We start from the raw sequence: 60,948 nt of genomic DNA, 5'->3' as shown, positions 1-60,948 counted from the left end.
TATGCAAAGGGATATGTGAGACATACTTTAATATTCATGGTAAATTACAACCGGTTGGGTGACAGACTCAACATCACAGTGCTGATGTGTCACAGGCTAAACCTCACGTTCAAGGGTTTAGGATTTGTATAATGAGAAACATGCACTGCTTCATGCATGGTTGAATTGTAAAATATGCTATTGGTTTTCTGCAAACAAATATTAAGAGTGAAACCAGATATCTCATGCTATGGCAGTAAATCAATTCAGCAACCTCAGGAGAGAGTAACACAAAATTAAGCGAAGCCACTCACATTTCAGGAATCTTGTTTTTATTGAACAAGCAAAGCAGTATATTTACAAACATACGCACGTGTATTTGAATGTTGTTGACCATCAGCTTTCTGGCAAAGCCTAAAAGTGGGTATCCTATGGCAAAACCTATTGGGCTTACAAATAGAATCAGAACTTCTCCCAAATGTATTTCACCCCAATTTCAGCACTATCCATCTTATCTGATTTACTCAATCACAGCAATCAGATTAAAGTCAAATAAAACTTGTTTTATCCAACCCTTCTGTGTTGAATACAATAGGCCTGATTCAAAACACATGGCAATTCACACATTGTCTATTTTTACTTGAACAATGTATCCATGTTTCTCTGTGACATAGTTCAGTATCAACCTACGTTGTTGTATCAAAGTTTCTATAGTCAATTTCAGATTGAGAGAATATATACCCAACATCACAGGTCAATATTACAGCTACACACATTTGAAAAGGGCAATTTAATAAGCATTGCACTTAGGGCGTGGCTGAGGTGTATGACAAAAGGATTTTCACCATCCTAAACTTTCTGATCAGACATGGATATGTGCATGTAGCATAAAGCTCGTTTCTGTAAGGCCTGTTTGATTTGTCCATTCAAACCAAAGAAAAAGATAAGTGTTCAAAAGACTAGTTGGATCTAATAAAATAAGAGAAACTCTTGGTAACACTGCTATGATGTCACAACAATGCCATTAGCATACCATTCCGAAGGTGACTTTCGAGCTTGAACCACTCGTCATAAAAGATTGGTGGCACAACAATATTGCGATCATGACAGATACCATGCCATTTAAACACTTGGTCCGGTCATGACAGATACCATGCCATTTAAACACTGGGTTCGGTCATGACAGATACCATGCCATTTAAACACTTGGTCCGGTCATGACAGATACCATGCCATTTAAACACTTGGTCCGGTCATGACAGATACCATGCCATTTAAACACTTGGTCCGGTCATGACAGATACCATGCCATTTAAACACTTGGTCCTGTCATGACAGATACCATGCCATTTAAACACTTGGTCCTGTCATGACAGATACCATGCCATTTAAACACTTGGTCCGGTCATGACAGATACCATGCCATTTAAACACTTGGTCCGGTCATGACAGATACCATGCCATTTAAACACTTGGTCCGGTCATGACAGATACCATGCCATTTAAACACTTGGTCCGGTCATGACAGATACCATGCCATTTAAACACTTGGTCCGGTCATGACAGATACCATGCCATTTAAACACTTGGTCCGGTCATGACAGATACCATGCCATTTAAACACTTGGTCCGGTCATGACAGATACCATACCATTTAAACACTTGGTCCGGTCATGACAGATATTGTGATTAAGAAGTTCAGCTTCAATACCAGATCTGTATCATTGGTCATTGGCATCATCATGACTTGCTTCCAATACCTTTCCTCCCACTCCAGTATAGCACGAGAAACGCACTGATAACTCACTCTAACATAGAGCACAGGAGACTACACACTGATAAGAGTAGGTCAGTCACCGAATGTCCAAAGCAAGCACTCCACAGGTAGAAAACAAGAAGAGTACTTAAATGTACTGAATACTATACAGTATAAAATCCCATTAAATCTGTGTATTTTACTTTTTTTCTAATAAATTGTCATGCTGATAGTGGGATTGGTGGCTAGAAAATAGAAAAGGGAAAATGGATGAGAAAATAAATGGAACCATTTACATCAACTTGCCCTTTTGTGGTTTGAGTCAACTGAACTTGATCAGAATCCGTTTGTTTCATCACAAGTCATTCTCAAATCACATCCATCCATATCTGCATTATTCAAAAGTATACTTCTAGTGAGGAGACTGGAAAATGCACATTCACTTTGATAACAGTCCTGTCAAAAGCTGCAGTGCAATTCATTCTTATGATGAGCATAAGGCAACCAAAACAAGCCAAAATTCCACATAGGAACGAGGGACCAATGAAATCAATCATCTCTCTCTCAAAAAAATAAAGATGGGATCTAAAAATAAAAATGTGATTAGTGCAAATGTAACAATCACAAAGCAATAATATGCTTTGACAAAAAAAATCATCTTGCAATGAAAATGACATGAAACCTCAAAGAAAAAAGCAGAGGATGTAAAAAGTGTTTATTTTTTTGTATGTTTTTCAAAGTGGAGGAAGATAGGATTCTCCCTTTCATACGCTACCGTTAAAGTTTGGGGTCACTTAGAAATGTCCTTGTTTTCCATGAAAAATGAATAGAAAATGTTGACAAGGTTAGAAATAATAATTCTGTCCTTCAAACTTTGCTTTCGTCAAAGAATCCTGCATTTGCAGCAATTACAGCCTTGCAGACCTTTGGCATTCTAGTTGTCAATTTGTTGAGGTAATCTGAAGAGATTTCACCCCATGCTTCCTGAAGCACCTCCCACAAATTGGATTGGCTTGATGGGCACTTCTTACATATCATACAGTCAAGCTGCTCCCACAACTGCTCAATAGGGTTGAGATCCGGTGACTGTGTTGGCCACTCCACTATAGACAGAATACCAGCTGACTGCTTCTTCCCTAAATAGTTATTGCATAGTTTGGAGCTGTGCTTGGGTCATTGTCCTGTTGTAAGAGGAAATTGGCTCCAATTAAGCGCCATTCACAGGGTATGGCATGGCGTTGCAAAATGAAGTGATAGCCTTCCTTCTTCCAAGATCCCTTTTACCCTGTACAAATCTCCCACTTTACCACCAACAAAGCCCCCCCAGACTATCACATTGCCTCCACCATGCTTGACAGATGGCGTCAAGTCTCCTCCAGCATCTTTTCATTATTTCTGCATCTCACGAATGTTCTTCTTTGTGATCCGAACACCTCAAACTTAGATTCGTCTGTCCATAACACTTTTTTCCAATCTTCCTCTGTCCAGTATCTGTGTTCTTTTGCCCATCTTAATCTATTATTTTTATTGGCCAGTCTGAGATATGGCTTTTTCTTTGCAACTCTGCCTAGAAGGCCATCATCCCGGAGTCACCTCTTCACTGTTGACGTTGAGACTTGTGTTTTGCGGGTACTATTTAATGAAGCTGCCAGTTGAGGACTTGTGAGGCGTCTGTTTATCAAACTAGACACTCTAATGTACTTGTCCTCTTACTCAGTGGTGCACATTCCTCTTTCTATTCTGGTTAGAGCCAGTTTGCGCTGTTCTGTGAAGGGAGTACACAGCGTTGTATGAGATCTTCAGTTTCTTGGCAATTCCTCACATGGAATAGCCTTCATTTCTCAGAATAAGAATAGACTGACAAGTTTCAGAAGAAAGTTATTTGTTTCTGGCCATTTTGAGCCTGTAATCAAACCCACAAATGCTGATGCTCCAGATACTCAACTAGTCTAAAGGAGGCCAGTTTTATTGCTTCTTTAATCAGAACAACAGTTTTCAGCTGTGCTAACATAATTGCAAAAGGGTTTTCTAATGATCAATTAGCCTTTTAACACAATGTGCCATTGGAACACAGGAGTGATGGTTGCTGATAATGGGCCTTTTGTACACCTATGTAAATATTAAATTTTAAAAAATCTGTCATTTCTAGCTACAATAGTAATTTACAACATTAACAATGTCTACACTGTATTTCTGATCAATTTGATGTTATTTTAATGGACCAAAAAATTTGCTTTTCTTTCAGAAACAGGGAAATTTCTTAGTGACCCCAAACTTTTGAATGATAGTGTAAGTCTTTTGAAGATGTAACTAGTCTCGAATGTAGGAGTAAAAGTCTGAGAAAAATGTTGAAGTAAGAATATATGTATGGAAATACGTGTCACTTTGGCTGCTTTCAAGTCTTGATCTGAAAATGAACATATGAATGTGGCCTGCAGTAGAGTGTAGTGGAGCTCCCACATCATGGTCCATAATGGATCCCCAGGCTGCAGAGAGGAGACAAGGTCGTGGCACCCACTGGTGGGGTGGGGAGGAGGGTGTGGTGTAGATTCTGGTCCTGGATCAGAAGGGCATGGTCTAGGTGCTCCTCCTGACGGGTCACTAATGCTAGGAGGTCTGGACGAGGCGTCTGTAGTGGGGCATGACCTCGTGCTCAGGCAGGTACAGGTTGAACTCCAGGGCTACAAGCACAGGGAACTCAAAGGCTATCAGCTCTCTCCTGTTCACACGAAACCTCTCCTCCAGTTTCTACAAATTAGGGAACAAAAGGGAGAGGAGAGGTGATGTAGTAACTAAAACACTGTACTACTTAATATATTAGGTGAATAATATGTAGTGACAAATACTTTTGTCTACAATCCGTGAGCTAGCCACGTTGCTATCTGTCATATGGTGCTTTCCTGTCACGCAGATATTTATAATGCTTGACAAATAACCACATCAATATTATATTACCATCCTATCATATTTTTATTACATTTTTACAAAAGTTTAACATTAAAGCTGGGATCCACAAAAGGTGAAACAGCCGCCACTGGTCGCCCCAGACGCATTTGTCATTGTTTTTGTGGATGGGGGGAAAAAAAAGTGTTCGTTGTTTGAAGTAATATCTTTGTTTTTGTAATATCGCAAACGGATATCGCAGTTTCACCACTAAGGATTCCAGCTTTACAGGAAACACTTGTAATGAATTCATACGATATAACAATCCTATAATCCGTGCAGGATCGCGGTTTGTCTGCGTGACAGGAAAGCACTGATGGTTTCCACCAGGCTGCTCAGAGCCGAAGCCCAGTGCACGATGACACAAGTACGACACTTACGTCTATGAGCTGCTTGACCTCGTGCTTCTTAAGGTCTCCGCCAATCTTGGCAGCGAGCAGGACGCAGGCACCGGCGCAGAGTTTGCGGTTCTGCTTGTTGAGTTTCCCCTGGAGGACCAGCTTCTCGAAGTAGACGAAGGCCATGGCTACGGTGGGTTCCTCATAGCCACACTCTTCCTGGGCCAATTTACGGATCTCTCTCTTCAGACTGGGGTTGGAGGAGGGGGGGGGGGGGGGGTTGAAGGTGGTGAAGGCAGGGAGATAAGACAAACGCTAAAAGGTTAAAGCTAAAAAGAAGAACCCAGTAAGTATCATAGTGTGGCCATTGTCAGTAAACTAATTTTGATACGATTAACCACAAGGGATTAAATACTGCTGCACCAAACTGATAATTTCCACATCATACTCTAATATATGTTTGGACTAGACGTCCCCACCTCCTGATTTTGCTGAGGGTCAGCCGTATGTGGGGGAACTTCTCCTTGAACGTCTCATTCATGTCCTTCTTGAGGTCAGAAGGCTTGACGTACTCTATGACTGTAGTCTGAAAGGAAGATGAATGTATTGGTGTCAGACAGACAGCACTGGTGTTAGGCTCTGTTATTGAATTTGTGCAAGTGTTATAGGTTTTTGTATACATACAGTGCCTTGCGAAAGTATTCGGCCCCCTTGAACTTTGCGACCTTTTGCCACATTTCAGGCTTCAAACATAAAGATATAAAACTGTATTTTTTTGTGAAGAATCAACAACAAGTGGGACACAATCATGAAGTGGAACGACATTTATTGGATATTTCAAACTTTTTTAACAAATCAAAAACTGAAAAATTGGGCGTGCAAAATTATTCAGCCCCTTTACTTTCAGTGCAGCCAACTCTCTCCAGAAGTTCAGTGAGGATCTCTGAATGATCCAATGTTGACCTAAATAACTAATGATGATAAATACAATCCACCTGTGTGTAATCAAGTCTCCGTATAAATGCACCTGCACTGTGATAGTCTCAGAGGTCCGTTAAAAGCACAGAGAGCATCATGAAGAACAAGGAACACACCAGGCAGGTCCGAGATACTGTTGTGAAGAAGTTTAAAGCCGGATTTGGATACAAAAAGATTTCCCAAGCTTTAAACATCCCAAGGAGCACTGTGCAAGCGATAATATTGAAATAGAAGGAGTATCAGACCACTGCAAATCTACCAAGACCTGGCCGTCCCTCTAAACTTTCAGCTCATACAAGGAGAAGACTGATCAGAGATGCAGCCAAGAGGCCCATGATCACTCTGGATGAACTGCAGAGATCTACAGCTGAGGTGGGAGACTCTGTCCATAGGACAACAATCAGTCGTATATTGCACAAATCTGGCCTTTATGGAAGAGTGGCAAGAAGAAAGCCATTTCTTAAAGATATCCATAAAAAGTGTTGTTTAAAGTTTGCCACAAGCCACCTGGGAGACACACCAAACATGTGGAAGAAGGTGCTCTTTTTGGCAACAATGCAAAACGTTATGTTTGGCGTAAAAGCAACACAGCTCATCACCCTGAACACACCATCCCCACTGTCAAACATGGTGGTGGCAGCATCATGGTTTGGGCCTGCTTTTCTTCAGCAGGGACAGGGAAGATGGTTAAAATTGATGGGAAGATGGATGGAGCCAAATACAGGACCATTCTGGAAGAAAACCTGATGGAGTCTGCAAAAGACCTGAGACTGGGACGGAGATTTGTCTTCCAACAAGACAATGATCCCAAACATAAAGCAAAATCTACAATGGAATGGTTCAAAAATAAACATATCCAGGTGTTAGAATGGCCAAGTCAAAGTCCAGACCTGAATCCAATCGAGAATCTGTGGAAAGAACTGAAAACTGCTGTTCACAAATGCTCTCCATCCAACCTCACTGAGCTCGAGCTGTTTTGCAAGGAGGAATGGGAAAAAATGTCAGTCTCTCGATGTGCAAAACTGATAGAAACATACCCCAAGCGACTTACAGCTGTAATCGCAGCAAAAGGTGGCGCTACAAAGTATTAACTTAAGGAGGCTGAATAATTTTGCACGCCCAATTTTTCAGTTTTTGATTTGTTAAAAAAGTTTGAAATATCCAATAAATGTCGTTCCACTTCATGATTGTGTCCCACTTGTTGTTGATTCTTCACAAAAAAATACAGTTTTATATCTTTATGTTTGAAGCCTGAAATGTGGCAAAAGGTCGCAAAGTTCAAGGGGGCCGAATACTTTCGCAAGGCACTGTATGTGCAAGAGGAAACAGCAGCATCAGTCTCACTATGGAAGGTGGCGGGATCTTTATATTCAGTGTTGGGTTCCATTTAGAGCTGGGCAGTATACAGTTTTTATGATATTGGTATTGATGCACAGATCGTTTGGGATTTTTACTTGACCTTTTATAACAGTATTTGAGTTTTTGGTTTGTTAAATGTGATACGCTGTGTGTAACGTCCATTTTTATAGTTTACTTCGCAACTTGAGTCATTTCTCTCCGCTCTCAATTTCCATTTAAGGGGCTTTATTGGCATGGGAATCATATGTCGACATTGCCAAGGTGCAATAAAAAAAAAATACAGTAAACATTACACTTACAAATGTTCCAAAAGAATAAAGACATTTCAAATGTCTATAGTTAAAGTACAAAAGGGAATATAAATAAACATATGGGTTGTATTTACAATGGTGGTTCTTCACTGGTTGCCCTTTTCTTGTGGCAACAGGTCACAAATCTTGTTGCTGTGATTGCAGTGGTATTTCACCCAATAGATATGGGAGTTTTTCAAAATTAGATTTGTTTTTGCATTCTTTGTGGGTTTGTGTAATCTGAGGGAAATATGTGTCTCTAATAGGGTTATACATTTGGCAGGAGGTTAGGAAGTGCTGCTCAGTTTCCACCTCATTCTGTGGGCAGTGTGCACATAGCCCCTCTTCTCTTGAGAGCTAGGTCTGCCTTCGGGGGCCAGGTATTCTGCCACTGTGTACTCTCTGTTTGGGACCAAATAGCTTTCTAGTTTGCTCTTTTTTTTGTCAATTCTTTCCAATGTGTCAAGTAATTATCTTTTTGATCTCTCTCTCCATGCGGCTAGCCCCGCCCCTGTCAGACCTAGCCCCGCCCCCTGTCACTTAAGGAACGCATTTGTTCCTCGACCTCGATACACTTGCATGTGCTGCCTTGACAATGCGGTCTGAATGCAACAATGTTGATGACAACTATGCTGTTTTCACTTTTCCTCTTAATAGAAATCCACTAGCGTTATATAATTACATGATTAGTTTGTGTTTCTTACATCTGCAAACAGCTAGTTTGTATTTTCTTAGCAAGTTAGGACTAAATCGTGTTAGCCGCTAATGTTAATTACTAGTTAGCTGATTATTAGCTAGCTAACTAATACATGTACGGAGTCAGAGCAAACGTTATCAGCTATACAGCCTGATAATACCAGTGATGGTGTAGACCTAAAATCAGCATGTTTGTGCAACAGTATCTTCTCAAACAAAGAGGAATACGCAAAGCATGAATATGTTAAGAAAATAAAAACATGTATCTAAAGCTTGTAGGGTCCCCTAGGAAACACAACACTTGTTCCTACCCTGTCACAATAACTCCTCCCTGGCATTTTCATTTGTTGTCCTGTCAAACAAGACACTATTATATTCTATTCTATTAACCATATAATTAGAATACTCATTATATTTCCATGATTCCAATAGTTCACCCAAGTGTTTTGCTAAAAAATCACAACATTTACAAAAAAGACCTAGATTGTTTGCCCATATTGTGCTGCCCTAAGTGGCAGTGTGGAAATGATCTCAAGTTAGCGATGAAAATGCTGAAAATTATTTCTGGTTGAAGTTGAATTGACCAGTATAAAACAAATGAGAATGGAGAAAGACCCATTGAAATCACATATAATGTATGTGTTGCCACCCTAGGGTCACACACTACTCAAAGAAAATTTGGAACTTTTATTATTCCAAAAATAATAATACCGCCATATCGCTCAGCCCTAGTTCCATTGGGTGGTTGAGTGTCGGAGCACGAGACATTGGAGTTGGGTGGCACACCATACACGGGCCACGGAAAGACAGAATATATTATAGAATGTTTGATGCTTTACATTTCCAAGCTCAGTATATTCTGTTGATGTATGGGAGAGTGGGGTAAGTTGAATCGCCCATGTTTCTAGGAAACTATACACAAAATGTATAATTGTACCAAATATTTAGGAAGAGGTCATCATTTCATGGAGTCTAATGGAAGAAACCACATGGAAAAAGTGGTAAGCAAGTTAAGTCCAAAAAACAGATATTTACCAGTCAAATTAATTAGTGTGTAAAAGGTTTCATGATGCTTGTATCTAAACCAATGTATATTTAAAGATTTGTTCTATACATCAGTTGGGCTCTCTATAAGCTTCAATATGAGATACTAAACCTAGTATTAAAGTAATCCTTGAAGCTGTGTGGGCTAATAGTCAAAATGTTTGCCTTGGGGTAAGTTGAGCCAACGGAAAGTTGAAGTGTTTTCTTCCCAGGTGTTTGGCAAGGCATTAGCTCTGGGATATGAGGTAACAACAGGACCTGTCCTATGTTAAAAATAAAACACTTAAGTATACAATGTTTGTTAGGTGTTAAACCTGTTAGAATATGCTTAAAATAATTAAGAGACAAGTGACAAGCTGTACTGTTTACATGAATACTGGTTATTTCCAGGGATATACAACATCCTGAAATATATGTAGATATGTTTGTTAGAAAGAATACTATTTCCCTTGACGGAATGAAAAAAAAAATGGCTCAACTTACCCGACTCTCCCCTACTGTAATTTAGCCATTGAACTTTATTTCAGGTCAGAGGCTCAACTGTTATCTAGGAAGATAGAAGGAGCCCTGCAGTTGACCCACACTCAATCTGGGTATGTGATAAGAGAGAGAGATAACAATGATGAATTTACAGCATATTGCCCAAGTTAGCTCATGCCAAGTCATTTGCTTTGCTCTAGCTTGCAGTAATACAACTTTTCAAACTAGTATTTTTAACTTGATATTTTTGGTCATGGATAGTATTCCTCCATGCAGCTCCCCATCAGAGTTCAAAATATACCATCAGCTATTTGTAACTATACTTCGACTACTGCAGCAAACTTGTGGCTACTTTTCTAACTAAAAGGAATGTAATTTATAGATATTTACCTGATCACAAAGGAAACTAAACATACTAAAATGATTTGTATATCATGACACAGTTAGTAATAGAACCTGAAAAATCAGTTAAAGAAAATAGTAGGGCTGTCAAAGTTAACATGTTTCTCGGCAAAAACATTTTATAACGTTAATCGAGTCTCTATTTCTTCACCGCACGGAACTTTTTAAGCGCGCATGCTTCCGTACGGACTTTTTTATGAGCAGAACACAACACGGAACACAGCTATAATCAATGCTTGCGCTTTTACAGCGCTGAAGACCGTGTGGCTAGCTAGCAGATTACTTGACCACTGACTAGACTATGCACAAATGTGGATGGCACAGGTTAGAACTGAAAAGGAATAGGCTACTCAAATACATTTTTGAAAAGGTAGGCTGCAAGATTGGGGTGTGAAGCGGATGTGTGAGAGCGGGAGTAAGTGCATAAGAAACTCCCTGTGAGAGCGAGAGGATGTGGGAGGGTGGGAAAGTGTGACGGCCTATGTGTGTAATGTTATCTGAACAGTACAGATGATTAGTGTTTTCATAACATTGTTGGACAAGATCTTTGTATCCAGAGCCAGTTCTATTTTTCTTTTGTCACACTCATTTAGAATGCCTGAAGCTTTAACATAACTTAAAGCTGTGTGTGTGTGTTGTGCTTAAGTGTTAAATTTCAATAACATAGATAAGAGGGAGTAGGCTGTTTATAATAGCAATAAGACACGGGGGTTTGTGGTATATGGCCTCCGCGTTGTTTTGTGCGTAAGAACAGCTCTTAGCCGTGGTATATTGGCTATATACCACACCCCCTCGTGCATTATTGCTTAATTAAAACATTCGGATGTAGATTATTTGAGTTTCAAAGCAGTATAACTCAATGCACTGCTTTGGCCCAATTTAAGTAAATAAAGAAATTGTGATTAACTAATGCCATTAAATATTTGGGCCCTGGTCAAAAGTTTTGCACTATAGAGGGAATAGGGTGCCATTTTGGAAGCAACCTAGCTGTTATGATGGCTGTTCAAAGATCTACAGGGTAGAGAGACGGGAGTGTATTCACACACCACAGACTCTAGTAGGAGTGGGAGCTGAGCCAGGGATTGAGCCAATGACCTTGCTGATTAGAATGGTCAGTCAAATAGACTCCTGTGGCTTACAGTGAGTTGATACAGTACATGATTTATACAGTGGGGCAAAAAAGTATTTAGTCAGCCACCAATTGTGCAATTTCTCCCACTTAAAAAGATGAGAGAGGCCTGTAATTTTCATCATAGGTACACTCCAACTATGACAGACAAAATGAGGGGAAAATCCAGAAAATCACATTGTAGGATTTTTAATGAATTTATTTGCAAATTATGGTGGAAAATAAGTCATAAATAAAAACATCCCTGGCTTGTGAAGAGAGCAACATGCAGGGCCATAGTAAACAGCAGACCTGTGTTCAAATAAAGTATTTGAACAGATAAAGTATCTGTGCTAGATTGAGTTGTCTGGGGCAATGGAACCAATGGACTTGTCTCAAGAACAAACCCTGTCCCTGTGGCATAAAGCAGGCTCAATAAAGAATGAAGTACTTGAAAGGAAACAAATACTGTTTGAAACCATTTCTGGTAAGCAGAGTAGTCTCTTACCATGTAGGAGGGGAAGATGAGGACTCTCTTGTGCTTCCCACATGGCCACTGGGGATCGTCCAACAGATTGGGGTCATACTCCCGGATCAAGTCCCCCAGATCATTCCCTGCAGAGGACAAAAGGACAGTCCCGGGACCACCTGTACGTAAAATCTATACACAAATTACTAAAAGCGTCTGCTAAAGGGCATATTACTATATATTAGTCACACAATGAGCCAGGGATAAACAAACACTGGGGCCGAGAAATACAAATTATTTTTCCACTTCTAATACAAAGTCAAGCCCTCAATGTTGAACAAGTAATTGATAAACTAAAACATCACACTGTGGATGGGGAAAAGTGATGTGTATCATCCTCACTCTGACATACACCTATTCAGGGGCTCTCTCCAGGACGGAGGATCCACACACTGGCCTGTATGAATGCCACAACTACTCCAGAGAATCCACTCACTCACATGACTGACCTGTGTCGATGCTGCTCTGATTGCTGTTGGCCCGGCCCAAGCTGAGGCTGCGGTGGCTGGCGTTACGAAACTGAGAGATGGATGAAGTGGAGTCGATGGTGTTCCTGCGTCCGCTGCCCAGGGCGTTGGTGGGGTACAGGAACTGAGTGTATGATACAGTCTGTGGAGAGAGACATACTCACATTTTAACAGCATGTTATTGGACCACTGTCTGCGCTGTTTGGACCACTGTTACATACTCCAAAAATCCTTCCCTATTCTCTTCCTTGAGGTGATAACTGATCTGTAACAAAGTAGGGAGGAAAGGATAGGTCTCCCATCCTCTCTCACCTTTCCATAGGCCCCCAGCTCCACTCCCTCCAGCCCGATCACCATCTCCTTGGCACTGACCCCGCCCGAGGGGTGACGCTGCCGCCCGCTTTCCAGTTTCACATCCCTGCCGGGGCACAAAACCTTTAGACACCCCTTCCCCTAAAACCCACACACCCTGCCAGTCTTCTGTCTAGGGTCTAGACTCCACCTCAGTATCTCTCTCACCATCTATCACAGAAAATAAATGGAAGCTCTAAAAAAGGAATGTGGAATTAGACCAGGTAGAGAACCTAAGAGAAGCTATCATTCCATGTTCCCAGAATTCCACAGTGCCATAATGCCCCAGAGAGGACTGAGCTAATTAAGGCAATTTAATCACCCAGTTCTTATAAACACTGGGGTAAATCAACAAAAACACTAATTGGGGCAAGAAAGGAAAACATTTCAGGAAAAAGTCCTAAAAGACAGAAGCGTGGGCTTGTGGACATCATTTAGATAATTATTATTTTAGGCCTATATGGTACTGAGTATAAGACAGGGTATGGGATTTTAGCTTGGTCAGTTCTCTACATAGTCAAAGTGCATTTTGCTGCAATGACACTCAGCCAAGCAATCTCAACTGCCAATTAGCAGCATTGGGTAGTCAGGAATGAGGCTATTGAATTCATTAGGGGCTTCATTAGCTCTTTAACCCTTCGTTGTATGGCTAGGCTTAGGAAGATTAGGCTGCATAAATTATCCTGTTCTGCTCCTCACTAAGCCCACTAAATGGTGCTTTCTTTCTTTCTGTCCATTGTATTCTCTGTGTTAATCAGTTATTTTTCTTTCTCACTTCCTCCAAAACAAGCTATTTCATTGGGGTGCACCAGGACCCAGGTCAAACCAACACTGCCTCTTTCCCCAGGCAGGCAGGCCAGGTGGAAAGCTATATAACAGACCGGAAAGAGTTCAAGACTACCGTGGGTCCCCATAACACGAAGGAGTCTGAACTTTGTGTTGCAATAAGAAAAAACAACAGTCTGACTACTGGTAAGCCAGGCTTTCTCTTCCAAGGGCCAAGAAATATAATCTCTAACCGCACAGGGAGAGCAATATGAACAACAACAAACTGAGATGTCATGTGTAAACTCCAAACAGAAACTACATAATGCTCTGTTATGGTTATGGATGGATCATTTGGGACCACTCCGAAATGTAAGTGTGTGTTATGCAATCGCAGCAAAGCGCATGCAAAGTTAAGTTAAAGTGCTGAGATAAAAACATGCTACGGAATCTTTGAGGGCAGCAACGAATTGAGGAAAAGTGCAGCCTAAATGATAACAGCAAAGCCAAGAGACGGTTGCAATGGGCAAAACGAAGTCGTATTAGAATTAATCTAAACAACCTCATGATGTCTTCCAAAGACAAATAGTCTAGATACAGCAAACTACAGGCCTACATGGAAACATAATGACATGGATACAATCCTTAAATGGGTGTGATTCATTACTTTTAAGTTAATTCATTCAGTAGATTACTTGTTCACCACTCTTGCAAACATTTATTTTGTTGTAGTAAAAAAGCATCCACCAAAACCAACCCGTCTAGAACACTGTTCATTGTAATGATGTTATCCCCGTCCCAATGTAATAAAGTACTAGTTATATATCGGCAGAAACAAAAGGGATGTGAGAACGGGGGAAAGCAGGGAACGAAGGATGGAAAAATGGAGGTTGGCATGCTGTAGGATACATACCCTGCTTGGCTACAATCTCGATAGGGCAGGACAGAAAATACACTATACAAGGATCTTCTGCCACTGATTAGGACTATCCTATAAAAACAAAATGAACTAGGTGAAAAAGACACTCAGATTTACAGGTTAAGATGGAGGAAAAAGTGAGCAGTAAAACAATCAAGATTTAGAAAACTAAATGAAATACTGTTTTTTGTATGTGTTCTGTGAGTGTATTGTGGAGTATGTAATATGTAGTCAGAGGTTTGGGAACAAAATTATGCAGCTCTTTTCAAATGATGTTACTAGCCATGTCTTGCTTTGGAGACTAAACAAGACCAAACTCGTTTATCATACAATTTCAGAATAGCAGCTGCACGCGAGGTAAAAACCTATAGTACAGTCAAATTGAACCACTCCTCAAAGTGGTTTGCATAACTGCTGCTACAATTCATTGAGAAATTGCTTCATAAAACTTTGTCACTGATTTATACTTTTTGAGTTATGACATAAAATAACAGGCCTACTCACTGATCAATATCAACGTCACAGGCAGAATGGGACGTATGGCAATTCATTACTGCTGTATATGGCACACTGATTAGCTAGATAAGAGTAAATAAAAACAACAGCAACTGCATAGAGATTGAATGTAAAGCACAACAGTTGCTGTCCCAATTCAACCACCTAAAATCCAGAAATAAGCTTTATTAAAAGCTACTATGAAGACAGAATGTATCAGCACACTCCTTTTTCTTCCTGGGACAAAAGAAAGGCTTTGCACCCATTCAAATACCTGTCAAGACAGATATATAACAATTCATCAAAATAAATAGGTCCGGTACACACCCAAGTGTAAAAGAAGCTTGAGGCTTGTAAGTTCAAAACATCCAGAATAAAACATTTTAAAAAGATAGTTGAATAATCTGTGTAATACAACATTAAGTGCTTTGGAAATAGGTTAACTGTCCAATTTCTTTTAGATTCCAGGAAATATCCATAAAAGCCTATAGTATTTATTACTGAGAGAAGCTGCTGTACACTAGCTACATACAGTATCTCTGTGTTATATATCAAATAAGTCATTAACATCTGTGTGACCAAATTTCTTCAGTGCTCTGGAATATCTAAGAAAGTGCATGTATCATTGTTTATAAAAGTGAGATAGTGTGATGCGTTTCATGATTCAAGGGTGTGGTCCTCAATGTATAGCTTTGACAATATGAAATATGAACTCAATATGAGAGAATTTCTGTGAAGATGAATCTTTCAATGAACTGCTGATCAGTCTGATAAATTATCCTATTGAATTATAAATGTATCAATCAATAGTAAATTATTTGATAGTACTAAGCAATAAGGAATAGCTTAGAATAAGTGACCTACATCTCTAGTAGATTTCATTAACCTGAGGGGTATTCAAACTACTGTGCGTTCATTGGGGGGATTTTCTATTGAAGGTTTGTATTGAATTAGGGATGGGGTTGTTTTCATTCATACCTTCCATTGCGCATATCATGTTGCCTCATATTCTTGATGAAGTGGACCTTTTTGAAGCTCTTTGGTCGGGGTGAACCTGAGAGGGTTCTGCATCTAAAAACACATTTTATTCAAGACAGATCAAAACCAATGTGATTCATTGAGATCCATTTGGAGCAGTAAAAGACCACAACATGCCTTTAACAACCGTAAACAGATAGACTGAGCCAGACCAAGACATTACAGTGTTGCCTGATGTTCCCACCACCACCACCCCAAAGGACATAAAATGTCTCCATATAGCAAACTGAAGTGAAACTACAGCTCCTCCAGTGTCATCATCTATCAAAATACTTCCCAGGCCAAAGCTGTTATTGACTTCTCGAGTACCGCTCTAAAACGAGAGGAAAATATGAGCAAACCAAATCTGTTTCTGGGTGGTGTGCCGAGTTGTGTGATCTGTGACAGTTGTTGCTATACAATACCTGCGTAGAGGGGCGTTCTCCTCAATGTCTTCCAGTGTCTCCAAGGAGGATCGCTGAGAGATGAGCCTCCGTCTGTGGAGAAAAGGGAAATAAGGAGCTGGTATTGAGTTTACAAGCAACTTGTGTTGCGCCTAACCAGCTCTACCTCGCCCTGGAAGAGGAAAGACTGGACACTATGTATAAGGCCCATTTAGAATCATTCATTCTGAATTGCAAGATATTTGCTAAATTATGGTCATTACTTGGTAATGATTATGCAGGTTAAAACCCTTGGCTTACCATAACAGAGAAAGAAATGTGTTGATGTAATAAAATGGTCAAATCACTCTTAATCATGGGCTTTCGCAAAGAGGCCTAAATGTCAATAGAGTGAGGTTCCTTGTTCATGATAAACCCTGAACACATGTCTTCAGAATTAATGGTATTAACCACATCATTCCTTATCTAACAGTAAGCAAGGTAGTTCTACCCAAATCCACTGGTTGACCTCCATCAAATCAAATTTTACTTGTCACATACACATGGTTAGCAGATGTTAATGTGAGTGTAGAGAAATGCTTGTGCTTCTAGTTCCGACAATGCAGTAATAACCAACGAGTAATCTAACCTAACAATTCCACAACTACTGTCTTATACACACAAGTGTAAAGGGATACAGAATATGTACATAAAGATGTATGAATGAGTGATGGTACAGAACAGCATAGGCAAGATGCAGTAGATGGTATAGAGTACCCTATATACATATGAGATGAGTAATGTAGGGTATATAAACATAAAGTGGCATAGTTTAAAGTGGCTAGTGATACATGTATTAAATAAAGATGGCAAGATGCAATAGATGATATAGAGGACAGTATATACATATACATATGAGATGAGTAATGTAGGGTATGTAAACATTATTAAGTAGCATTGTTTAAAGTGGCTAGTGATACATTTTTACATCAATTTCCATTATTAAAGTGGCTGGAGTTGAGTCAGTATGTTGGCAGCAGCCACTCAATGTTAGTGGTGGCTGTTTAACAGTCTGATGGCCTTGAGATAGAAGCTGTTTTTCAGTCTCTCGGTCCCAGCTTTGATGCACCTGTACTGACCTCGCCTTCTGGATGATAGCGGTGTGAACAGGCAGTAGATCGAGTGGTGGTTGTCCTTGATGATCTTTATGGCCTTCCTGTGACATCGGGTGGTGTAGGGGTCCTGGGGGGCAGGTAGTTTGCCCCCGGTGATGCGTTGTGCAGACCTCACTACCCTCGGGAGAACCTTATGGTTGTGGGCGGAGCAGTTGCCGTACCAGGCGGTGATACAGCCCGACAGGATGCTCTCGATTGTGCATCTGTAGAAGTTTGTGAGTGCTTTTGGTGACAAGCCGAATTTCTTCAGCCTCCTGAGCCTCCTGAGGTTGAAGAGGCGCTGTTGCGCCTTCTTCACAACGCTGTCTGTGTGGGTGGACCAATTCAGTTTGTCCGTGATGTGTACGCCGAGGAACTTAAAACTTACTACCCTCTCCACTACTGTCCCGTTATATCAGTATTGGGAAATCTTAGAAAAATGTTCAACATTGTACTGTTTTGAACCCAAATCTTAAATCATTGACGATCTAAAATCAACAAGTGATCATCCATAACAATCATTTTCATATTTCTTTAACGGTCTGGAGAATGAATGAGTAGCCTAAACTAACTGGACCTCTTAGTCTGGCCCATGTACATTACCTTCACGTTTGATGTGAAGTATAGCTAAAGTTTCTATGACTTTGTACTGTGCCGTCTTGTCAGGCACAGTGGCTTATTTACAAAGCAAAGCTGTAATCATTGACACCAGCACTGTGTGACTGACTGGCTGGCTGCTGTGGTCAATGATCACTGTTGTGTTCTACATTCTGACTAGTAGCCTCTGTGTGAGATCATGTAGAATGGTTAGAACATTCTAATCTAGAGTAAGGAACTGGTTTAGTTGGTAATTAATGCTACTTTTCTACTAACATCAGTGTATACATGTTATACTAAGGAAATTGTTTCCATAGCTAGCAGAATCAACAACCTCTGCATAATCAAAACAGTTGCTTAAAGTTCACAGTTAGCCATTGTTATGCAAATGCTGGCTGAAAAGTACCAGTGGCCCATTTAGACACGGATACCGGCCCACGTCGATGGAAACAGAAAAGTCTGAGCCTTTTGGGTAAAAGACTGAGGTAAATCCTGTATGGAAATATGCCATAAGAGGATAAAGACAATGGCTGGTTCATTTTGTTGTAACACTGTTGTCACACACAGGCCTTTCTTTCACACTTGGGTTGCATGACTTAGCCAGCGCAAAATCTATTAGCCCATTACTATAAAAAAATATAAAAAACATATTGCACAACTCCTGCCAGCCTGCTTGTCAGTTGTCACCAAGCTTTCAGGCTCCACTAAACATGTGGTACTTATTTAAATATACTCAATGACACTCAACTTGACTTGTCACCTCTTAAATTACCAATTCAGCGAGAGTGAAAGAATGAGCTGATGATAAGAGTATGCTCTCCGGCTGGTTAATCAACTACAGAACAGCAGAACAAATTAACAAAAAATGACTGTCCTTGACAAACTCCCAGCAGTAAGCAAGCCTAAACCAACAGAGGATGATTCAACAGTCTTTATACCACATAGGTGAGACTACATCATGTTTACAGGGGAATGTGGTTAGAAACAGCAATTGGAAAGGAAACCATTTCTAAAATGTCTAGCACTGAGATGTGCCAGAAATTGTAAACATGGTCAACTACATGGCATACATCCACTCTGCACTGAGATGGAATTGATTTTATTACATCTTCATATTTAACAAGGATAATCTCTTGAAGTTGAGAACCTCTCTTTTGAGAGAAACCTGGCAAGAAAGTAATGAAGGAAAGCATGTAGCCTACATGTTATGAATTCTCATCACATCCCCTCTGTGAATGTCAAAGAGATGGATCATTGACATTTACTCCAGAGGTGTTGAACTGCTGCACCCTCTAACCACTGTGGTTATTATGTGACCCTGCTGTTCATCTTGATAAATGATCTGGCCTCAATGGCCATGTACTCTTATCTCCACAGCAAGAAGAGTATCTGTGTAGCACTTTGTGACAACTGCTGATGTAAAAAGGGCTTTATAAAATACATTGGATTGATTGATTGATTATGGATCGTCAAGGTATTTGTGGCCGACAGGCCCGGCAACATCCTCCAGTGAGAATGCTGAGTGATGGATAGGGTGGCTACCATCATGCTAGCCTAAAGGCTTACATTCCTAGCCTGCTAGCTGCGCTAACATGCTATGGTTTACATTCCTGATGAGGTGACACATTCATTGGTTGCACAGAGCAGAGCAACTGCAATGAAACCTGTCTTAGCTACAGTGCATTCGGAGAATATTCAGAGCCCTTCCTTTTTTCCACATTTTGTTACGTTACAGCCATATTCTAAAATGTATTATCATTTCCCCCCCCCCCCCCCTCAATCTACACACAATACCCCATAATGACAAAGCGAAGACCAGGTTTTGAGAAATTAAGCTCAGGTTCATCCTGTTTCTATTGATCATCCTTGAGATGTTTCCGCAATTTGATTGGAGTCCACCTGTGTTAAATTCAATCGGACATGATTTGGAAAGGCACACACCTGTCTATATAAGGTCCCACAGTTGACAGTGCATGTCAGAGCAAAAACCAAGCCATGAGGTCGAAGTAATTGTCCATAGAGCTCAAAGACAGGGTTGAGTCGAGGCACAGATCTGGGAAAGGGTACCAAAAAACTTCTGCAGCATTGAAGGCCCAAGAACATAGTGGCTTCCATAATTCTTAAATGGAAGAAGTTTGGAACCACCAAGACTCTTCCCAGAGCTGGCCCCCGGCCAAACCGAGCAGTCTAAAAATTGACACCCTTAATAAAGATACTATATTGTAAGTGAGGAAGGTGACCAAGAACCCAATGGTCACTCTAACAGAGCTCCAGAGGTCCTCTGTGGAGGTGAGAGAACCTTCCAGAAGGACAACCATCAATGCAGCACTCCACCAATCAGGCCAGACGGAAGCCACTCTTGAGTAAAAGGCACATGACAGCTGGCTTGGAGTTTGCCAAAAGGCCCCTAAAGACTCTCAGACCATGAGAAACAAGATTCTCATTCTCAAAGTACAGAGATCCTTGATGAAAACCTGCTCCAGAGCACTCAGGACCTCAGACTGGGGTGAAGGTTCACCTTCCAACAGGACAACGACCCTAAGTCCACAGCCAATACAACACAGGAGTGTTTTCGGGACAAGTCGCTGAATGTCCTTTGAGTGGCTCAACCAGACCCCGGACTTGAACCCGATCTAACCTATCAGGAGAGACCTGAAAATATCTGTGCAGCAATGCTCCCCATCCAACTTGACAGAGTTTGAGAGGATCTGCAGTGAAGAATTGAAGAAACTCCCAAAACACAGGTGTGCCAGGCTTGTAGTGTCATACCCAAGAAGACATGAGGCTGTAATCTCTGCCAAAGGTGCTTTAATAAAGTACTGAGAGAATGGTCTGAATACTTATGTAAATGTTACTTTTTTTAAATATTTTTTTTTAAATAAATTAGCAAAAAATTCTGAACCTGTTTTTGCTTTGTCATGATGGGGTATTTTGTTTGTAGATTGAGGGGGGGAAACAATTTAATCCATTTTAGAATAAGGCTGTGACGTAACAATGTGGAAAAAGTCAAGTATTCTGAATACACTATGTCTCTCCACCTTCACCCTGGAGAACATGTTAACCAGAATAGCTAGGCTGTAGCAGTCAGCAGAGCAAATACAGCCCTCGCTGTCTGTTAGAAACATAACAGTGACCATGACCTCATCCCAGGTACTCTAATCTATCTATTGCCATGACAAATTATTAGGTTCACTCGATTACAGATGGCTTACTGTGCCAGATGTCATTGGGTCAAAATCTTATCACTGCTGCAAATTTCATTTTTGGACAGAATATTTTATTTTGACTACTAGGTTTTTATTTCACAGTTTTGTACAGTACACCTGATGGACTGAACCCATAAACTAGTTTCCACTGTTCAGCGGGACGCTCAGACTGATCCAGCTACTGTAGATGAACAACAGCAGGCCAGCCAGGAGGTGGACGTGCAAAGGATGTTTTACACACCCGTGCAAACAATAACACGTGGACCAGACTACTCATTCACTTCAACAAGACTGATACAGCAGTCTATTGATGTTTAACTGCAGGTCAAATCAAATGTTATTGTAGGTGCTGTCACGTTCTGACCTTAGTTCTTTTGTTATGTCTTTGTTTTAGGTCAGGGTGTGAGTTGGGTGGGTTGTCTATGTTAGTTTTTCTATGATTTGCTATTTCTGTGTTTGGCCTGGTATGGTTCTCAATCAGAGGCAGCTGTCAATCGTTGTCCCTGATTGAGAACCATATTTAGGTAGCCGGTTTTCTATTGTGTTTCGTGGGTGATTATTTTCCGTGTTAGTGTTTGTACCACACGGACTGTTTCGTTGGTTTCACTTTGTTATTTTGTATGTTGTAGTGTTCAGTTTGACTTATTAAAATGGACAATTACCACGCTGCAAATTGGTCCGCTCTATCTTACTCCTCATCAGAGGAGGAGGACGAAAACCCTTACAGGTGCAGCGAAATGCTTCTGTTTCTAGCTCCCACAGTGCAGTAATAATACCTAGAAATACACGCATAATCCAACAAGAAAGAAAGACATTTTTTTTTAAAAGAGTGCGGAATATACATGACCAAAAGTATGCTCCTCAACAAACATCTGCTTCCAAAATCATGGGCATTTAATATGGAGTTGGTCCCCCCTTTGCTGCTATAACAGCCTCAAGTCTTCTGGGAAGGCTTTCCACTAGAAGTTGGAACATTTCTGCAGGAACTTGCTTCCATTCAGCCACAAGAGCATTAGTGAGGTCAGGCAGGGATGTTGGGCGATTAGGCCTGGCTCACAGTCAGCGTTCCAAATCAATTCAAAGGTGTTCGATTGAGTTGAGGTCAGGGCTCTGTGCAGGCCAGTCAAGTTTTTCCACACCGATCTCAATAAACCATTTCTGTGTGGACCTGGCTTTGTGCAGTGGGGCATTGTCATGCTGAAACAGGAAAAGGCCTTCTCCAAACTGTTGCCACAAAGTTGGAAGCACAGAATCGTCTAGAATGTCATTGTATTCTGTATGTAGCGTTAAGAATTTTCTTCAATGGTATTAAGGGGCCTAGCCCAAACCATGAAACAGCCCCAGACCATTATTCCTCCACCACCAAACTTTACAGTTGGCACTATGCATTGGGGCAGCTAGGGTTCTCCTGGTATCCGCCAAACCCAGATTCGTCTGTCGGACTGCCAGATGGTGAAGCGTGAATCATCACGCCAGAGAACGCGTTTCCACTGCTCCAGAGTCCAATGGCAGGGACATTTACACCACTCCAGCCGACGCTTGGCATTGCACATGGTGATCTTAGGCTTGTGTGCAGCTGCTCGGACATGGAAACTCATTTCATGAGGCTCCCAACAAACAGTTATTGTGCCGACGTTGCTTCCAGAGGCAGTTTGGAACTCAGTAGTGAGTGTTGCAACCGAGGACAAACAATTTTTACGTGCTTCAGCACTCCCGGTCCCATTCTGTGAGCTTGTGTGGCCTACCACTTTGTGGCTTAGCCATTGTTGCTCCTAGATGTTTCCACTTCAAAATAACAGCACTTACAGTTGCCCGGGGCAGCTGTAACAGGGCAGACATTTGACGAACTGACTGGTTGGAAAGGTGGCATCCTATGACGGTGCCACATTGAAAGTCACTGAGCTCTTCAGTAAGGCCATTCTACTGCCAATGTTTGTCTATGGATGTGCATGGCTGTGTGCTCGATGTTATACACCTGTCAGTAACGAGCAATAGCCGAATCAACTAATTTGTATATATATATATATATGTGTGTGTGTGTGTGTGTGTGTGTAGACAGTATATTAATAGTAAAGGTGTGTACAGCAGTGACCAGCTTTCAATGACTCTGTACATAGGGCAAAGCAGTCTCTAAGCTGCAGGGTAGAGTACCGGGTGGTAGCCGGCTATTAACAGTGACTAAGGTTCAGGGCAGGGTACTGGGCGGAGGCCGGATAGTGGTGACTGTTTAACAGTCTGATGGCCTGGAGATAGAAGCTGTTTATCAGTCTCTCGGTCCCAGCTTGATGCACCTGTACTGTCGCCTCCTTCTAGATGGTAACGGGGTGAACAGTCCGTAGTTCGTGTGGCTGGTCCTTGATAAATCAACTCCAATCCAACAGTAGCATTCTGACTTTAACAAGGACTGGTCGAACTCCGAAGCTTTAAGGCAGAGCCCAGGCTACTTTCAATTATCGCCTCCTTCAATATTGACAGAACAACAATGGGCATCTAAGTAGAGCTGCCCATGAAAGACACAATCTGTCTGTGTTTTTGTTTAATTTATGGAGTTTTTTTTCTTCTTCTTAAAACTACATTGTTGGTTAAGAACTTGAAGTAAGCATGTCACTAATGTCTACAGCTGTTGTATTCCGCGCATGTGACATAACACTTGAATTGATTTGATATTCAAGCACTGTTCACATTCAATGAATTTCAAGCATGGTCTATTTAATCAATCTTAGGACATTCAAAAACAATTGGTATGTAACCTGACAGCTATGCTTGTCGCTTTTTAGGATAAGGAGCTGTAGTGCTCAACATAAAAGATTCAATTGTTTCACACGCACACCCATTGGCAGCCTGCCATGGACATTGTCTTCCCGTTCCGCTGTCGGGTGACAGAGTGGAAGTCAATCTAATGTTCTAGCCTTCTTACAATTACAGGCCAAAGAAAATTGAATCATTTGGGGGGAAAATCCAATCAACAAAGGCTATTCTCAGCCCCTTCGGTCTTTCTTCTCAAACACATTTACAACAACAACAGTGAATTCCTTCCTGCTACTGTAGCAGTGGGGGAGCTCTAAAAGCGCGTCTCGGCAGAAATATGTCCCAACGCTGCTAAATTCTTGCCACTGCTGTAAAACACTATATATAAATATAGGGGAAACACTGCTGCAGACATGGATAAAGGACAAGAACACATACCTATATTGTTGAAAACACACAGCACCTTGTGGTTAGTTGCTCTGGTTGCTTGACATACAGTAAAACCACTGAATCCATCCTTCCCCCTTCCCTTTAAATAGCATGTGGTTTAGGATGAACAACAGTGCTACTAGCATTGTGGAACTTGAACTAGTAAACTTGTACTGCAAGTTCCATTTTGGAAATAGAGTAACCCATCATGTCTATATTTCTTATCTCAAGACTCATTACCAGTAATGCTTTAATTATGGTGGCCGTTTTAACCATAAAGGCCTATCCTGCAGCTGCTTTGGAGATTTCGCTTACAGTTCAAGCCACAAGTGTTTCAGAGGCAAACTAGCCTAAGATTGCTGCTTACATAATCATGTAATTATGCCAACCATTCCTTCACCAAACAACAACCTCAACCTCTTAACCAAAAGGATATGACTCAATTGCACAAAACTGCAAAGGACCATTGTAATGGTTTATACTGCATGTGGTTTCTCTGCTATGGTTTCCCTTGGCTTCATAGTCTCCCTGTAGTAAGCTTTCGATCACAATGAGGACTTGTGAAAAATGGTTTAAAACATGGGGACATTGGAGTGCAGAATATAATTTACTGCATTAACTGTCAATCCATACAATTTTATGGGAATTTGATTTTGTGGCAACATTCACTAAGCTAAATGTGTTTTCATTTTAAAGCGGTTTAAACAGATCCACACCTCGGGCTGACACCTTTACAGTAGCAGCAAGACAGAGTGGGCGCCTTAAATTATGCTAGAATGTAAAAGGCCATTGTCTATGAGTCTAGCTTGAGCAGTAGAATACTGCAGCCTATGTAAACTCAACCATAATTTGCATGCATTAGAATCAATGCACACCGAATAAGATGGTTTTAAGCAGCGCTGATCTCAGAGTATCTTTTGGCAGCTGATCTGAGGGTTGGGGATTCCTGGCTGGGAGCAGGACTGGAGGCCATGAGAGAGGGAAGGGAGGAAGATGGAAAGAGAGAAATAAAGAGTATCTGGTATGGTGCCCTTGGGAGAGGAAGTGGAGTGAAGGACAGAAGATGGAGATAAACAGATAAAGGAGAGTCTGGCCGGGCAGCGTCTCTGAAAGCCTGGGCGTCCTGCCTTTCCCTTCCCAGCCAAGGTTCTCTCTCTGGATCTGGCCACTTTTCCACCAAGCTGCTGCCCTGGGAAAACAGACCAGGCACTGTGTGAGAGATGCCCATCTATGATGTGTCTGTGGAATATGGCCGGGGTCCCTCAACAGGTCGCCTTAGTTATTACTCAACAGCTTATAATTCAGTTTACAGTGGCAGCCTCCTTTGACCGACCGCATTCCATAACCTGGGGGGGGGTTTAACTACTGAATCATTGTAATGTACAGTGCCTTCAGACAGTATTCAAATCAAAGTTTATTTGTCATGTGTGCTGAATACAGTGAAATGCTTACTTACAGGCTCTAACCAATAGTGCAAAAAATGTATTAGGGGAACAATAGGTAAGTAAAGAAATAAAAACAACAGTAAAAAGACAGGCTATATACAATAGCGAGGCTATATACAGACACCAGTTAGTCAGGCTGATTGAGGTAGTATGTACATGTAGATATGGTTAAAGTGACTATGCATATATGATGAACAGAGAGTATCAAATCAAATTTTATTTGTCACATACACATGGTTAGCAGATGTTAATGTGAGTGTAGCGAAATGCTACATGCTAACATTAACAGAGAGTAGCAGTAGCGTAAGAGGGGTTGACGGTGGTGGGACACAATGCAGATAGCCCAGTTAGCCAATGTGCGGGAGCACTGGTTGGTCGTCCCAATTGAGGTAGTATGTACATGAATGTATAGTTCACACCCCTTCACTTTTGTTACAATGTGGGATTCAAATGGATTTAATTGTATTTTTTTGTCAACAATATACACAAAATACTATGTTAAAAATACTGTAATGTTAATGGGTAAAAAAAAATATATATATATATATATATATTTACAGTATAATCACAAAAGTGAGTACACTCCTCACATTTTTGTAAATATTTGAGTATATCTTTTCATGTGACAACACTGAAGAAATGACACTTTGCTGCAATGTAAAGTAGTGAGGTACAGCTTGTATAACAGTGTAAATTTGCTGTCCCCTCAAAATAACTCAACACACAGCCATTAATGTCTAAACCACTGGCAACAAAAGTGAGTACACCCCTAAGTGAAAATGTCCAAATTGGGCCCAATTAGCCATTTTTCCTCCTCGGTGTCATGTGACTCGTTAGTGTTACAAGGTCTCAGGTGTGAATGGGGAGCAGGTGTGTTAAATTTGGTGTCATCGCTCTCACACTCCCTCATACTGACTGGTCACTGGACGTTCAACATGGCACTTCATGGCAAAGATGGCCTGGGCTATAAGAAGATTGCCAAGACCCTGAAACTGAGCTGCAGCACAGTGGCCAAGACCATACAGCGGTTTAACTGGACAGGTTCCACTCAGAACAGGCCTCGCCATGGTCAACCAAAAAAGTTGAGTGCACGTGCTTAGCGTCATATCCAGAGGTTGTCTTTGGGAAATAGATGTATGAGTGCTGCCAGCATTGCTGCAGAGGTTGAAGGGGTGGGGGGTCAGCCTGTCAGTGCTCAGACCATATGCTGTACACTGTATCAAATTGGTCTGCATGGCTGTCGTCCCAGAAGGAAGCCTCTTCTAAAGATGATGCACAAGAAAGCCCACCAGCAATTTGCTGAAGACAAGCAGACTAAGGACATGGATTACTGGAACCATGTCCTGTGGTCTGATGAGCAAGAAACTTGCTGATGAGCAAGAAACTTATTTGGTTCAGATTGTGTCAAGCGTGTGTGGCGGCAACCAGGTGAGGAGTACAAAGACAAGTGTGTCTTGCCTACAGTCAAGCATGGTGGTGGGAGTGTCATGGTCTGGGGCTGCATGAGTGCTGCCGGCACTGGGGAGCTACAGTTCATTGAGGGAACCATGAATGCCAACATGTACTGTGACATACTGAAGCAGAGCATGATCCCCTCCCTTCGGAGACTGGGCCTCAGGGCAGTATTCCAACATGATAACGACCCCAAACACACCTCCAAGACGACCACTGCCTTGCTAAAGAAGCTGAGGGTAAAGATGATGGACTGGCCAAGCATGTCTCCAGACCTAAACCCTATTGAGCATCTGTGGGACATCCTCAAACGGAAGGTGGAAGAGTGCAAGGTCTCTAACATCCACCAGCTCTGTGATGTCGTCATGGAGGAGTGGAAGAGGACTCCAGTGGCAACCTGTGAAGCTCTGGTGACTCCATGCCCAAGAGGGTTAAGGCAGTGCTGGAAAAGTATGGTGGCCACACAATATTGACAGTTTGGGCCCAATTTGGACATTTTCACTTAGGGGTGTACTCACTTTTGTTGCCAGCGGTTTAGACATTAATGGCTGTGTGTTGAGTTATTTTGAGGGGACAGCAAATTTACACTGTTATACAAGCTGTACACTCACTACTTTACATTTACATAGCAAGTGTCATTTCTTCAGTGTTGTCACATGAAAACATATACTCAAATATTTACAAAAATGTGAGGGGTGTACTCACTTTTGTGATATACTGTATATAGATTAGATAAGTATTCGACCCCCTGAGTTGCTTACATGTTAGAATCACCTTTGGCAGCAATTACAGCTGTGAGGCTTTTTGGGTAAGTCTCTAGGAGCTTTCCACACCTGGATTGTGCAACATTTGCCCATCATTATTTTAACAAATGCTTAAAGCTGTCAAATTGATTGTTGATCATTGCTAGGTCTTGCCATATATTTAGATGCCCTTCTTTGCAAGGCATTGGAAAACTTCCCTGGTCTTTGTGGTTGAATCTGTGTTTGAAATTCATTGCTCGACTGAGGGACCTTACAGATAAGTGTGTGTGTTTGTGGGGTATAGGCAGGGACAGAGTGTCAGGCAGCCTCAGATTTTCCCTGTGCTCTGGTCCACTCTACAGAGTAAACAAAGGTATTAAAGGTGTCCATGATCCGATGTGTTGAGGAGTACTGGGTTACAGGTTGTTTATATTGCATAGGAGAGGGCAAGGCAGCAGGTGCAGGGCAGCTTTGTAAAGTCCTCCCAACCGGTTATGGGGACAAATCTGCATGGGTGACCGTATCTGCACAGGGGGGAAAAGTCCACCTTCCTGCTGGACATGCCTTTCAGTGCTACCATGAATATAACATGTTTTACAAATTCTGTTATTTGAGAGCACATGCATCATACTGGTTAATAGGCAGGCTAATCAAAATGATTCCACAATGGTTGACCTTTTCAATCTAATCCCGCTGATTCCACCTAAATCAATGGGCCACTGCATGTGCACAGTTGTTAGCAGCATACTAAATTTCACATATAGAGAAAGCCAAGGCTCTTGCTCTTTGCTGTAATCTGTCTCTTTGTATAAACTTGTATTTAGCAGTACACTGACTAAAACTGAGGATGCCGTTTGAGCAGCCCTAGTACAAAATATGACCGGAGAAACCTGTGCTATTGTTGAGATGATAACTGAAGATACACATTAGTATAGCCCAGGTCTGTGTGGATCCTGTTTGGTGGCTTCACTCAACAAAGACCTTCCTGAAAACTCTAACCTTACTTTCAGTGACTATTGCAATATGAGTGTTGCAATACTGTAGCCAAACTGTATTGTTGACACTTGGGTTGCAATACTGTAGCCTATGACATGCATAATTTGTGAGAGTGCAGTGTAAACATTGACTGACTGTGGGCTTCTGTGTCACAATTCCCATTCCCAATATGGGCAACCAGTAATCTCCTTCACACATGTCATGAATGTAAACACTACATGATGGAGATATCTACAATTGCCCTACCTTGATCTCTGCAGCTCCAGGACAGAGTTGGCTATCTGTCCTCCCTCCAAACAGAAGCCTTGGGAAGCCTGCCTGGAGTAGGCAGCAGGCACAACTCCCTGAGTGTAGGTTTGAAGCCTGCCTCTAATCGCGGCTGGTACTGCAGAGAAAGGCGAACTGAAAATCGAAGGGCCGAAAGCATCCCCTTCCGGATCTGTACACGCTTGAGCTGCAGCGGCGGGACCAATCCCAAAACTATCTCGTGCGTTAGCAATCAGAGCCTGGTTTGCAATAGCGAGCGCCTGGGTGGCCGTGGGGGTCGCTACCCCTGTGTCACTGCCAGCCGCGTACAGCGGACGCTCTGCTGCAGAAACCAGCCTCTGTCTAGTCCTCGACTCAATTGAATTATCCTCTTCGATCTGATTGTCGGCATCATCTTGCACCGGTCGACCATCCAAAGAAATGTTACTGAGAAAAGAGAGTGCGGCTTGTCTCCTCCGAGGGTCTATGCGTTTCCGCGTATGCTCGATACTGGAATGCTTTATCTGGAGCGTGGTTGTGGATGTATTGCTGCTCGTGGCAGCCGCCATGGTCCACTTCCAGCGATTCGAATCGGCGAGCAGAGGTTTTGTCAATATGACATTAAAAGTGTGCTTATGTAGATAGCAAATGTTAAAGCCTTGTATTGTAAGTGCAAGCTTAAACTGACTAAAACAGGATGGTTATGTGTCTGCAGTATTGTGGCAGCAGGGAAAAATTGGACCAATAGGCTTTCAGGGACACACGAAAGGGTTATTTTTTTTATTTTTTTTCATTTTCCTCCCGTGCCCTCCCTCTTCAGACTTCTGGACTGGTTATCCAAAATTACATAAAAATGTCATCAGGTATAGCAGATTTTGGCCACATTCAGAAATAACTAATGGATTACCATGTGTTATATTTGCATGTTAAAGCAGTTAAATTGATTGGAAATATGCATTTTTGGAAATTGTGCTTTGGGGTTCATATTACGGAAGTAATGGGTAACCATAATAGCCCTAGGCTATTTACCAAGGACTCAAAGCATAAACTCTTTCATCTTCACTGTATGTCTCTAAAATAACTAGGGAATCTTTAGCAGAACATCCCATGATATTGAAAACAAAAGTGGGCTGTGTAGCTTTTGAGGAATGGAACATGCTCTATTTCCAAAATTGGGCTGTGTATCATTTGAGGAATGGAACATGCTGTATTTCCAAAATATGTCATTCTGCAGTTCTGCAACATTTGCGCCATCTGTCTGTTTTACATGGTTTAGTCTGGTTTAGTTGTCAGGTTTGGACATGTTTTGACTAAATATGCCATCTAGTGGTGTTAGATAAATATCACAACACTGCAGATATACACCAATGCAAAATAGTACTATTTGGTGGTGAGCGCCTGTAGTAATCCACCTGGGTGGCATTAGCTGTTTATGTGAATACTTTTTCACTAGTTTTCGCTTTAATTTATATAGTCCACTTCTAAGAAAAAATAGGACATCTAGGAAGCTATGTTAATCATACCGTTTAGGACAACAACAAGACATCTGCTCACCACTGGATGTCCCTGTGTTTCTTCAAAATCCTTCCAGGCTTCCATGGTGGATTCTATCAGAAAGCATCCTACAACGCCTGCAGTTTAGGAGTAAGTGAGGAGGGTTGTTCTTTAGGTCAAGTTGAATATTCTTTAGAGAAGACAAGCTGCAAAAAGCATTGGGGTGAATGACTACTCAGATCTCTGGCGAATCAACCACACTGTCCTACAAATACATATTCCAATGGAGGTTTAGACAGACTATTGAATAATAGATTCAGAGGGAAATTAGGGTATGCTTTAGATCCCTCCAACTCAACTCTGGACCTCGAAGACAGTTCCACTGCATTTTTTCATTGTTCCCCTCTATTCAGGGACTAATTTAGACCTGCGACATCAGGTGGGTGAAATGTATTATCAGGTAGAACAGAAAACTAGCAGGCTCCGGACCTCGTAGGGTCAGAGTTGAATACCACTGCTTTCGATGAATCCCTATAATTGGAGCCAGGAGTTTTTCCAATCCTGGTCAGGTCATATGCTAATGTATAACTCTGGCCTTAGCTATAGTAACTTCTCAGTTGTGTTGGTTTTGAGTAACTCTTGACACAGATCCAGCGCCATGCCCATTTGTTTTTATTACTTCCTATTAAAAAAAGTTTACCTTAATTTCACCCCAGTAGCAGATCACTACTGTGCAGTGCCATGCATTACAATGAAGCCAGTGTGCACTGCAGACCTTGGACTCCGGTTAGGTTGTTTCTGGACTGCAACAATGAGGTGTATGAGCTGCAGGTTTACCACCCACCGTTAATCTGAACTTCCCATCAGAGGAGAAAGAGAGAGACGCAGGCCATGGCTCTGACTCCTACTCCCCTCGCCGTTGCCTTGAAACACTGGACTTCCTGTGTTTGTGTAAAGCTTCCCAGACATAAAGGGATTTGGCACCTCATTGTGAGCCACAATGCACATCACTCTGCTATTACTTTAGAGTTGATTAAGGAAAAACATGCCAAGTGTTAGAGCACCATAAACGATTACCAGCAGGATAATGATGTGTAGACAATGGTTTCCATCAACAAGATGGAGTGGAGGTAGTGTATATTGTTGTATGATGGTAATAATAAGGGTCATTAAAAAGAGGAGTCTGGGAAGAAGGAAAGAGGAGACTGAAAAGGGTGACCATGAGGGTGAGATAGTCTTGCTATCTTCAGTGGCAAGTATCTTATATTCTTTGTTGTGACTTGTGATCTTTTTTATCCATTACCTTAACTTGGTATTTTAGCTTGCCTTAGTTGGGCTTGCTGAGAGAGGGACACACTTTGCATGCCTAGAACACACACACCTCCAAAACACTGCTCCTAGGTCAGCAGCCACAGGGAAACACCCCTACAAGACCTTCATCTTTAAGTCTTCCCCATGAGCATTGGAAAACAACCTATCGAGACTTCAGAAACAATTGTAAACCCTAACAGAGTAAATCCCTAACAGCCATAGCAATTATTCCATTAAGTTTATATTTACTATTCTTATTATCTCACATTGTACTATGCATTTCATTGTACTATGCATATGACAAATAAACTTGACTGGACTAAACACATTTGTAACATGAGAAATATGATAAGTCGTTTTTGTCTTTGATGTGTTATTCCTTATGCCCTGAGGAGACTAAAACAATCTATCAAAATTAGCCTCTATATTCAGATTAGAGTCTGTGTTGATGAAAGATAAGAGTGTGAGGAGGGAGAGCAGCACTTCCACTGTGTGAGCTCCTGCAGTAATGTAATGGGGTGAAGAAGGGCTCTTATCAGCAGCTAACATCTAAAGAGCTCCCAGTGGTTTACATCAGTTCACATACACTTCTGGATGACACATATATACACATGGACTCTTGTGATGTACTCATTAGAATGGATAGCTCTCTCACGGTAATCTCAGGAAAATCCATCTGAACTGCATTGGATGGCACTTCTAGGTTGCCTTTTACCCTGTAGAAGCTCTGAAAAAAACAACAATGTAAAATTTGACCCACTTTTAGTAAAGATGAGAAAATAGAGAGAGAGAAACACAGAGAGAGAGAGAGAGAGAGAAATAGAGAGAGATTACCATCCTGGCCCTGTATGGTGTTTGTGCTCTGTGGTCAAGAAGACAGCAGGAATGGTGTTGTTGTGGTGTGTGTGTGTGTGTGTGTGTGTGTGTGTGTGTGGGGTGGGTGGGTGGGTGGGTGGTTTGAGGAGGAGGGGGAGGTGGGGTCTGTGGTCATGGCCCAGGATTGATTACTCTGTTCTGGATCGTGAGGAAGCCCCCCTACCCTACCCCACCCCATCTCGTCTTCTCTCTCCAGGCCCACACGCGCCATGCACCACAGCCCACCAGCCCAACTTCAAACATGCTGTGTTATGGTGATCTATGGAGATAGTCAGACAGCACTTTCAACTGAATCAGGCTAGGTCCATCAATGGATTTATCTCCTCACAAGATTAAAGGGGGCCAAGGCGTCTGCCAAACAAAGGCTAAGGCTGAGGGTCAACCCAGGTCTCTGAGTGAGAGATTTATACAAAGACAGCTTTCACATAGTAGACATTGTAGCCTACTCATCCCCTTGTGACGTACCCTCACTTAAACCTGTATACTAACCAGACCGGCTCCAAAATGTTGAGAATTCACATCGGTATGTCTGCAAATTGTTACCAAAATAGGATCATTGTCTGAAAATATTTTCAAAAATTATGGGGAAAACATAAAGTTAGAGCCGATCAGCTATACTTGTTTAATTGAGAGACTTGAGAAGGATTTGGCAAAATGTAGATGTAGTATACACTACCGTTAAAAAGTTTGGGGTCACTTAGAAATGTCCTTGTTTAAAATAAAATAACATAAAATTGGTCTGAAATACAGAGTAGACATTGTAAATGACTATTGTAGCTGGACACAGATTATTTTTTATGGAATATCTACATAGGGGTACAGAGACCCATTATCAGCAACCATCACTCCTGTGATCCAATGGCATGTTGTGTTAGCTAATCTAAGTTTATAATTTTAAAAGGCTAAATGATCATTAGAAAACCCTTTTGCAATTATGTTAGCACAGCTGAAAACGGTTGTGCTAATTAAAGAAGCAATAAAACTGTCCTTCTTTAGACTAGTTGAGTATCTGGAGCATCAGCATTTGTGGGTTTGATTACAGGCTCAAAATGGCCAGAAACAAATAACTTTCTTCTGAAACTCGTCAGTCTATTCTTGTTCTGAGAAATGAAGGCTATTCCATGCGAGAAATTTCCAAGAAACTGAAGATCTCATACAACACTGTGTACTACTCCCTTCACAGAACAGCGCAAACTGTCTCTAACCAGAATAGAAAGAGGAGTGAGAGGCCCCGGTGCACAACTAAGCAAGAGGACAAGTACATTAGAGTGTCTAGTTTGAGAAACAGACACCTCAAAAGTCCTCAAATGGCAGCTTCATTAAATAGTACCATCAATTCCAGTCTCAACATCAACAGTGAAGAGGTGACTCCGGGATGCTGGACTTCTAGGCAGAGTTCCTCTGTCCAGTGTCTGTGTTCTTTTGCCCATCTTAATCTTAATATTTTATTTTTATTGGCCAGTCTGAGATATGGCTTTTTCTTTGCAACACTGCCTAGAAGGCCAGCATCCCGGAGTCGCCTCTTCACTGTTGACGTTGAGACTGGTGTTTTTGAAATGTGATTTTCTTTCAAAAACAAGGACATTTCCAAGTGACCCCAAACTTTTGAACGGTAGTGTATATTGTCCTTTGCGTACATAGATACATATACTAAGTTGTGAGGTTAAAGCACATTTTCAGCAACGTTGACTATAAACACATTAGCAAATACTTGGAGTCAGACTCAGAGGCATGGTGTAAGTTATTCAGCCTCCTCTGTATTTCTGACATATTCCTGGCATCTCTCAGAATTCCACAGTCGTGAGGAAATTGCTTTTTGGGAGTATTAATACTGGTTGGGGGGGGGACACATTCACCCCTTAAACAGTATATTAATAGCTATGCTGTCTATCTATAGTCCTTTTGGCTGACGGAGTAGCTCACCTGATCCAATCTTAAATATGTAGCACTCCTCTATAACATACCAGATTATCAAAATACAATGCATTTTCTGTTCTTCAGTTTTGTTGTAGACCATGCCCTCTCAATGACTCCTGACTGAAACACATCACAAATCTATCAAATCTACTGGCTCACTGAATCAATCAAGTTCTCCCTGTCAGTCCTCAGCTCCAGTCATTAAGGGACATTAGAAGCAATTTGATCACAATACGATTATATCTTCAAAAGTTCCACCACATCATGTTTATTTTTCTTGGGGATGAGATTGGTTAATTTTTTCTGAGTAGGAGCTCAGGCTTGTGATAACATACTTTGCTGTCTAGCTCAGAATGAAAACACTCATTTGTATTAATTTGCAGGCAGCTGGGTGTGAGTAAGACAGAGAGGGAGGGAGTTGGTGGCTAGATAGGACCAGGCACCACTTTGACTGGAGGGGGACAACATGGGTTCACTCAGACCATCTGCAACACCAGTGGACTTCTCATTAAGAGGGAGCAGAGACCGTTTAACCAGAATACATTTTCCATAATGAATTGTTATCTTTCAGAGCCGGCCTTATTGATGAAACATACCAGTGAATTCCGTAGTAAAGAACATTGGAACATGTAGAGGAAGGAAGTGAGGGAGGGAAGTAGCGCATTTCCCCCAGAATTCCAATAATATGGTTAGTGAATGGACAATCTTCAACTGTCTCAAAGTCAGAGGTTTGACCTGAGATGACCTTGACCACCTCCTCCTTTACCTCATGTGGATCATGACACTCTAGTCTAGTTCTGCTGTGATGATGAACTACGAGGCAATACGTTTGTCTTCCTTCTACTCCACCTTCTCCATAACCTTGGTGTGTGTGAGTATCAGTGTGACTGTGCATTCATTTGTGTGCTTTTTAGAGTGCTTGCCTTTGTGTGTGTGTGTGTGTGTGTGTGTGTGTGTGTGTGTGTGTGTGTGTGTGTGTGTGTGTGTGTACGTGCAGCCTCGCCCAGAGTAGTAGGAGGAGTATTCATCACCAGGCACTCAGACTGTACAGGGTCAACACTGGGCTGGAGGAGACGCTCACTGTGCCTGGCACCAGCAGGCACCACACACACACACACACACACACACACACACACACACCCTAGTCAAGCAGCCTTGAGAAATGCAGCCAAGACAGAATGTACATTACATAAAACAGGAGGGAGGCCCTTCTGTCTCTCCTCCCCTCTCGTTCTCACTTTCTCTCTCTATGTCTCCTCTCTTTCTTCTCACAGTTTCATCGCAATCGTAGTGTGAAGTAGAGTTCTTCAGTCCCTCACTCCCCTCCTCCACACACACAACGACATAGCCCTTGTGCTGAGTTGGAGACAAATCACGGACTCCCTCATAATCCTCTCCCCTCTTGTTATATTTACAGTGGTGACAATGGGAGCAGAGTGGATAATGTGACCCTTGGAAATGGGATAATGTAGCACAGCACTCGGCTCAGAGCATGACAAAACCTCTCTACTCTAGCCCTGCCAGTGGACCTGCTATAGTCCCATTAATGTTTCTTACTGTGTAGAGAGAGCAAGTCCATCTTTTTCCGTGTCTTACCATTTAAATAAGACACTGCTTAAATGAAACTATAATTCATGACATAACTATAACATTGCTGTCTTTTCTCTCCAGGACAGCCATATCACACAACAGAGTGCTTTAACGCTCTCGCTCTCGCGCCGTTTCTCTCTCTCGCTTTTATTATTTTATTTTAGTGTTAGATGAGATGTAAACACTCAGAGCTAGGGTTTACCTCCGTAGCTGCATTGCTGAAGGTCTGACTGGAACAGGGCTCCCAACAAGGAGCAGATGAGGAAATCTGTGCTCTAGAGGTTTATGGCTGTGTCAGTGTCAGCTAGACTGTCAGAGAGGGTTTAGGAGAATCTACAGCAGGTTCTAAAGACTGCTGTATTACTATAGGATATACCAGTATCATCAACCCCCTGTTTTTCAGCCCCTAAAATGTGAAACTGAGACATACCTTTGCCTGAAAGACTAAAATACAGTCTAAAGAACCTCTACTGAAGGAGAAATAAAATAATTTTAGGAATCATATTTACTGCAGAGGTAATGGACTGTTGAACAAGTCAGTTGTACAGTACCAGTCAAAAGTTTAGACACACCTACTCATTCAAGGGTTGTTATTTATTCAGACTATTTCTATATTGTAGAATAATAGTGAAGACATCAACACTATGAAATAACACATATGGAATCATGTAGTAACCAAAAAAGTGTTAAATAAATCAAAATATATTTTATACTTGAGATTCTTCAAAGTAGCCACCCTTTGCCTTGATGACAGCTTTGCACACTCTTGACATTCTCTCAATCAGCTTCATGAGGAATGCTTTTCCAAAAGTCTTGAAGGAGTTCCCACATATGCTGAGCACTTGTTGGCTGCTTTTCCTTCACTCTGCGGTCCAACTCATCCCAAACCATCTCAATTGGGTTGAGGTCGGGTGATTGTGGATGCAGGTCATCTGATGCAGCACTTCATTGCTCTCCTTCTTGGTCAAATAACCATTACCCAGCCTGGAGGTGTGTTGGGTCATTGTCCTGTTGAAAAACAAATGATAGTCACACTATGTGCAAACCAGATGGGATGGCGTATAGCTGCAGAATGCTGTTGTAGAAAAGGCTGGTTAAGTATGCCTTTTACTCTAAGTAAATCACTGACAGTGTCACCAGCAAAGCACCCCCACACTATCACACATCTCCCTCCATGCTTCACATTGGGAACCACGTTGTGTCTCACGAAGACACGGCGGTTGGAACCAAAAATCTAAAATTTGGACTCATCAGACCAAAGGACAGATTTCCACCAGTTTAATGTCCATTGCTCGTGTTTCTTGGCCCAAGCAATTCTCTTCTTCTTATTGGTGGCCTTTAGTAGTGGTTTCTTTGCAGCAATTCGACCATGAAGGCCTGTCTCCTCTGAACAGTTGACATTGAGATGTGTCTGTTACTTAAACTCTGTGAAACATTTATTTTGGCTGCAATCTGAGGTGCAGTTAACTCTAATGAACTTATCCTCCGCAGCAGAGGTAACTCTGGGTCTTCCTTTCCTGTGATGGTCCTCATGAGAGCCAGTTTCATCATAGCGCTTGATGGTTTTTGCGACTGCACTTGAAGAAACTTTCAAAGTTCTTGAAATTTTCCGGATTGACTGACCTTCATGTCTTAAAGTAATGATGGGCTGTCGTTTCTCTTTGCTTATTTGAGCTTTTACCAAATAGGGCTATCTTCTGTAACTTTTAACAAGGCACACCTGTTAATTGAAATGCATTCCAGGTGACTACCTCATGAAGCTGGTTGAGAGAATGCCAAGAGTGTGCAACGCTGTCATCAAGGCAAAGGGTGGCTACTTGAAGAATCTCAAATATAAAATATATTTATATTTGTTTAACACTTTTTTGGTTACAACATTATTCGATATGTGTTATTTCATAGTTTTGATTTCTTCACTATTGTTATTCAATGTGGAAAATAGTAAAAATAAAGAAAAACCCTTGAGTGAGTAGGTGTGTCCAAACTTTTGACTAGTACTGTAAGTATATGATGTCCTTGGGACATACAGTATAACATGCCTCTAACAGTAATTTTCATGATGATGCCCCTATTTCTAATTAATCACTTCTCAATGATCTGAGGTACTTGACCTTGGCAGTTCTTACCAGCAGACAGACAAACACTGCTCTCCATCATAATATTCCCCATTATTTATCTCCATTTCATCACTCTGTCAGAACCATTCAAATATAACTGCCATTTTTCAGTCAGAAGAACGATTCAAATATAACTGCCATTTTTCCCCATGCAGTAGAACCTGTCATGGCTCTCTAGTTCTGTTGACGATGTAGTGGAGGGGAGAACAGAGAAAGCAAAATGAGCAGCTTTCAGGCATTCTGCAATGCATTAGGTCATGAGAATTGGAGCGCATGCTGTTTGAATGATGAAATGACTGGCCAATGGGACCTGAATCGAGCGCCACAGATTGGTCACCGCAAGGTCATCTCAATCCACAGAGAGAAGGAATGATAAATACACGGGGCTCCGCTATAGTTATTACATTTGGTCCTCTTTTTTTCCTCTCCCTCCTTTTCTTAACTCTAGAAGAAATGAGCTGTTCTCGCAGTAGGCTCGGGTCCGAACATGAGCTTGTTACACGTGTGGGAATTTCAAGTGAGAGACAGAAAGACTGAGGAGGGCTAGCGGGGCAGAGAGGGTCCGTAGCCAGCCAGTCATCAGAGTTATTTTTGTTTGTCTGAAATTCAGAAGTGCATACTCCTGTTAACCGGGAGGGGGATAGTGTTTTCCATGAAGCTCAGCTCAGTGACTTGGCAGGGCCCTGCAAACTCAGTTTCCCATTGAGCCCCCTCTCCTCCTTCCCACTCTCTCTCTCTTTCCTCCCCTCTCCCTCCTCTCCCCTTCCCAGAGCAGGAAAAGGCTCGCAGGCCGCCATGGAGACAGGCTGACTGCACAGGCGGCCCGGCAGATGCACTGCAGATAAGTTTGTGTGTGTGTCTGTGTGTAGGCTTTGGCCTGCGACCCTCGGCGGCAGGACATTGACCAGATCCTGTCAGAGAGAGGGCAAGAGTCGGCCCAGCCCCTCCTCTCTTTCCCTCCTTCTCTCTCTTTCTGTCCCTCGCACCCTCCATTTATCTCCAGTCTCATCCTCGTCCTGCCTGCCTGTCTCACCACTAGCCCAGAGGGGAGCCATGGGGTTGGACAGGACAGGTCCCCTGGAGCCAGGGCTTTCCTCTGGAGCCTCTCTCTCTCTCTCTCTCTCTCTCTCACACACAATTTTTTTTAATAAAAAAAACATGTAAACAAGGTCCCTGGATCACTTCCTCTACCCAACAGAAGCTAATGTATAGCTGAGGCAGGGTGACAGGACAGCCTTTGTGACAAAAGCGACGCCGGATCACTTATGAAAACAGCCTCCATCAAGCATAATCAGCACTTTTCCCTTTCTTTTGTCTGTAGTTGCGGGGTGAAGGAAATGCATGGGGTGGAAATATGCATAGTTTGTCATGTGAAAGGATGGCAGATGGCTCTAGCAGTTTCAGTCTGTGTTGTGGTGAGAATACTACACAGCTGGCTTCATGCATTCCTTTATGAATCAACTCAAGGCCTCATTTAACCTGTGAGGTAACCTTGCTCACAGAGGTTTATTGACCTCTTCAGCATTCTCTTTCAGAGGATGAAGCACTGGAAAAAACATTTCTATGTGTAGAAGACTATTCCAAGCCAAAGAATACATGCTGTTGTGATTAACATCTAGACTAGCCAATAGAACCATCTCTCTCCTTGTTCCTAGTATCCCAGAATGCCAAGCAATACCACCCACTGGGCAAAAAGTGGTTGACTCAATGTTGTTTTCATGTCATTTCAACAAAATAATTAAATGTGATAATGTTGAATCAATGTGGAAAACTTTCAACCTAAATCTAGTGTCATGGTCAATTTTGGGGGGATTTTCACATTTACAGTGCCTTGCGAAAGTATTCGGCCCCCTTGAACTTTGCGACCTTTTGCCACATTTCAGGCTTCAAACATAAAGATATAAAACTGTATTTTTTTGTGAAGAATCAACAACAAGTGGGACACAATCATGAAGTGGAACAACATTTATTGGATATTTCAAACTTTTTTAACAAATCAAAAACTGAAAAATTGGGCGTGCAAAATTATTCATCCCCCTTAAGTTAATACTTTGTAGCGCCACCTTTTGCTGCGATTACAGCTGTAAGTCGCTTGGGGTATGTCTCTATCAGTTTTGCACATTGAGAGACTGAATTTTTTTCCCATTCCTCCTTGCAAAACAGCTCGAGCTCAGTGAGGTTGGATGGAGAGCATTTGTGAACAGCAGTTTTCAGTTCTTTCCACAGATTCTCGATTGGATTCAGGTCTGGACTTTGGCTTTGCCATTCTAACACCTGGATATGTTTATTATTGAACCATTCCATTGTAGATTTTACTTTATGTTTTGGATCATTGTCTTGTTGGAAGACAAATCTCCGTCCCAGTCTCAGGTCTTTTGCAGGCTCCATCAGGTTTTCTTCCAGAATGGTCCTGTATTTGGCTCCATCCATCTTCCCATCTATTTTAACCATCTTCCCTGTCCCTGCTGAAGAAAAGCAGGCCCAAACCATGATGCTGCCACCACCATGTTTGACAGTGGGGATGGTGTGTTCAGGGTGATGAGCTGTGTTGCTTTTACGCCAAACATAACGTTTTGCATTGTTGCCAAAAAGTTCAATTTTGGTTTCATCTGACCAGAGCACCTTCTTCCACATGTTTGGTGTGTCTCCCAGGTGGCTTGTGGCAAACTTTAAACACAACTTTTTATGGATATCTTTAAGAAATGGCTTTCTTCTTGCCACTCTTCCATAAAGGCCAGATTTGTGCAATATACGACTGATTGTTGTCCTATGGACAGAGTCTCCCACCTCAGCTGTAGATCTCTGCAGTTCATCCAGAGTGATCATGGGCCTCTTGGCTGCATCTCTGATCAGTCTTCTCCTTGTATGAGCTGAAAGTTTAGAGGGACGGCCAGGTCTTGGTAGATTTGCAGTGGTCTGATACTCCTTCCATTTCAATATTATCGCTTGCACAGTGCTCCTTGGGATGTTTAAAGCTTGGGAAATCTTTTTGTATCCAAATCCGGCTTTAAACTTCTTCACAACAGTATCTCGGACCTGCCTGGTGTGTTCCTTGTTCTTCATGATGCTCTCTGCGCTTTTAACGGACCTCTGAGACTATCACAGTGCATGTGCATTTATACGGAGACTTGATTACACACAGGTGGATTGTATTTATCATCATTAGTCATTTAGGTCCACATTGGATCATTCAGAGATCCTCACTGAACTTCTGGAGAGAGTTTGCTGCACTGAAAGTAAAGGGGCTGAATAATTTTGCACGCCCAATTTTTCAGTTTTTGATTTGTTAAAAAAGTTTGAAATATCCAATAAATGTCGTTCCACTTCATGATTGTGTCCCACTTGTTGTTGATTCTTCACAAAACAATACAGTTTTATATCTTTATGTTTGAAGCCTGAAATGTGGCAAAAGGTCGCAAAGTTCAAGGGGGCCGAATACTTTCGCAAGGCACTGTAGTTCACGTTTGTTGACAACTGAATCAAATGTAAATCAAAACAAGACATTTAAATGACGTCTCTGCCCAGTGGGCAATGTGGCAGACCCTGGAGGGCAGAGATGAATGAACTGACACAAGTTGAAATGCCAGCAGGGAAGTATTGAAAACGCTGCTGCAGCTTTGAAGTCCAGCTAAATGAGCTGTCAGCTTTCACTGGTTTTATCTCTTCTAGAGAGGGGAGAGTATATTTAGAGCATAATCTAAAGAAGACTGAATGGCTATGGAGAGATATTGAACTGGTGTGACTGACTGGGTTCGAACTCGGGTCTCCTTCACGCCACAAAACTGTGTTGACCTGCTGAGCTAAAGCCTATAGGCATTAGTTCGGGGAGCCGATGAAAGTCTTCAGGTTTCAAGTAAGATTAGTCATCTTGTGAGCAAGGTTCCTTACAATAGGCATATTTTGTTAAGAATTATTTTGCATTATAATTTAATTCCCGCCTCACGGTTTCTGAACCCTTTGTCATCCAAGTAAGTAGTGAGAGGCATTATACACCGCACCTCACCTCACATGATGTAAGGTGTTCACATGAGTCATCATCTCACAGTCCTGGACTTTCATACCTCCTTTTCCCTGCTATGTGGTGGAGCAGCACATCCAGCTCCTCACTGCTGGGAGGTTAAACTTACAGGTTACTTCCAAAATAAGGGAAGCACCAAAGTGTCTTAATAGGGCATTTAATAGGGCATTTAATAGGGCATTTGATCACTGTGAGCCAGAACAGTTTGGCATAGATTCTACAAGTGTCTGGAACTCTATTGGAGGGACACCATAGAGTACCACAGTATGAGTCATAACACCCATAAAACTTAGCGGTTTTTCCACCATTAATTTTTTCCATGGGGGATTTTAGAAACATTTAAAATAAGGGCTGTGTTTCCTGACATTTTGATAACCGTGTACATCTCTCTAGGACAAGGTGACTTTTATCAATAGATTTCCCTATATTTACCCCCCAAAAATGAAACACTAAATAGCTGCTAATGTGGCTATCATAAAGAACTACAAATGCATGCAATGATGATCTGGACAAGACTGCCGAATCAAGGCAAAGGTAAGAATTTATGGATTAACAACCTAATGTTAGCTAAATGTAGTAATGAATAAATGGGCAAAATGTCTTTAAATTGACAATTCTGTGAACTGTCTTATGCAAGTTTTAAATTGACACCTGTTAATAAAGGTGTCAACTAAAGCTGACGTGCAGGAGCTTGCAGGGAATTGTAGTCTTGCATGATGTCTACTTTGATGCTAATTATCATTTTAGAATCTGAGAGTAAATAGAGCTGAATATATTGATAAAATACCAGAGAGAGATTTACATGGTTACTAAAACATCACAGCCAGGGTAAGCCTACACTAAACACAGCCCTTATTTTGAAGTGTTTCTAAAATTCCTATGGGAAAAATAAATGATGGAATAATGATTGGAAACATTTTGTTGTTTGACTTCTAGGCTTTATGGGTATTATGATATCTCCACTGTGGGGCTCTATTCTTCCACGCGAAATTCCATACTTTGGTGTTTTGTTGATGGTGGTGGAAAACGCTGTCTCAAGCACCACTCCAGAATCTCCCATAAGTGTTCAATTGGGTTGAGATCTGGTGACTGAGGTGACCACGGCATATGGTTTACAGTACATCGTTTTTATGCTCCTCAAACCATTCAGTGACCACTCGTGCACGGTGGATAGGGTCATTGTCATCCCATGCTAGCAAAATAATATCCTGTCCAGCATTTTTATACATGACCCGAAAAATGATGGGATGTTCATTGCTTAATTAACTCAGGAAACACACCTGTGTGGAAGCACCTGCTTTCAATATACTTTGTATTCCTCAGTTATTTAAGTGTTTCCTTTATTTTGGTAGTTACCTTTAGTTTGTCATCAGATTTCAGTGGGAGTGAGGAATGAAAAGGTTGTGCAAAGAGCAACCAGTCTTGGTCATAAGCAGTGGATGACGCCTGACTCCTCCACATCTACTGTTTCAAGGGTTTCTCATTGCTACTCTTTCAAACTGGAATCTTGTCTATCTGTGCCCAGTTGCAGTGTTTGGGGCGGTTGTCATTCTGTTATTGAAACAACCCATGGAAAACCATCTTTATTCACCTTTCATTGTCAGAGGTATTCCTCTTCTTCAATTTGTTCACATTTGGCCAAATCCCTCAATGTCTGCTGCCACTTTGATGTCAAGCTGATTGAGTATATTTAGAGCATAGTCTAGACTGACTGGGTTCAAACTCGGTTCTCCTTCACACCAAAAAACTGTGTTAGGTTAGCTTGGGGATCCGATTAAAGTCTGCAGGTCTCAAACAGGTAGTTCGAATACCTGAGTCAAAAAGGTGAAAAATCTGTCTGTGACCGTGAGAAAGACATTTAACCCAAATTTTCTCCAGGGGCGCCGTACTACTATGGCTGACCCTGTAAAACAACACATTTCACTACACCTATCTGCTGTACATGACCATAAAACCTATTTCATCTTGTGAGCAGGTTTCCTTACAATAGGCATATTTTGTTAAGAATTATTTTGCATTATAATTTAATTCCCGCCTCACTGTTTCTGAACCCTTTGTCATCCAAGTAAGTAGTGAGAGGCATTATACACCGCACCTCTCCTCACATGATGTAAGGTGTTCACATGAGTCATCATCTCACAGTCCTGGACTTTCATACCTCCTTTTCCCCATTTGCCCTGAATCATAACCTAGAGTCTACTAAAGAACAGTACACTACCAATCATTCTCTCAGTGAAGAATACAACTCCCACACCCAGGAGTGTTATGAAGTGGTGGAGACGCACATCTCCAAACTGTTGTGAGGTTAAACCTAGTTTGTCATCAGATTCCAGTGGGAGTGAGGAGGTTGTGCAAAGAGCAACCAGTCTTGATCACAAGCAGGGGATGACTCCTCACTCCTCCACATCTACTATTTCCACAGTTTCTCAGGGCTCCTCTTTGAAACTGGAATCTTGTCTTTCAGTGTTTTTGGAGATGTTGGGATTCTGTTATTGTAGCCACCGATGCAGAACCATATTTCTTCACCTTTGATTTGGCCCAATTCCTCAGTGTTATTGTAGCATTATTGAGGTACAGTACTTATCAGTCGCGGTCAGTGCCGTTCAAGATGAGGGAGGGCGATTTGTATTTTTTCACGAGCAATGCCGTATTTCTATTACAGCACATTGGTTGACTGTCAATGTAACGATAGGTTTAGGCTAATATATGATACTAGAATTTTCCCTATACCCATCATGAGGTTGCTACAACCTAGCCTATAAATGAAAGTTCACAACATAGGTGCACAGGCTGAGAGAAATTAGAGTAATCAAGGTGACTGACAGTGACACATTCAATACACAATCTTGCCTGCATCCAGCTGATCTAGGCTGTAATCATTAGTCCAACGGTTGCAAATGAAAGTTTCTATTGGACAAATTTAGGTATGTTTTTTTTTTTGTATCGATTTTTTTTTTACCCTGTTTTCTCCCCAATTTTGTGGTATCCGATTAGTAGTTAGTCTTGTCTCAACGCTGCAACTCCCCTACGGATTCGGGAGAGGTGAAGGTCGAGAGCTGTGTGTCCTCCGAAACATAACCCAACCAAGCCGCACTGCTTCTTGACACAATGCCCACTTAACCCGGAAGCCAAACACACCAATGTGTCGGAGGAAACACTGCGCACCTGGCGACCGTGTCAGTGTGCACTGCGCCCGGGCCAGCCACAGTCGCTATTGCACAATGAGATGAGGACATCCCTGCCGGCCAAACCCTCCCTAACCCGGATGACGCTGGGCCAATTGTGTGCCGCCCCATGGGTCTTACGGTCGCAGGCGGCTGCAACAGAGCCTGAACTCGAACCCAGAATCTCTAGTGGCACAGCCAACACTGCGATGCAGTGCCTTAGACACTACGCCACTCGGGAGGCCCTAAATTCAGGTATGTTTATCCCCCTTTTGTTATGTTTGCTTCCGTTTAAGAATTAATACACCCCTGATCACATGCCAACAGAGCTGCATATAAACCGCATGATCACTTTGCTCGTTGTTTATATAATTCCTTCTCGCATCTTTTCTCTCCTCCTCTCACTTTTCCCCTTCGATTGTGGACTTCAGTGCACAATACAACATCGTTGTCACAATATTAAGTCATAGTCAACATAGCTACTAGAATTAACTCATTAGTAAATCCGCTACAATCATGCAGTACAGTGTACAGTCAGCAAACTGTTTAGCAGTTACACCTGCAGGCCCCGGTGGCTATGAATTAATATAACCAAAAGCTTACCTCGACTTGGAAGAGTTCCAGTGTTGGATAGCCATAGCCAGCTAGCTGACATAGCATCCCTCTCTGTTTGAACCGGTTGTTTGAGTAAGCTAAACTTTCTAGCTAAGTAAGTGAAAGTGAAAAATATATATATACACTACAAAATATAGCTAGCTCTTTCTCTCTCTTGCTTCTCGTTAATTTTGAAATAAAGTAATTCATTTATTTTCTCTCTTTGTTTCAACTACTCACCACATTTTATGCACATCAGCGCTAGCTAGTTGTAGCTTATGCTTTCAGTACTAGATGAATTCTCTGATCCTTTGATTGGGTGGACAACATGTCAGTTCATGCTACAAAAGATATGATAGGTTGGAAGTCGTCCTCCGGAAGTTGACATAATTACTGTGTAAGTGTATGGAAGGGGGTGAGAACCATGAGTCTCCAAGGTTTTGTATTGAAGTCAATGTACCCAGAGGAGGACAGAAGCTATCTGTCCTTCAGCTACACCATCCTACAGAGTACTGCTGAGGCTACGGTAGACCTTCATTACAAAACAGTGTGTTTTGGCCAATTATTTGGTGACATTTGAATATATTTAGTATATTTTTATCTAGAAAGGATAACTTTTTTACTGTTTCACCATTTTTATTTTTATGACATTCAATGAGGAGGAAGGTCCTTCCTCTTCTGAGTTACTGGAACTTTATAACCCTAGCCACTATCCAGTGCTAAATCCAGTATGTCTGACCTGACGTGACCCAGCATGGGTGTCTGGACAGGAGTAATCCTAAACATCCCCACCTAATGTCTCTGTGAACCAGAGATGCCTTGGCAACTTTCCACCAACCTCTGATAAATGAGATACAGTGGAGAAGTGTTTAACAAGCCATAAACTACCCTTGTTGAACATAATAAACACATCCATTTATCCTTGCTTACCATATGAAAATAAAGGGTGGAAATGTAGCCACCATTTCAGGCCAGTGATATATTGGTCTTGTATTTTGTAGACAGTGAAGAGACTTAGTAGAGACGGTAATGTAAAGTAAAACAGCCCTCTCAGGATCTTTCGCAACTCTGTCCTACAAATTATGTTATACACCAATAGCTCATGTTGCATATTCCCTTATGTGATGTTAAAGCTGTGTCATTTTGCTTTGACTAGAAACTATTTGATACAGTGTATGGCACTATCATTTTTATTTCCTCACATTCTCCTGCTGCCCTTTGCAAAAGCTTTGGGACTCAATATGACTATTATTATAAATGTATCATAACGATTTTGCCACACTTTAGAGGCTATAGCATTACACCTTGCTTATAAATGGTCTATGTAGGCATTATAAAGGGTTTATAATACTTTCATAAACCCTCATTAACCCAAGGCTTAATCCTTAAGCACATGTGTCAAACTCATTCCACGGGGGGCCGAGTGTCTGCAGGTTTTTGCTCTTCCCTTGTACTCTATTGATGAATTAAGGTCACTAATTTGTAAATAACTCCCCTTGTCTGGTTGCCTATGTTTTAATGGAAAGGAAAAAACTAAAAACCGCAGACACCAGGCCCTCCATGGAATGAGTTTGACACCTCTGCTTTAAAGTTCTATTTTGTTTTAAGTTATGCCCCGTTTAAAGTTAGTTCAGAAGTCTGGAGGCCCCCTTACTGGACTGTGATATGGAGACACAGAGAGTTCAAAGTTCACAGGTCAGACTCCTAGTAGTCCTAAATGGTCTGGATGAAAGATGAGGTGAAGCCTCTGGAATCATCTCTTCTGGGGATGTTCATTGTTGTCATTATTTATGTTTTCCTGCAGGGAAATATCTACTGTTATGTTTTATTTTATATTTGCATACCCTGTCATTATAATTAATGGGAGCTTTTTAAGGAAAATATGTATATTTCTTTAAAAAAGCTATTATATATCAGATTCAATAAGCAAATATGAAGGACTCTGTTCTTGAGGGAGTGTCTTGATTCAATTTAGACTCAAACGATAGCATGCCCTGAACTTGAAACCTCACAATTTGTCTTGTACTTTTGAACATGTCTTTCAATATGAGTACCGTTTTGTAACAAAGAAATTCACGTTAGAATAAATATTAAGGCAAACCCTTGGGATGTTTCCCAGATGAAATGATAAATGATTAAAATGTTAATTTTTCCCTTTGTCCTTTGAGACTGAGAGTGCTCCATTATGACAGGGAGGGAGAATTTGCTGTTGGGCTTTTCACATTCCTTTGGTGGGAAAACCACCAAGCAGTCGATGGGAAAATACCTCTAAGTTGAACAATACTCATATTAAATGTCTCAGTCAAATGTTCTTCTAAAATACAATATTGTATCTTATTCAAGTTCCCACTCAAGCAGGTAGGTATCAAAGAGCCAATGCAGTTCATTCACAACACATTTCTGTGACTGATTCAAAGCAGCCAGACAACAACCTGTGTTCTGGACTGTTCTGTCTAGCCACCAACCTGTGTTCTGGACTGTTCTGTCTAGCCACCAACCTGTGTTCTGGACTGTTCTGTCTAGCCACCAACCTGTGTTCTGGACTGTTCTGTCTAGCCACCAACCTGTGTTCTGGACTGTTCTGTCTAGCCACCAACCTGTGTTCTGGACTGTTCTGTTTAGCCACCAACCTGTGTTCTGGACTGTTCTGTCTAGCCACCAACCTGTGTTCTGGACTGTTCTGTTTAGCCACCAACCTGTGTTCTGGACTGTTCTGTCTAGCCACCAACCTGTGTTCTGGACTGTTCTGTTTAGCCACCAACCTGTGTTCTGGACTGTTCTGTCTAGCCACCAACCTGTGTTCTGGACTGTTCTGTTTAGCCACCAACCTGTGTTCTGGACTGTTCTGTCTAGCCACCAACCTGTGTTCTGGACTGTTCTGTTTAGCCACCAACCTGTGTTCTGGACTGTTCTGTCTAGCCACCAACCTGTGTTCTGGACTGTTCTGTTTAGCCACCAACCTGTGTTCTGGACTGTTCTGTCTAGCCACCAACCTGTGTTCTGGACTGTTCTGTCTAGCCACCAACCTGTGTTCTGGACTGTTCTGTCTAGCCACCAACCTGTGTTCTGGACTGTTCTGTTTAGCCACCAACCTGTGTTCTGGACTGTTCTGTCTAGCCACCAACCTGTGTTCTGTACTGTTCTGTCAAGCCACCAACCTGTGTTCTGGACTGTTCTGTCTAGCCACCAACCTGTGTTCTGGACTGTTCTGTCTAGCCACCAACCTGTGTTCTGGACTGTTCTGTCTAGCCACTAACCTGTGTTCTGGACTGTTCTGTCAAGCAACCAACCTCTGTTCTGGACTGTTCTGTCAAGCCACCAACCTCTGTTCTGGACTGTTCTGTCTAGCCACCCCCTGTTCCAATACCTCAGGTGGAAATGTCAACATCGAATGACAAGCTCAAAGTAGGCCGTTTGACACCAACATCCACTGTATTTGGACAGCAGGTAAAATATAGTTCTGTTGTATTTATCTCTCATGTTTACCTCACACTAGACTAGCTGTTCTCTAATCTCTAATCCAAGGCTCAGGCTTCAGACAACACAAGGCTAATGGACCCATTGTATGGATCTCCACGTCACACGGTGAGGCCTGCATGGAGGTACTGTTTCTGAAGCATGGCAGATGCTTAGAAATGGTATTTAGAAGCGTTTATGGCCACTTAACACATGGATAATTTCCCTAAAATGGCTGTGGATGGAGGAATCCACTGGGCTTTAGACCACTAGGGGTTCCCATGGATGATTGCACACTTTATAAACAGTAATGAGAACAGGGTGCGCTAAAATACAAGCACACACAAACACACACACACACAAACACACACACACCCTGCCCCACCAATGGAGTCATCCCACCAACAGAGTCAACTAGAGGACCACACAGTGTGTATTTACCTAACACTTCTCTGCATAAACACCTCTGTTTATGAATCCCGAAAATGGTGCCGGAGGGGATGGCTGCCGTTTCACAAGCTCCTTACCAACTGTGCTATTTTGTTAGTTTTTTCTCATTTTTTGTAACTAATTTTGTACATAATGTTGCTGCTATCATCTCTTAAGACCGAAAAGAGCTTCTGGACATCAGAACAGTTATACTCAACTCAAACTGGATGAAGAATTTTTCTTTAATGAGTCCGACGCGAAGGATATACTGCTTCCTGGAGACCAGGCCCAAATCTCTGTCATTCGCGTGAAGAAAAGATGGAAATACAGTGGGCGGAGGTCACCACTACCCTCAATCATTGGAAAACAAACTGGACAATCTACAGTTAAGACTATCCTACCAACGGGACGTTTCACAGAGACTTGGCTGAATGAATACAGGGATAATATAGCTGGCTTGCTTCTCCGTGTTTCAGCAGGACTGAGCAGCTACTTCATCAACACCATCATGCCAGAAAATCTAGACCCACTCCAGTTCGCCCTAACAGGTCCATAGATGACGCAATCTCAATCGCACTCCATAATCCCCTTTCCCACCTGGACAAAAGGAACACCTATGTAAGAATGTTGTTCATTGACTACAGCTCAGCGTTCAACACCATAGTGCCAAAGCTCACCACTAAGCTAAGGACCCTGGGACTAAACACCTTCCTCTGCAACTGGATACTGGACTTCCTGACAGCCGCCCCCAGGTGGTAAGTGTAGGTAACAACACATCTGGGGGCCCTCAGGGGTGCATGCTTAGTCCCCTCCTGTACTCCCTGTTCACCCATGACTGCATGGCCAAGCACGACTCCAACATCATCATTAAATTTGCTGATGAAACAACTGTGGTAGGCCTGATCACCAACAATGATGAGACAGCCTATAGGAGGAGGTCAGAGATCTGGTAGTGTGGTGCCAGGACAACCCCCCCCCCCCCCTTGTTTTTACACTGCTGCACTCGCTGTTTATTATCTATGCATAGTCACTTCACAATTTATCTTGACTAACCTGTACGCTGCACATTGACTCAGTAACAGTACCCTGTACATAGCCTCGTTATTGTTATGTAAATTAACTGTGTTCCTTTTTGATTACTTTGATTATTATTTTTATTTTTTTATTTTACTTTAGTTTATTTAGTAAATATTTTATTAACTCTATTTCTTGAACTGCATTGCTGGTTAAGGACAGGTAAGTAAGCATTTCACTGTTGTATTCGGTGCATGTGATTTCTTTTGATTGGTACTGGGCAGGTTACCAACTCTCCTCTGGCATCAGGGTGGTGGGTTAAGTTAAGTGAACAGAAGGGATTAAAGAGTAAGGCTTCTCTCCCCCTTTCCCCCTTCTAACCTCTCCTCTTTTTCCTCCTTCTCATCTCTCCTCCCCTCTTTATCCCTTCTCACCTCTCCTCCCCTCTCCTTCTCTCTTTCCCCTTTCCCCTTTCTCCCCTGGTTCACTATTTGAGTGGTTCTATACAGGGTTTAGGCACACTGCCCTCTGAGTCAGTCTCTGCTAGACTATTATCTGACTGGGCTGTCAGATACCAAGAGCAGCTTGTATGGAATGCGGCCCGCCACCATAGGCCAGTAACAGGCCCCATGCTTTGCTGTGTGTTTGTGCGCGTGTGTGTTTGTGCATACGAGTGTGTGTGTGTCTGTTTATGTGTGTATGCACATGTGTGTCTGCGCATGTGTGTCTACAATGTTCTCCCAGCCAGCCAGCCACGTAGGGCCAATTAGTCAACAGTTCCCCTGGGGCCATTTTGAAAAACAATCACTCTCTAAGTCGTCAAGAGATGCCACGGCTAATTATAAACAAACTATTGATGTTCCAGAGGCCCAGTAAATGTTTGGGAGTGTGTGTTTCTGTGTGCATGCGTGTGTATGTGTGTTAGGGTCACAGGAGGGTTCTGCTTGACAGAAAGTTCAATTGGCCATTTAGAAGACCTCACCCGAAGTGGAGCGGCATCAAGATAGCGTCAGACTAAATAATTAGTACCTAAAGCAGGGGTAGGCGACTACAGTTGAAATCGGAAGTTTACATACACCTTAGCCAAATACATTTAAACTCAGTTTTTCACAATAAAAATTCTCTGTCTTAGGTCAGTTAGAATCACCACTTTATTTTAAGAATATGAAATGTCAGAATAATAGTAGACAGAATGATTTATTTCAGCTTTTATTTCTTTCATCACATTCCCAGTGGGTCAGAAGTTTACATACACTCAATTAGTATTTGGTAGCATTTCCTTAACTTGGGTCAAATGTTTCGGGTAGCCTTCCACAAGCTTCCCACAATAATTTGGGTGAATTTTGGCCCATTCCTCCTGACAGAGCTGGTGTAACTGAATCAGGTTTGTAGGCCTCCTTGCTCGCACACTCTTTTTCAGTTCTGGCCACAAATATTCTATAGGATTGAGGTCAGGGCTTTGTGATGGCCACTCCAATACCTTGACTTTGTTGTCTTTAAGCCATTTTGCCACAACTTTGGAAGTATGCTTGGGGTCATTGTCCATTTGGAATATCCATTTGCAACCAACTGATGTCTTGAAATGTTGCTTCAATATATCCACATCATTTTCCTGCCTCATGATACCATCTATTTTGTGAAGTGCACCAGTCCCTCCTGCAACAAGGCACCCCCACAACATGATGCTGCCACCCCCGTTTTTCACAGTTGGGATGGTGTTCTTCGGCTTGCAAGCCTCTCCTTTTCCCTCCAAACATAACGATGGTCATTATGGCCAAACAGTTCTATTTTTGTTTCATCAGACCAGAGGGAATTTCTCCAAAAAGTACGATCTTTGTCCCCATCTGCAGTTGCAAACCGAAATCTGGCTTTTTTATGGCAGTTTTGGAGCAGTGTCTTCTTCCTTACTGAGTGATCTTTCAGGTTATGTCGATATAGGACTTGTTTTACTGTGGATATAGATACTTTTGTACCTGTTTCCTCCAGCATCTTCACAAGGTCCTTTGCTGTTGTTCTAGCATTGATTTGCTCTTTTCCCACCAAAGTACGTTAATCTCTATGAGACAGAACGCATCTCCTTCCTGAGAGAAATGACGGCTGCGTTGTCGCAAGCCTGCCAGTAATTTGGACATGGGTTGTGAAAAAATCATTGGGGTTCATTATTTTTATTTATTTTGATGTGGTCCATTGAAAATGTGATAGTATACATCTTAAAGCTTATGTCTGTTGCTTTGATGGAGTCATTTACTGTTTCAGTTTCATTTAAATGCATGGGAAAGCATATACTTAAATAATAACACTAATCTCTAATCATTCTATCTGAAGTTAATACCCTAGTTGTCATCACCTACATAGTTTACAATAGGGATTCTTATTGGAGATGTCCTTCTCACCTAATACCCCATGCTGTTCAGATATTATAAGTAAGGTAATATCGTGAGAGTCAAATTCGAGCCTGGTGAGAGGGTTACATACACTACAAATTGACCACAACTAAGGCCAAAAAGAGGTTGTATTTGAAAATAACAATAATTTCATACCTTGATTACATTGAGACACGATCACGTATGTCTATTTTTTTATTTGTGGGATTACTCGGGAACAGATTTCCTAAATTAAACTCATTTTTAGCTGAATTCCTGGTGATATTACAATCTTTTTGACCCAATACAACTTTTTTTTAAACTAAAAACCTTGTTGCCAAACCCCTGGTGTTTGGGCTCCCCATTGTAAGTTCAGGGAGATGTCCCTAACCTTATTTTACCAGGAGGAGATGAACCACTGCTTCTTTAGGGACAGTGTTATACATCTCTTTGACAGCTTTTGTGGCCAAAGAACAGCAATTTCATATGTTGGCTGCAGCCACTACTACAATTCTCACATTTGTGTCATCCTCTGAATTTCAATATATAATTTTCAGAATTATGACATCCAATACTGTAATGTAAACAACAGTTGCTGCTTGGGTAAGGTCCCATTTGTACGTGGTGTATTGGAGGGTAAATCCACAGATGGGCTGAGTGACAAAGTGACAGACACACTCCAAAGACAGATAGAGTTCCATCCTCTTCCGGTTAAAACAACAAAATTGCATTCTAGAGATTCTAACTATCGCACTAACTCTAAAACACAGCTTCATCCACCAAGCCTCATGTATTTATTTTGGAATGCGCTGCACTGCCTTTTTTCATCTGATTAATGAATTTGAAAAACATGAGGCCTGGCCGCCTGAATGCCTGGCATGGGATGTGTGGGAGAGAGATGTGTGTTCAGTCCCAAAGCTGAAGGGGTGAATGGATGGAGGAGGGGAGGAGAGGGGAAGAGAAACACCCCAAGGGGTGGATGGATGGAGGAGGAGAGGGGAAGGGAAACACCCCAAGGGGTGGATGGATGGAGGAGGAGATGGGAAGGGAAACACCTCAAGGGGGGATGGATGGAGGAGGAGATGGGAAGGGAAACACCCCAAGGGGTGGATGGATGGAAGAGGAGAGGAGAAGGGAAACACCCCAAGGGGTGGATGGATGGAGGAGGAGAGGGGAAGGGAAACACCCCAAGGGGTGGATGGATGGAGGAGGAGAGGGGACGGGAAACACCCCAAGGGGTGGATGGATGGATGGAGGAGGAGAGGGGAAGGGAAAAACCTCAAGGGGTGAATGGATGGAGGAGGAGAGGGGAAGGGAAACACCCCAAGGGGTGGATGGATGGATGGAGGAGGAGAGGGGAAGGGAAACACCCCAAGGGGTGGATGGATGGAGGAGGAGAGGAGAAGGGAAACACCCCAAGGGGTGGATGGATGGAGGAGGAGAGGGGAAGGGAAACACCCCAAGGGATGGATGGATGGAGGAGAGGGGAAGGGAAACACCCCAAGGGGTGGATGGATGGAGGAGGAGAGGAGAAGGGAAACACCCCAAGGGGTGGATGGATGGAGGATGAGAGGGGAGGAGAAAGGATGGAAGGGAAGGGTGGAGGGATAGACAAGTGCCTCTAAGGATCCCCCCCACTCTCATACAGTAGTAAAGTAATGTCCTCAGTACATAGCCAAACAGAGGAGGACAGCGAGAGGAGGAGACAGAAATGGACTGGGGGAGTTCTGTGGATGACAGGGATGTTGTTACAGGAGTAGATTGGGTGTTTGTGGGTGTGTAGATATGTGTAGGGAGTGTCCGTTGAGAAAATTAGCTTTGTTAATGTACTCATCTTTATGTGTGTGTTTTTCAGTTGTAGTAGCCTCAGAAAATGTTATGGTTGTTGCAGAGAGTTTGAGGAACCAACCTCTCGCTTTCTCTGTGCTCTCTCTATCTGTGCTGGAGAGAAGGGTTAAATAAATGTTAGTGATGTGATAACCGGCCTGTTTATCGAGGGGCTCCGGCCAGCGTGCCACTGATACGAGGGCTGCCGGGGTTTCCTCCCTCTTCATCCCCACTAAACCCCCTTCCTCCTCATAATCACTCCAATACCATCAGTCTCTATGACATATCTAGTCATATAACCTCATCTCACCATTTGTCGACACTCATTTCTATCTGTTATGACCTGTTATTTATCCCCATTCGGCTTTCAAAAAGAAAATGAATAACACTAAAAATGTCAAGTTATGCGGGAAGAAATTGCCGTTCAAGTAGGCCTATTTTCCAATTCGTATTTAATTGTATGTGCTACACAATGGGTGGGAGCAAGGGAAGCTGTTTAAATCTGTGCATGTCTTATCTGTCTATCTCTACCATGAATTGTAAAGTGGCTGGTCACATCATACTATTTACTTCTCACTTTCATTTACTTTTACCACACAATCTGTCAGATCTGCGGCATAGATATCATTAGGCCAAAACAATAGACAGCATTTATCTGATACAGAGCCTGAAAGAATGTGTCAGTCCCTACTGCAGAACTAACATGTGAATTAGGTCAAAATGCAGACTTTCTGAAGCTGAAATCCTCCATTAAAGTCCATTTTAACTGGCCCTGCCCTGGTTGGTCTTCACTTTCACCTCCTTTCCGGTTTCCCTGTGAAAAACAGAGGGTGAGGCAGCCAGGAGGTGAGTTTCAGTTCAGAGTTGAAAAGGGTAATGTTGGAAAACACTGGCAGGTATTCAGCAGGAAAGTAGGTTACAGAGCATTTACGATAACATTGGAGTTGACTTTTTGCTCTTGAACGCTACGCTGTAGATTTACTGTAATTAGAACTGTTGCAGCAGAAAGGGGAGAGGAAGACAAAGTGTGTGTCTGCTGTCAAGGTCGATTTGTCAGGTGCTGGCTGCATGGGGGAGAGAGTCAATGCTTTGTGCAGCAACTCACTTGGCAACAAAGCTACGGTATAGCAGAATGTGTTGTGAATACCAGGCAGCATATCCGTGAGTATTAGCTGAAGTCATGTTGTGGCGCTGCACTGTGTTTGTAGTGAGTGAGCGGGAGCCAGCCATCATGGCTGCCTAATGGTAATAATGGAAGAATTCACTGGATTTTTGTTTTCATAAAAGAAGACAGGAAAAGCGTAACAGAGGAGGGAATAAATCAAGAGTTTTTTTTGCTAAACATGCAATAATAAACAGTCAGATATTGATGGTGGATGATGGGCCTGACTAAGGCATGTACCAGCTAACCCTGGCATAGGGCAGTGGGCAGTGGCCATCTCAGACAAGCTGCACCAGACTTCTCACAAATTCCCACACTACGCAGGCTAGAAACAGGAAGAAATGACAGAAATATTTTCCCTGTGATCAAACATTGTTGATCTTTACATTAACACAACCTGATGCTATCTGATTCGGACCGAGTGGTACAAAATAATTGAACGTGCTGAAATTAGAGACTATTTTAAGGGTATTTCCTCTGTTTCCAGCATTGTGGCAGATTGGCTTAATTGAAGAGAGAAAAACAGGAAGCTTTAAAGTCACTATATAATTAATTGGCAGGCCCAGCCAAAGGGTCTGCGCTGGTCAGTCTTTCCAGGGTTCAAGGGAGGGGTTGAGTTGTGAGCTCTTCTGCCAGAGTAGGCACTGCTCCTTGACATCATTGAAAGAGAATTAACAGAGTGTTCATTTGAATGTCAGATTTAGTCATTCTATTTCTCTGGTTCACCTCTCAGGTCCTGGGCAGCGGGGTTCTTCTCTGATTCACCTCTCAGGCCCTGGGCAGCGGGGTTCTTCTCTGATTCACCTCTCAGGCCCTGGGCAGCGGGGTTCTTCTCTGATTCACCTCTCAGGCCCTGGGCAGCGGGGTTCTTCTCTGATTCACCTCTCAGGCCCTGGGCAGCGGGGTTCTTCTCTGGTTCACCTCTCAGGTCCTGGGCAGCGGGGTTCTTCTCTGGTTCACCTCTCAGGTCCTGGGCAGCCCAGAGATTCCTCTCTCCTCTCAGGTCCTGGGCAGTGGGGTTCTTCTCTGGTTCACCTCTCAGGTCCTGGGCAGCGGGGTTCTTCTCTGATTCACCTCTCAGGCCCTGGGCAGCCCAGAGATTCCTCTCTCCTCTCAGGTCCTGGGCAGTGGGGTTCTTCTCTGATTCACCTCTCAGGCCCTGGGCAGCGGGGTTCTTCTCTGATTCACCTCTCAGGTCCTGGGCAGTGGGGTTCTTCTCTGTTTCACCTCTCAGGTCCTGGGCAGCGGGGTTCTTCTCTGGTTCACCTCTCAGGTCCTGGGCAGCCCAGAGATTCCTCTCTCCTCTCAGGTCCTGGGCAGTGGGGTTCTTCTCTGATTCACCTCTCAGGTCCTGGGCCGTGGGGTTCTTCTCTGATTCTCCTCTCAGGTCCTGGGCAGCCCAGAGATTCCTCTCTCCTCTCAGAGCCCCAACAACATCCTACAGCTATCTGGAACTTCAAATTAAAATTTATAGCGTTTCAAGCCTTCAGTGAGCCAAATGATGTTTAGAGCAAAAGAGGGAGAGAGCCTGGCCCTGTATTGGCTTAATAGCAGGAAGGAGGGTCTGGTATCCCACTAGACTACGTAGCCTGTACTTGACCTGAGTGGCTAGGGCTGTGACTCCACACAGAATATCTACAGACTGAGACATGGAGCCAGAGGACTGATACCAGCCAGGAAGAGGGACGTGTTTTTCACCCACTTCATATGAGGTTAAACACACACACATGCACATTATGGACACATACACACGTGAATGCAGGCACGGATGCGCACGTACATACACACACTGTGAAGACGTGGGAATGGGTTGACCATCCTTACTTATCCTCCTCACATTGTTCTCTATCTGTCTCTCACCGGATGGTGTGTTTGCACTGCTGCTGGTAGGACCTTGTTGAGATAAGATGCCTTTAAGAAGTGTGGAACAGTGGGCAGGTTGAAAGAGATGAACATTTTATAGTAATATCTTAGACAACTTAACGGTTATAACGGTCTAAGAATACATGTCAACATAATATTGTTTATGTAAAGAGTTATACATTCTTGTAGGCCTATATACGGTGAGCTCCAACATATTGGGACAGTAACCATTTTGTTGTTGTTTTGGCTCTGTTCTCCAGCACTTTGGATTTGAAATGATACAGTGACTATGAGGTTAAAGTGCAGACTGTCTGCTTTAATTTGAGGGTATTTTCATCCATATCGGGTGGAGCGTTTAGAAATTACAACACCTTTTGTACATAGTCCCCCCAGTTTAGGGGACCAAAAGTATTAGGAGAAATTCACTTGTGTATTAAAGTAGTAAGAAGTAAAGTATTTAGTCTCATATTCATAGCACGCAATGACTACATCAAGTTTCTGCCTCTACAAACTTGTTGGATGCATTTGCTGTTTGTTTTGGTTGTGTTTTAGATTATTTTGTGCCCAATAGAAATGAATGGTAAATAATGTGTTGTGTCATTTTGGAGTCACTTTTATTGTAAATAAGAATAGAATGTTTCTAAACACTTCTACATTAATGTGGATGTTACCATGATTACAGATAATCCTCAATGAATCGTGAATAATGATGAGTGAGAAAGTTACTGAGGCAAAAGAATTGTCACTGTCCCAATACTTTTGGAGCTCACCATAAATGACCTCAAGAGTATGATTGCCAACTGCTCACTCGTCACCACACTAGAATTAGTCTCCCCCATTAAAAGAATGACAGGCATGTTGTTGACACGTAGCTAATTGATTAAAATGCCTCCGCTACGATTACATATTGTTTTTAAAAGGCCTGGGCTTTGACAGAAATACTTGGGGAAGTATTGCATTTGGCTGCGAGCTGGGTTTCCCATACACACAGCGTTGAACTTAATTCTAAACCCCTTTGGACGCCAGGCTGACTGTTGAGCTAGTGAGAGAGGAGAGATAGCTGTGACCCGACTCTGAACTCACAAGAATCTTGTATTATGCCTTCTCTTGGATAGCCCGGGACAGAAAATACTTAAATGAGTTACATGATTTAAGGGATAGGTTTCAGAGTACTAGCTAGGTTGTTTATTGAGACAGGGAAGAGAACAGTCTCAGTCAGAGAGCTTGAGCCATTAGTAGTGACTTTTCCATTAGGAACGATAGACTAAACTTTCTTTGTTGTGGGGGAATAAATTATCATTTGACAGTCACATTTTGTCAGTCTTTTGTCAATTTTGAGGCAGGAGAACCCTTCCACTCCTTTTGTAAACCACATATTAATCACTGTTAAGCTCAATAATTGATCTGGTTTGGAAGCAGCATCAGTGGACAGCAAGATATGTATTCCTCTGTGCTTCTGGGTCAAATGTCAGGATAGAAGGACAACCCTTTACATGCGAATTAAATAACGGTAGGTTCCTATTCTGCCCATGCTGAATTTTTTTTTTTTTAACGTAATGTTTATTAGAAGTAGTTGGGAAAGCTGAATCACATATTCATTACATTTAAAAACATGTGTTGTGTCCAGAAAGTAAAGTCCCCTTCACAATGACCTGATGTGGTTAACTGTGCAATGCCAGATCAGTATTGACACGTTTCTTTGGGTACCTGGTGAGAGAACAAAAGGGTTGGAGTTGGACAAACACTTGGTAAGCATGACCAATCTCTTCTCTGCTAGAAGTAGGAGTTAATCTTTAGTTCTATTGTTGTGATCAGAGTTCTCAAACAGAACAGGCAGCAAGGGATAGTCAAAATGAATACCTTCTAATCTACTGTGCTGCACCTAGTACACAATAATAAAGCATGTTATATTTAGGTGCTATAACCTTCAGTGTTATATCAGCACAAAAGCTGTTATTTATGATAAAATAATCAGGTACAGTTGGAATAACTGAAAGAGGAGATTACTAATTGATTTATACTTCAGGGTTAGGGTTGAGATTAGGGTTGGTTCTGAGCCAGGACTGCAACATAAGTCTAGGGTTAGGGTAAGGATTGGGGTTAGAGCTGAGCCAGCACTGCGACATGAGTCTACGGTTAGGGTAAGGATTGGGGTTAGAGTTGAGCCAGCACTGCGACATTAGTCTACGGTTAGTGTAAGGATTGGGGTTAGAGCTGAGCCAGCACTGCGACATGAGTCTACAGTTAGTGTAAGGATTGGGGTTAGAGCTGAGCCAGCACTGCGACATGAGTCTACGGTTAGGGTAAGGATTGGGGTTAGAGTTGAGCCAGCACTGTGACATGAGTCTAGGGTTAGGGTAAGGATTGGGGTTAGAGTTGAGCCAGCACTGCGACATGAGTCTACGGTTAGGGTAAGGATTGGGGTTAGAGCTGAGCCA

The 60,948-nt window shown here is 42.3% G+C and overlaps 1 protein-coding gene and 1 long non-coding RNA gene across 3 annotated transcripts; one reads left to right on the top strand and one right to left on the bottom strand.

The window, feature by feature from the left end:
- Nucleotides 1-294: 294 nt before the first annotated feature.
- LOC139386886 (CDK5 and ABL1 enzyme substrate 1-like) lies at nucleotides 295-30,034 on the bottom strand. Of its 2 annotated transcripts, XM_071132750.1 has the most exons (10): nucleotides 29,316-30,008; nucleotides 16,342-16,413; nucleotides 15,878-15,970; nucleotides 14,399-14,476; nucleotides 12,682-12,787; nucleotides 12,352-12,511; nucleotides 11,882-11,988; nucleotides 5,496-5,602; nucleotides 5,059-5,266; nucleotides 295-4,483 (listed from the first exon to the last, which is right to left on the bottom strand). In XM_071132750.1, the coding sequence occupies exons 1-10, from the start codon at nucleotides 29,882-29,884 to the stop codon at nucleotides 4,343-4,345; spliced, it is 1,641 nt and encodes a 546-aa protein (XP_070988851.1). In that variant the 5' UTR covers nucleotides 29,885-30,008; the 3' UTR covers nucleotides 295-4,342. The 2 variants fall into 2 exon arrangements, with proteins under 2 accessions (XP_070988851.1, XP_070988852.1); XM_071132751.1 differs by lacking the exon at nucleotides 14,399-14,476 and having other exon boundaries at nucleotides 29,316-30,034.
- Nucleotides 10,473-15,687, top strand: LOC139386888 (uncharacterized). The gene is made up of 3 exons (XR_011629107.1): nucleotides 10,473-10,635; nucleotides 11,948-12,023; nucleotides 12,265-15,687. It is a non-coding gene; the product is annotated as an uncharacterized lncRNA (long non-coding RNA).
- Nucleotides 30,035-60,948: the final 30,914 nt, after the last annotated feature.

The sequence above is a fragment of the Oncorhynchus clarkii genome, chromosome 28 (genome assembly GCF_045791955.1).
Source record: "Oncorhynchus clarkii lewisi isolate Uvic-CL-2024 chromosome 28, UVic_Ocla_1.0, whole genome shotgun sequence".
Taxonomy (NCBI): Eukaryota; Metazoa; Chordata; class Actinopteri; order Salmoniformes; family Salmonidae; genus Oncorhynchus; species Oncorhynchus clarkii.
Note: the sequence above shows the minus strand (reverse complement) of the source record. Positions and strands in the feature narration are given on the sequence as shown.

Coding starts and splice junctions, on each gene's coding strand:
- LOC139386886 (XM_071132750.1), bottom strand. CDS start 29,884: ATGGCGGCTGCCACGAGCAGCAATACATCCACAACCACGCTCCAGATA. Junction 15,971..16,341: donor GAGAACGCCCCTCTACGCAG/GTATTGTATAGC, acceptor ATGTGTTTTTAG/ATGCAGAACCCTCTCAGGTT. Junction 14,477..15,877: donor CATGATATGCGCAATGGAAG/GTATGAATGAAA, acceptor TTGTTTTTATAG/GATAGTCCTAATCAGTGGCA.